General features: G+C 35.8%; 2 protein-coding genes, 2 long non-coding RNA genes and 1 pseudogene across 9 annotated transcripts; all 5 read right to left on the bottom strand.

Annotated features, from left to right (window-relative positions):
* Positions 1 to 16,901: 16,901 nt before the first annotated feature.
* On the bottom strand, positions 16,902 to 21,106 carry LOC125846713 (methyl-CpG-binding domain protein 4-like protein). Of its 5 annotated transcripts, none has more exons than XM_049526289.1 (4): positions 20,990 to 21,106; positions 17,887 to 19,209; positions 17,241 to 17,437; positions 16,902 to 17,167 (listed from the first exon to the last, which is right to left on the bottom strand). In XM_049526289.1, the coding sequence occupies exons 2-4, from the start codon at positions 19,198 to 19,200 to the stop codon at positions 17,053 to 17,055; spliced, it is 1,626 nt and encodes a 541-aa protein (XP_049382246.1). In that variant the 5' UTR covers positions 19,201 to 19,209; positions 20,990 to 21,106; the 3' UTR covers positions 16,902 to 17,052. The 5 variants fall into 5 exon arrangements, with proteins under 5 accessions (XP_049382246.1, XP_049382245.1, XP_049382248.1 ...); XM_049526288.1 differs by having other exon boundaries at positions 17,887 to 19,405; positions 20,990 to 21,049; XM_049526291.1 differs by lacking the exon at positions 20,990 to 21,106 and adding an exon at positions 19,390 to 19,617.
* A 5,761-nt stretch (positions 21,107 to 26,867) lies between these two features.
* On the bottom strand, positions 26,868 to 29,684 carry LOC125846728 (superoxide dismutase [Fe] 3, chloroplastic). Of its 2 annotated transcripts, none has more exons than XM_049526312.1 (8): positions 29,477 to 29,684; positions 29,334 to 29,396; positions 29,078 to 29,269; positions 28,371 to 28,542; positions 27,639 to 27,712; positions 27,501 to 27,527; positions 27,340 to 27,363; positions 26,868 to 27,256 (listed from the first exon to the last, which is right to left on the bottom strand). In XM_049526312.1, the coding sequence occupies exons 1-8, from the start codon at positions 29,573 to 29,575 to the stop codon at positions 27,131 to 27,133; spliced, it is 777 nt and encodes a 258-aa protein (XP_049382269.1). In that variant the 5' UTR covers positions 29,576 to 29,684; the 3' UTR covers positions 26,868 to 27,130. The 2 variants fall into 2 exon arrangements, with proteins under 2 accessions (XP_049382269.1, XP_049382270.1); XM_049526313.1 differs by having other exon boundaries at positions 29,480 to 29,646.
* A 14,240-nt stretch (positions 29,685 to 43,924) lies between these two features.
* Positions 43,925 to 45,553, bottom strand: LOC125849519 (uncharacterized; annotated as a pseudogene).
* A 3,905-nt stretch (positions 45,554 to 49,458) lies between these two features.
* LOC125846742 (uncharacterized) lies at positions 49,459 to 51,044 on the bottom strand. Its single transcript, XR_007444390.1, has 3 exons — positions 50,904 to 51,044; positions 50,452 to 50,514; positions 49,459 to 49,649 (listed from the first exon to the last, which is right to left on the bottom strand). It is a non-coding gene; the product is annotated as an uncharacterized LOC125846742 (long non-coding RNA).
* Positions 51,045 to 56,565: 5,521 nt separating this feature from the next.
* LOC125846743 (uncharacterized) lies at positions 56,566 to 58,050 on the bottom strand. The gene is made up of 3 exons (XR_007444391.1): positions 57,910 to 58,050; positions 57,459 to 57,521; positions 56,566 to 56,671 (listed from the first exon to the last, which is right to left on the bottom strand). It is a non-coding gene; the product is annotated as an uncharacterized LOC125846743 (long non-coding RNA).
* Positions 58,051 to 72,089: the final 14,039 nt, after the last annotated feature.

The raw sequence follows: 72,089 nt of genomic DNA, 5'->3' as shown, positions 1-72,089 counted from the left end.
CTTGAATAGTGCTATCAATCGAACGAACATGAATGCACGGCTACGATGAGGCCAAATGAAGTTGCATAGACAATATGTGAACTCTTTGCATCTCGTTATGACTAGCCTAGTATCGAATTGAGTCTCTTGTGATGATCACTGCACACTAGCGAAAGTGTGGAGTCTTGTTTGACTTATAGTGTCAATGCCTAGTATGATGAGCTTACTTGTGAACTATGCATGATGGATCCTAGAATTTGCCCCGTTGGTCCGGTAAACTAAGTGATGTTATCTCTTGATATGATCTTAGGCAACTTCTAAAAGTGTGAGCCAATTTGATGTATACCTCTTTTGTGACCTACCTTGTGAGTGTGTGAACCGCTTTTAAACACCCCTTGAGTCTTACCATTCTTTGGAAGACACTTGATGAAAACAATGACCTTTCTTTATCCATCACCCATAATTTTTATAAAGTTGTGGTTAATTGAATAGTCAACTTAGGCCAAAAGCCTAAAGTTGGGGGTGTGGTGAAAAGATAAGAGCAAGTCAAGACGTGCAAGGAAAGTCTCCTCTTACCCATGGTTTTGAGAAAAATGGAATCCCTCCATATAAAAAAAAAAAAAAGAAAGAAAAAGAAAAAGAATGAAAAAGAAAGTTGTGGAATAAAGTACAAAAGAAATGGGGTTTCACACAATTCATGGAAAGTGAATAATAGGATGACTTATGAGCACTAAATAAAATGATGAAGGAAGAGGAAAGGAAGTGTTGTGGGTACCATATTTCATGAGGATGAAAGTCACTGAGCCGAAATGACCATACTTGTGCACTCAGCCCCATTACAAACCTTGAAAGACCTTTGTGATTTTGAGTAAGCTGAAGCAAGTGTTGATTGAAAAATACGGGCAAACCTATGGGTGAAATTATGCATTGTGTTCATCTTTGTGAGTGTGAGTGTTGCATCTGATTCCAAAACTTTAAATGATTAAACCTTTGTGTGTGAATATGGAATCATTCCTTGTGTGAGGGCATTTGCACACTTTGGTTGAGCTTGAACTTGCATTTGAAGTAACTATTGTGAGCATGAGATTCTTTGATATTGGTGAGTCACAACTTGAATCTTTGAGTGCACATTTGATCTTTGCATAAGTAAATTGAGTCTTGTTGTGTGCATTCATGATTAAGTCTTGTGTAGCACTGCTCGAGATACCCTTTTTGAACGGCTGAACTTGAGTTTGCTTGAGGACAAGCAAAAGTTTAAGTTGGGGTGTTGATGAGTCCACGAATTGGACTCATTTAGGGATATATTTTGATAGAATTAGTGTCCTCAAATGCATATTTTATCTTAATATCTGATGAAAACCCTTAAGTTTCAGGTATTTGGAGTTTGAGGGAAAGCATGGACACTACTTAGCAAAAGAGGAACAAAGGCAGCTGAAAGAATGAAGAAATGAAGATTTGAGAATCACCGAACCCCATCGGAGAGTCGCCAAAAGGTCTTATCCTCGCCTTTTGTTCTAGTGTGTTGAGCTGTGAAAGAAAGGATCAAATCAGCGGTGAAAAGAAGCGGTCGGCGTGTCGCCGAGCAGTTCCGTGAAGCAATATTGTGTCGCTCTATGATCCAAAACACGACGATGCTGAAGGATAGAGCAAGATGACGATGAAACCTACCAAAGGGCGGATCGCCGAGTTGATCGGCGATCTCGACTAACGACACCGAATGATCCGGTGCAACATAGATTTTTGAAAACTACAAATAATCGTTGAGAATTGTAGCTTGACATCATATTTTTAATATAGAAATTTTTAACATAGAATTTTAAGCTCTAAGTTTGGAGAGGGTTTTGAAGAACTTTAAGATTCAAAGGGTTTCAACTCTAAGAATTTGGACTTGGGTCTTGTGGATTCTTCACTCTTTGCTTGTTTTGAGACTTGAATCTTCATACCCATTTGAATGTAAACTCATATTGGTATAAATTTTTATCTCGTATACATGTTTAGCTAAAACCCCAATTCTTGGGGTGTGATTTTGTGAATATGGGTTAGATTATCTATTGTGTCTTGCTTGTTGATGGTTTATTTGTTATGTAAATGTGATTTCATTTAGTAGTTGTGGTGGAACTTAATGAAATTGTAGTTGCAAATACGATTTCACCTTTGTGTTTTTTGCTTGCTTGAGAGAGAGGTCGTAAAACTAAGACTACTAAATTGACGGCCGGTGGGATTGGGTCTACATGAGGTTTAGCTTGAAAGAGTGAACCCTAGTCCTTCTCCCACACACTCAGCTCGAGAGAGTGAGTAGGCTAAGGCGGAGGCTGTTCTTCATGCGGCAACTCGGTGTTCGAGAGAAACCGAGTTGATTCGGGGTAAGTTGCTCGAGAGAGAATTTACCCCCACTATAGTCTAGCCTAGTCACAAATATTCAACGAATTTATTATCAAAATTAGCATGTACCCAATAGTTTAGTCTATCCCGTATTCCTATCACATCCCAAGAATTCTCTCTCCTTGATTAGTACTCTTTGCATTTTTGCTTACCTGTTACAAACCCCCATTGATAATTGACGTTTGCGTCACCCCTTAGATTTAACATGTTTATATTCAATAATGTTTTTAGCTATGACTAATTAGAACTTAATTTTATTTTTCTATTAATTCTCACTCTCTTGGGACTCGACCCCAGCCCTTGGTTGGGTTACTTTACTAATGTACGATCGTAGACACTTGCATTAGAAGTTGTGTCTTTATTACGCAAACATCAAGTACCTAATGCACCTCCCCTACCTACTGCACCTACTAATTTTCCTGCATCCTCTTCTGCTCCTCCTAATTATCATGCATCATCTTCTGGTACTACCAAAAGAGGAAGAGGTAGGGGTAGGGGAAACACATCTCCAGAGAAAAGACCAAGAGTCATGGGAATGAGTGTGTTTTAAGCTGCAAATGGCTTCAAAGTCATGAATGTGAGTCTTTGCTATATCTTAAACTATTTTCTTTATTTAAACAACTTAAATATTGAATTATATTCCTAATTTTACTGTAGCTTGGCATGCCAAGTAGTAAGATCTACTCTACTGGACAAGTGAAAGTGAAAAGATCTGATGTAACTGGTGGCATTAGTTATACATCAAGTAATACAAAGTAAGCTGAAATGAAATGGTAAAGCAACAATCTTAACAAGCAAACTTCATGAGCTTATAGAGAAGCAAAGAAAGAAGACAATGGGAAGTAGTTCAAATAATCCAAGTCAAAATAACACTTCTTCACAGTCAAAGATGCCATGAAAATTGTAGTGATATTGATGTATTTAAGCACTTTTAAGTTAGTCTAGACATGCAAACTATTTCATTAAGGGCCTAATATTTTGGGTTTTGTTTGTTGGTAAATTTTGCCTTATGAATATGACTTTATTTTGATAAATTCTGCCTTATGTGAGGCCTTATGAATATGAATTTATTTTTGTAAATTCTGCCTTATGTAAGGCCTTATGAATGAATGGTGATGTTGTGTTATGAATGATGATGTTATGTTCAAATGTGTTTAGAAATGTTGTTGTGTTGTCTATCGAATTGTATTGGCTATTCATGTGTGTTTACATATGGTGTTGTGTTAGTTCAATTGACTATATAAATAATATTGTGTTGGTTATGTGTTTTATAAATGGTATTGTGTTGTCTATGTTGAAGTAGGAATGAATGACTAGGTTGTTGGTTGTTCAGTTTACAGATGAAGTGCAATTTATTTATACAAGCTTCAATTGACATCATAGATATAAAATTTGTCACATACATTGACAATTCTGATTAAACATAAAAACAATACAAATCAAAGAGAAATGCAAATCAAATACTACTTTCGAATAGATTGGTTGTTGATGAACATAGCAACAACACAAATCAAAATACATAAAAGTATCTTTCTATTGAACCTACAGCATTTCCACCTTCTATTGATTCTCCTCTCCAATAACAAATTAGAGTTACTCAAGTTGTCAATATGAACCTGTCTAATCAATAATCCTTGCTCCAACTCATTGATTTTGTTCACCAATCTTGAAAGGTTAAAACTTGATCTTGGATCCACTTCTTCTTTGTCCCTCCATCGAAATATTTTGCAATTTTTGGACTGAAAATAATTTAAAATTGTACATTAGCATCGTTGAATATAAAGCGAAGCAAGAATACAAGGAAAACACATACACCATAGCATGGGCAAGACCAAAATCTTCTTCCCGGATTTAATTTTGACCAAGAAGTTTGCAAATTCAGCAAAATTTCATGTTTACATCTCATTACGGCATTGAGCATTGGGTCTGAATCATCCATACAAAGCTTATTCAAGTTTTCATTTGTCATTTTTGATGAATTTTGAGAAAATTCAAAATTCAAATTAGAGACCTAAATAAGAAATTAGAGCATATTACAAACCCTAAATTCAAGATTTTTAAAGTAGAAATGAACATAAACAACTAAACCCTACCTATTTTTGAAAGAAAATCATGATTTTTTTTTAAAAAAAGGAACAAGGATTAATGGTGGGGAAGAAGGAACAATGATTTATTTAAGTTGGGGAAGATGACCGTTGGAGAAATAAAATGTTTTTGTCAAAATTTAAAGCTCTTGCCACTTCTAACGCGCCTAGAGGAGGTGAGAACACTCAAGTGTGTAGTAAATAGAGAAATAAAATGTTCGGAGGGGGCGGGGGGTAATAAGACCCCCGTAAAGTATGAGTGTGTAGTTGAGATTTCGAGTGTAGGTTGGGGGGGGGGGGGGTTAGACCATTTTCTCTAAGAATGGACTACAATTCACACCAATATGTAAGTGCTCTATCTAGTTAATTAGACTATAACTTTGATATTGATTGATGAAGAATAAGATTAAATGTTGATGTGGCAAATCAAGACATAAACACATACATGATAAGTATGCATTATAACTTTTTAGAAATTGTTCATGTGTTTATATTAATATATCCAGTACTACTATTACTTAAGCTACATAAAATCAAAACTATATTGTTCTTCAGTACTTGATAGAGAAAAAACTATATCAAGAAACTAAAATGAAAAACAAAATTACAAATCAACATGCAATTGCATTACAGTAGTATTAGTAAGCATAAAAAGAACATGTTTATAGTATATATTCTGAATTTGAATGATTACTTACTTTTTTTATATTTATACTATTTATTAGAGTTGCACATAAAATATTTTTATCTCATAATAGATAAAAGTGAATATTATTGTTGCTTATATGGCTAATATGAGAGAACACACAACAGTTTTTTTCACACATGTTCTCGAAGAGTTAAAAACAATATAAAAAGAGACATGAAAGATTTACGTACCATTATTTTGTTTTAAAGCACAAAGAGAAAAATTTACTTTTGATTATGGTAGGAACCTATTCTTTTTGGTCTTCTGGTTACTTTGGACAATGTCCAGTGATTAACTTGTAAAGGAGAAGGAGTCTTACAAACTCTCTCATTTTGATTTCAACTTTTGCTACTTAGTTACAACATTTATTTCACTCGTTATATTGTACGCTAGAATATATGTCAACCTTCAAGTCTTATTTTTTATAAAATACACAAAGGTCAGTCTCACACCTAAGACTGTTCCACCTCCATGTTTTCTGGAAAAGTATATAAAAATTAAAGAAGCTTTCAAAAATTGAATAGTAATCATAAACATCATGCAAGAGAAGTTGGCAATTCCTCGTTTAAGGACTAGTTACATTCTGCTGTCGGATTTGTATTTTTTTTATTAGTGATACTTGTTATAGTGACATTAAATATTGTATTTTCCCCCATAATAGATGAAGATACATAAATGTACACTCTTAAATTGCACTCGAGTTGGAGATGAACTACATTTGTGGACAAATAGTCTACTACGACTATTGTAAGGGAGGTAAAAATTCTATCATTCAATGAGATAATGTATGAAAAAGTTGAAATTAGATGATAGAAAAATGAAATTTTGGTTTAAGTTTGGGCCTTATTTTGAAATAAGCTTAAGACTTTTGTCAACTGATATAGATATATATAATCTTGTTCATGAAATTTTTGACATTAGAAAGGAAGAGATATTTGTGGAGCGCACAGATGAAGATCAATTGACCTATGATGTGGTTAATATTGAAGGGCTCAATTTGAAGGTGAAGAGAGCTTGGTAGATGTTGATGTAATAGAGGAAAGTGACACCACAAGTGAAGAATGTGAGTCATTTCATGACTTTGATTGTTCCTTGGAAGGAGATGACATGATTTTTTATAAAACTGTAGACTCTACTGCTGAGTGGATTGGTGTTAATGGGAAAAAAACAAAGATAACCAATTTAAAGAAAAAACTATTGAATTTTACATTGCCTTCGACATTGTTAAGATTCCAAGTGACATTCAAGCAGATGTTTGTGATGCATCAGATGATGAACTAATGAGTTTTCAAGGAGATTCAGATGATGATAATTCAAAAAAAAAAATTAATGCAAGAAGAGATCTAGAGGATCCAAAATTTGAGTTTACACTTAATATGATTTTTAGTAGTAGTAAAGAGTTCAAATGGACAGTGGAAGTACGTGCAGTGATGAAAAAGAGGACATCAAGTTTAAGAAAAATAAAAATAGGAAGGTGAGAGTGATTTGTAAGGTGTTAAACTGCAAATGGTTCATATACGCATCAAAGGATAATGAAGATGGACCTTACATGATCAAAACAATAGCCATGATCACTCATGTGGCAATCAAAGAGAAGATAGAACTATTGTCTCTGAATTTTTGGCTAAAAAATATGCAGATGAATTCAAAATTAATCCAAGTTGGGGTGTGAAAGAATTTGAAGCTCATGTAATGAGAAAGCATAGTTACACACTGATGAGTTCGTCATTTAGACTCATTTAGGGCAAAAAAAAAGGCTTTAGATCTGATTACTGATGAGTTCGTCATTTAGACTCATTTAGGGCTTTGTTTACATAGATTTAGTGTCCTCAAATGCTTAATTTGTGCCAATAACTGATGTTAAATCCTTGATTTTTAGATATATGGATTGAGGAACAAAGTAAGGACACTACCAGGAAAAAAGGAAAACAACAAGCTGAAGGAACAAAGAAGGGAAAGTCTGAGGATCGCCAAGAGCACTCGGCGTATCTCCGAGTGGCTCATCAGACCGCCTAAAGTTCCAGTGTGCCAAGCCCAAAAGGAAAGAACTAAGTTGGCAATGAAAAGGAGCAATCGGCGGATTGCCGAGTGATTCCGCAAAACCAAGATAGATCGCCCAAGGTTATAGACCTTGAGGATGTTGAGTACCAAGGCAAAAGGGTGACGAGAAAGAACAAAGGGCGGCTCGCTGAGTGGTTCGATGAGCCCAACTTACTTCGCCGAGTGACTCTTCATAGCACATTTTTTGCGACTATAAATATATTTTTGAACATTTAGTTAAGGATCACTTATCATTTTACTGGTGAGAACAATCTATTTTTAAGTTTTTAAGAACTTAGAGACATTCTTCTCTAGTTTTCCTTAGCTTTGAAGGATTCAAGAAATTCAGTTTTGAGAAATTGGAAGTGGGTCTTTGGGATTCTTCAAATTGGAGCATTGTAAGGACGAAATTACCCTTACCCAGTTGATGGATAATCAATTTGGTAACTATTTTTACCTTATTATAATGTCTAGCTAAAAACTCCAATTATTGGGTTGTGGTCATGTGATTATGGGATAATTTAGTTTATGGGTATTGCTAATTGTTAGTTTAAATGCTATATAGAAGTGAGTTTAATCATTAATTGTGGTTTAATTTAAGAATTGTAGTTGCAAATGCAGTTTTATGATTGTGTTCTTGGCTTGCTAGAGAGAGAGGGGGGTTTTAGAACTAAAATTATTGATTGATGGTTTGTAGGTATTGGGTTGACCTGGGTTCAGCTCGAGAGAATGAATCCTAAACCCAATCCCACCCATTCAACTCGAGAGAGTGAATGGATTAAGGTGTGGGCTGCTCTTATTTTGCATGATTGTTGATATTTGAGAGAAATCACTTGATTAGGGGTAAATTGTTCGAGAGAAAGTTTACCTCCACTATAGCGTAGCCTACTCACTAATATCTAGTTGTTTACTAATAGTTGCAATTATCCATTTGTCTATATTTGCCTATAATCGATCACATCCCAAGAACCCGTCTCATTATTGTTAAGTTGTGTTATTTGTGACTGTTTGTAGCTACTAATCAAAACCAAAATCCCCCATTTGACATTCGTGCCACCCCCTAATTTGAATGATGTCTTTATTCAATAATTTGTTTTCCTATGACTGATTTGACCATGCTCATACTTTCCAATTGAATCTGAAACACGTACCGCTCCCTGTGGGATTTGACCCCAACTCATTTAGTTGGGTTATATACTGATTAACGATCATTGACGCTTAGAATTGGATGAAGTGTCTTTGATAATGTTATACCAATCAATTAGAGGGACTAAAGAAGAACAATTTGATATGTTATGGGACTATTGTGCAGAGTTAAGGAGGAGTAACCGAGGGACTACATGTATTTTGAAGTTGAATGATAATCCAAAAACAATGGTCAAAGATAGAAAAAGATTTTTAAGACTCTATGTATGTTTTGCATCTTGCAAACAAGGATTCTTAGTTGGATGTCAACGTATAATATGAGTTTATGGATGTCATTTTAAAGACTGCCAAAAGGGAAGGCAACTATTGACTGCAGTAGGCATTAATGCCAACAACAACATGTATCATGTTGCATTTGTCGTAGTGGAAGGTGAATTGAAGAAAACATGGAGCTGATTTCTTACACTTCTTGACGAGGATCTAGGAATCTCACAAAATTCTTTTGCTTGGACTTTAATTTCTGATAAACAAAAAGGTTTAATTTCAGCATTTGATCAGACAATTTTAGATGTCGCACATAGATTTTGCATGAGGCATTGCACAATAATTTTAGAACTGAAGGTTTTAAAGGACACATGTTGAAATAAGTCCTATGGAAAGTTGTCAGAGCAACTACAGAACCTGAACTTTCCAAGCATATGAGGGGAATGACAAAGATAGATATAGATGCCCCCAAGTGGTTCATGAATAAGCCTCTCATTTACTAGTCAAGAGCTTGTTTCTCTTCATTCACAAAGTGTGACATGTTATCTAATAATATGTGTGAGTAATTTAATAGCGTGTTTCTACCTGCAAGAGACCAACATATTCTGACGATGCTTGAATCAATTAGGATATATGATGTCAAGACTTCATAAGAATAGAGATAAAATGATGAACCATAGCCACATAATCTGCTTACAAATCTTATTGAAGCTAGAGCAAGTTGACAATTTTAATGGCCCAACAACCCCACCACGGGCCGTCTAGGCGTCCGTCAAAGTGAAACCAGCATGGGGCAGGTTCTGGAAACCTACCATCAGCCCCTTAATGGATCGTGGTCCCCTTCAAGTCCCGTCTGGGGTGGAGGTTCCATGGTCCACTTTTTGGGCTTGTGAGTTCCCCACTTGACCCATTTCTAGCCTTTCTCGAATCGGAGGTGATACAATATCTCCCCTTGGAACCATTCGTCCTCGAATGGAACTCAAACTAGCATGAAAAGAGTTGGAGAGAGACTAACAACCCAATCATTAATGCAATTTTATCAAAATGCACAAAACCAAGGAGGAACTTTGGCTCCAGGACAAAACATATTCAAAACATCAAATGGAAGATATGAACTAGACCTAGCAGCCCAACGTAAATGCAATCACATAAATGCACATATCCGAGGAGGAAATTTCAACTCCAAGCTACAACATATTCAAAACATCTTTTCATAAGGTCTATATGCTCATACTCAAATTCATATAAGCATTAAGAAATCAGTCAAGTAAACTTTTTTTCTTTCAATTCAAGCTTTTCATGAACATGCATAAATAAGGAAATCATGGGAATATCTAAAATACATGACACCAAAGAGTAAAGCATGAGTAGCTAAATACCTCGAGCTAGAGTAGGAACAAAGGGAATGAGATAAGATACCAGGACATCATATCGGCCTCGCAACTTCTTAACTTGTTGGTCTAAAATCTCAATCGGAGCTTCCTCAAAAGAAAGATTCTCCTTAACTTCCAAACCTTCTATGGGAACTATGATGTCGGATCTCCAACACATTTCTTCAACACGAAGACATGGAAAACTGGATGTACCAATGCCAACTCATTAGGCAGTTCAAGTTCATAAGCAACCTTGCCAATTCCCCTCAAAATCTGATATGGGCCCACATAAAGGAGACTAAGCTTCCCTTTCTTCCCAAAGCTCATTACACCTTTCATGGGTGAAATGTTCAAGTAGACCCAATCATGAACATCAAATTTAAGATGACTTCTTCTAGCATCGGCATAGGACTTTTGTTGACTTTGAGCCGTTTTCAACCTTTCTTTAATAAGTCGAACTTTCTCCATAGATTCATGTACCAATTAGAGACCTATCAAATAAACCTCACCCACTTCAAACCAACCTATAGAAGATCTACATCTCCTACCATATAAGGCCTCAAATGGATCCATGCCAATACTTAAGTGGTAGCTATTGTTATATTCAAACTCTATCAAAGGAAAATGGTCATCCTAATTACATTTGAAGTCAATTACACATTCTCTCAACATATCTTCCAAAGTTTGGATTGTACGCTCCGCTTACCCATTGGTTTGTGGATGAAAGGCCATTCTAAGCTTAACACGAGTACCAAGACCTTTTTGGAAAGATTTTCAAAATTGAGAAGTGAATTGGGTACCACGATCGGAGATAATGGATAAGGACACTCCATGCAACCTCACTATTTCACTCAAATACAACTTAGCGTAGTCCTTTGCTAAATAAGAAACCTTGATGGGAATGAAGTGAGCCAATTTCTTCATTCGATCCACAATAACCCAAATTGAATTATGTTGTCATCGGGTGCGCAGTAACCAATAATAAAGTCCATATTTAAATCTTTCCACTTCCAAGTAGGAATACTTATGTCTTGGGATAAATCTCCCGACTTCTGATGCTCAACCTTCACTTGTTGACAATTTCAACACTTATACACAAATTTTGCAATACCCTTCTTCATCACATTCCACCAATAGATCTCCTGCAAGTCACGGTACATCTTGGTGGTTCCCGGTGAATGGAATACCGAGAACTATGTGCTTATGCTAAAGTTTGATCTCTCAAGTCATCTACATTAGAGACACACAAACAACCTTGATATTTAAGTACCCCATCTCTCCCTTGGGAGAAAGCCTCTACAGACTTTTTAAGCACTACTTTCTTCAGTTCTACCAAAGTCGAATCAAGACCTTGCTTGGCTTTCACATCTGCCAAAAAAGACGATTCTGAACCAGAGTCAACTAGACGAACACCCAATTGGGACAATCTATGAACATCTCGAACTAATTCATTTTTATCATCATCAATATAAGCAACACTACCCATTGATAATTGACTAAGAGCATCTGCACCACATTCGCCTTACCGGGGTGATAGAGAACACTCATGTTATAAAACCTTAGTACCTCAAGCCATCTCATTTGGCGAAGATTTAGATCTTTCTGGTTAAACTCATATTGCAAACTGTTGTGGTCTGTAAATAAATCCACATGAACACCATACAAATAATGCCTCCAAATCTTTAAGGTAAAACCAACCGCCGCTAGTTCAAGGTCATGGGTAGGATAATTTTTCTCATTAATCTTAAGTTGCCTTGAAGCATAGGTAATGACTTTCCCATTTTGCATAAGTACACATCCTAAGCCAATTCTTGAGGCATCACAATATTCACAAAACCATCAATCCCTTTCGATAAAGTGAACACAAGAGCGGAAGTAAGTCTATCTTTCAATTCTTGAAAACTCGTTTCACACGCTTCAGACCATATGAACTTAACCTTCTTTTGAGTCAATATTGTCAATGGAGAAGCAATCGAAGAAAAACCTTCAACAAACCTTCTAAAGTAACTAGCTAAACCCAAGAAACTTCTAATATCTGAAGGGGTGAGAAGTCTAGTCCAACTCTTGACCGCATCCATCTTCTTAGGATATACTTAAATTCCCTCACCAGAAACAATGTGACCAAGAAAAGCCACGGACCTTAACAAAAATCATATTTACTAGACTTTGCAAAGAGTTGTTGGTCCTTGAGGACTTGCAACACAATCCTTAAATGATTGGTATGCTCGTCTTCACTCCTTGAATAAATTAGTATATCATCAATGAACACAATCATAAACATACCCTATTCATCAAATCCATAAATGTCACCGGAGCATTAATTAAACCAAACGACATTACCAAAAACTCACAATGACCATAATGAGTTTGAAAAGCCATCTTCAGAATGTCATCTTCCCTCACCCTCAATTGGTGATAACCCGACCGAAGGTCAATCTTAGAGAAGTAATTTGCTCCTTGGAGTTGGTCAAACAAATCATCTATATTTGGAAAATGATATTTGTTCTTAACGGTAACCTAATTCAATTGTCGGTAGTCAATACACATACGAAGTGAACCATCTTTCTTTCGAACAAACAAAACTGGAGCACCCCATGTAGAGATACTCGGTCAGATGAAACACTTACCCAACAAGTCTTTCAATTGTCCATTTGATTCCTTAAGTTCCATCGCAGCCATACGATAATGAGGAATAAAGATAGGTTGCGTATCTGGGAGAAAGTCAATACCAAAGTCCATTTCCCTTTCGGAAGGAATATCGGGTAAATAATCTGGAAATACTTCCAAAAGATCATTAACGGGGACCGACTCAAGAGTAGGGGTTTCAGAATCTATAGACCTCACCCTAGCTAAATGATATATGCAACCCTTAGAAATCCTCTTTCTAGATTTAAGACAAGAGACAAACTGACTCTTAGGCATCGAATCCTCCCATTCCACTCTAGGATGTGTTCATTTGGAAACTAAAACTTGACTACACAGGTCTACAATCAATAGAAGCATAACATAAATGCAATCAATCCATACCAAGGATAACATTAAAATCTAGCATATGCTCTACAATGTCAACATGAGTGACACTATGTGACAAGGATGCGGGACACTTTCTATAGACCCTCTTAGCCACAATAGAATCACCAACAGGAGTAGAAACGGAAAAAGGATCTAACAACACATTTGGAAGAATATCAAACCTCATAGCCACATATGGCGTCACAAAAGACAAGGTATCACTGGGGTAAATTAAAGCATAAACATCAAGTTGGAAGACTTTCAACATACCGGTAACCACATCGGGCAAACCCTTTTTCTTTTAACGAGTCTGAAGTGCATAAAATCTATTTTGCTTCTGACTCCCACTACGACCGGATAAAGGATTAGTTTGAGCCCGTCAACGATCATCTCCCACATTCTTAGCAACTGAGGGACAATCTCTTATCTTGTGGTCCATCTTACCACAACCAAAGAAAGCATCGGAGACCGCGAAACATTTACGCTCATGCTTCTTTCCACACTTAGCATACGTAGGCAATGAAGATCCACTACAATTTCCTCCTGAGGATCAGGGTTAGACACCCTATATTTGTTGAACTTAGGAGGAACATTGGATGAACCTTGGTCGAAAATCCTTTGTCGAAACTTAGAATAATCATGTCCATCGGACCTTGAGTGTGAGAAGTTACCATCCTCGGTCTTAGCCCTCTTTGCCTCCCTAGACCTTTAAAAAAATTAGGTTCATACCCTATTCTGACTTAAAACTGTCGAATTGGGTCACTAGAAGCCCAAAATGGGTCATCATCAACACCACGGCCCATCAAACGGGTCATGAAGAAATATTTCCTGACAGGGCTTTATTATTGTGGGCATAACTTTTTACTTTGAGCTTAGAATTAGGCAAACTCGATGGCGTTGGAAAGAGGACTCAGAGATCTTTGATTTGATAGGTTATAGGCCACATAATTCTTTTTGTGCTAAAAGATATGATCGTTGGAAGTTGACCGTAAACTCTTAAATCTGATTAAAACCCTTCACGGACGACTTCACAATCCATGTGAAGCTTCACAGACCATTTTGACACCCGTGGTCCTTAACTAGTCGCTAGGGGAGAACCCTTTCTGATTGGCCCACTTTTGACCACTTTGACGACCCGTCAACCTCACCACGGGTCGTCTAAGCATCTGTCAAAGTGAAACCTGCATGGGGCAGGTTCTGGAAACCTATCACGAGCCCCTTAACGGACCGTGGTCCCCTTTACGACCCGTCTGGAGCTTCGTAGAGGGTTCCATGATCCACTTTATGGGCTTGTGATTTTTCCACTTGACCCATTTCTAGCCTTTCTCGAATTGAGGTGTTACAATTGCATTCATGTTGGGCTGTTTAATCTAGTTCCTACACTCCTTATGATTTTTTGAATTCCATTCGAGAGTGAATATTCCCAAGGATGAGATATTGTAACACCTCAGATTGAAAAGAAGGAAAATTGCAGGTTTTCTAGAATTGGTGTATGTACCAACAGACCCACCGACTGACCGTAGGTTCACTTACGGGCCATAATTGGAACCGTATGTGGCAAGTCAAATGATTTTCAATGTCAAGTTCCAGTACCCTTTTTATGGTTCACCGGGAAGGTCCGTCGTTTAATGGACGAGTCGTAGGTAGGTCTCGTAGGTGAGTCTCAGACTTAGTGAAATTATAAGGGCCAAAGTTGGACTTACGATGACCATGTACGGACCGTAAGTTGACCAACGGACCGTACATGGGTTCCCGGTTCCGTCATTCGAGGGTCCAGAAACAAGTTCCTGAACCCACCGACGATTGACCAGTACGGTCCGTAAGTTACGGACTGTAGGTCCCACTGTCGATGGTGGTCGATAGTTCTTTTTAAAGGGGCTATTGGGTCTTTTCCTGATTATTCTAATCCAATACTATGTCGTTTTATTGTATATTCTAGACATTATATAAACGTTTTTACCCCCAAATTACCCAATTGAACTCCTCCTATATTCTCTAAGTTGATCAAAGTTCTTCTCCAATGTTTCTCTCTAAAGCTTTAAGAAGAAGTCTAGGGTTTCAAGATCAAGTCTCCAAATTCACCATTAATTGTGAGCTTTTGGCATCAAGGTATGATAGTATTCACCTATGGAGTCATTTCCTCCATAGGGCTCCTAAATTCTCCAATTTTACAAGTTAGAATCTCCAATTGAAATTATATTTTATTCAATCTCATGGGTTCTTTTCAATTATGATCCAATTGATTGTTTTATGTCTTTTTATGCATGAATTGAGATAATTACATGTTTTTAAGCTGAATTCACTTGAACCCATCCATGATCCATGATTTCTAGATTTTGATCATATGATGAACCTTTTGAACTACGAAAGATGAAATTACAAAGATATGCATGTTTCTTTATGAAAATGATTTAAGGTTGCTTTAAGGGTAAGGCATCGATGTTGTTGTTTTTATTGTGAAAGGATTTCTCACATACTACTCATAATATGATTGTGAAAGGATTTTCTCACATAAAGGATTCATAAGGTTGAAAGGTTTTCTCACCTAAGATGAATCGAGATTAAGGGGCTATTCTAATGAAATCTAGCTTGGATTGGCTACTTGATGTGCCCTTCTGTGGATAATAAGATAAGTAAAGAACATTGACAATTCTGTGGGATTTATGCTTAGCACCGAGAGGATATTGAGATGGAAGCTCTCCCGTAGTTGAAGTTGGGTTTCTAGTAGCAATCTCCATATCTCATAACTATGTGCCACCATAGGTTGTCTTAGATAGGCATCAGCTAGTGGATCCACCTAAGCTAGAAGTTTATGGTTCTTACCTTGGCAAGTAAGGACATCTCTTTTCGGTGTGGGATAGACACCGAATTCCATGTTATAGCTCACATGGTCTATGTCTGTTAAAGGTAAATCTCCCACGTAAAAGTATCTCAAAGGTATGTTTAAGATGTTTAGCTTGCATTAACCATGGTTATGACTTATGTTTCTAACATGTTATTTTATGATTTAGCTTGGTCATTGCATGTCATACAAATTCCTTGTTACCATGATTTCATGACTCAACTATTCTCACTTGGTGATTGATAAAGTGTTTAATTGTCAAAAAAAAAAAACTTGAAGGTGGACGAACTATATTCAACTTGGCAGAGAGAAATTCAAATGTGGCTGAAGCAAGAGGCTTGGTGAGGACATTGGCAAGTTGATTTTTGGTGGATAGAAATTGGACAGAGATCCTTGTGAGCAACTTTGTTGTGGACGAAGTGATAAAAGTTCTAAGTGCTTGGTGCGAGCAGGAAAGACATGATTTATGAATAGAGAGAAGCACCAAATTTATCACACTAAAGCACACGACATAGCTACCCACCCACCAAATATTGTGTTTTTCTCTTTAGTGGAGCTGGTAGACTCAAAGAAAGGGGGAGACGAGTTGTTTAGGTGCAAATATTGGTCCATAGAATAGACAATGTATTATTACATTTAATATAACACATAGAGCTGAAGTTTATTAGATGAAATAGAGACAAAATTACGGCGTGCTACTGCCTTTTCTTGGGCCAAAAATCTCTAAAATACAATCAGTTTAAGAAACTATTCATATACATGCTTCTATCATGAATTTAAGTAGGAAAATTTTCTTTACGCACAAAGTCTAACAGAGGAAAATTTCCTATACGTGCATCATGGAAGTATTCATATCATGATAATAGGGCTCTTTTTTTTTTAGTATTACCAGTCGAATATTAAGCTTTTTAACGTTTGGGTTTTATTCCCTCACCAAAATTAAATTGGAAATTGTTTTTTCACGGTAGACAAAAAACCTGTGTCGCTATAAATACACTTTTAACGACCGGATTCCTATCCCTTCATTAAGAGTTTGGTCTTAAAAAGTCTAATTTCCTAGCTCTTGACATAAAGGAAGTTAGCACCTGTCATATGCAGAGATGTTATATTAATTAAGCTGTTGCTTAGGCAAGTACTATACACCACAAAAAAGGTCCAGAGGTTAATCTACCAAAACTATGCAACTGACCCCCAAAAGATACCCCTAACTATGCATCATCTTCAGGTAAATACAATGCACCCTCAGGCCGAGCCATTTGCATGCAGGAATTCCCAGTATTTAGTTAGCATATGATCATTTGGATGAACTTGATCCCACTTGCCCGTACAAAATATTGCATATGCATCAGCTGCATACCTGGAAAGAAAAACACTTAATCAAATCGAGCTAAAATCCATTTACTTGGGTGCAAAAGGTAGAATTCCCTTACTTGCCAATACCATGCAGCTGTGTAACATGAGTCCAAGTTTTTCCAAGATATTCTTGAGAGAGTCGTGGAATAGCCAGTGACCTCTTCGTATATAATCCTAAAGGTCGTAATAACTTTTCAATATCCTCTACAGCAACCTCTGTAGCAGCCACAGCATTTGGACACAGAGTGAAAAACTCATCTACCACTCTCTTAACCTACATGCATGTGCTCACTGTTAGTATGTGACCTCAAAATCAGAATAAAGTCATTACAAAAATTTAAGACAGACATAACTATGTCGCTCTCATTGCTTCACTTCTGATAAACAAGAAGCCCGAACCACAGGAAAAGGGGAAATGCCCCATACAAAATTGGGTGCTCCTTACATAAATAGGTCCACCAGTACTTTTAAGCTAATGCAAAGCAATCAATTAGCTGATACTTCAGCACAATAATTTATCAGTTAGCAACTGCCTGTATATACCCTTATTTGACAATGAGAAATCTTCCTATATCACTTGTTAGGTCTAAAATTTGTTTCCTAATTGCTCATAGGATGTTGCAGCTTAAAATGTAGGAAACTTAAACTTGTCAAATAAGCCAAACATCTCAAGAATTATAAGTTTGTTAACTACTTAAGTAAGAGAACAGTGGCAACAAGTACCTGCACGCCGGTGGTGCAATTCAGAAGCATGCAAATAACCAACACCCTCCAAGGATCATGAGCATGGTTTTCTTGGAGGAGATTAAAATGGGATCGCGGAGGTACCCACGTGTTATCCTCACTCCTCCTTAAATAAGCCTCGTCTCTTTTCTGGAAAGCAGAGAGACAAGGTTTCTGCCTTTTTGAACCTTTTCTACTCTTCTTGTTTTCACGATATGCATTCTGAAAGTAGGGAGAAACCTTTCTTCCATTGAGACAGTTCTTCGAAGGGTTTGATCTATCCTTACCTACCTTTATTTCTTCTCCCACTATTAAGTTAGCAAAGTAAGGGGAAACCACTCGAACTTTGGTTCGTAATTTTTTGTCACTTTTTCCATTTCCTTTAGTCACACATTCTACAGACCTTCCTTTTTTCATTTCAGTTTCTCCATTCCTTGAGTTCCCAAAGTAAGGGGAAACCACTCGAACTTTGGTTCGTAATTTTTTGTCACTTTTTCCATTTCCTTTCATCACACATTCTACAGACCTTCCTTTTTTCGTTTCAGTTTCTCCATTCCTTGAGTTCACAAAGTAAGGGGAAACCACTCGTGCTTTCTGTTCAATCATCTTCTCATTGATCTGATTCTGAGATAAGTAAGGCTCGAACACAGTTTTACCATCTTTCGGTCCACAACCTCCTTCCCAATGCGATAAATGACTCTCATTTCCAATCATAGAACCAGATTCTGAAGACTTTTGCATTGTCCTGAGCCTTCGAGAGAGAGGGCCACAAACATGTGACTTGACGACTATCTTCTCATCTTCATTTCTCCTTTTACCTGAACTAAAGTTTCCACCTTTGCATGCAAACTGTGAAAAGAGATCATTGAGACTATTGGCCACTGCATTATCACCACGAACAACTGAAATTGAAGCAACACTAGAACATCCCTCATCTAAATCACCAGATTGTTTTTTCTCCTTCTCATTAATAACTTCCAAATTTTTAACAGGAGGACCAATCAGGACTGGTTTGGCATCCATTTCTCTGTAATCATTTCCCGATTTCTCATCATCACCACGTTCAGAATTCTTCTTTCTCTTCCTTCTGTTACTCCTCTGATGTGTTTCAACAGTAACCATGCACTCACTCTTGATAGGCTTCATATACAAATCAGAAATAGCTTCAACGGATTTACTACTTCCAATATCCTCATAGTCAGGCACTTTCTTAAAATACGGGGAAGATTTTACAATTTTTCCTTCCTCTTCACAATAGTTCTCCCTCTGCTTCTTCCTTTTCTTCTTTCCTTCATTATCCTGCCTCCCATCCATACTTACATCCTGCATATCATGACCAACTTTTGTTACAATAGAAGCATTATCACCAACTCTGAATCAGCATTGGCATTGACCTTGATGAATGTGCCATAAAGAGAATGAACTACTAACAGAATGCCTTTTTGCAACGGAAGAGGAATAAATATGTTGAGAAAAGCTTGGCAAAGTTAAATAGTGAATTACAAGTCTCTAGAAGTATCTGCACACAGATTTCCAACAAGCTTTAGAGTTTGGAAGCACAAGTGCATGGAAAGACAGCTAAATCTGAATGAAAAGACAACTTGAATGTGCTATCAATTTCTTTGATCCTTGAGAAATACGGATCTAAAAATGAGCTTGATTTTATTCCAAAGGCAATAGAGTTCATGTCTTCTAGATGCTGAACTGTACAATACACACGAAATTGAAGTTAAACTATCATATTCAGCCCACTTCGCTAATTCAATAGGCTAAAGTTTAGTTATATAGAACGACATAAGGTTGGAACGAAGGTATAAAAATCACTTTTTCTATAGAAAGGGAACTGTGAACTTAGAGCTGCCCCTTGTACTCTTTAAGTTTTAGATAGATCTAAAACAGTATGACTGCTTAATTTTGCACAACAGACACAAGCATGAGCTAATAGAAGGGAATTTTATATATATGTTGGTTATTAAGGAAAACAAAGAGTATAGCAGATATATACATATACACATATATCAACACTGGTTATACTTAACTAAGAGACCTAGCTACAATAAACAAGCTATTACTAGCTAAACTAGGGGCTGCAGTTGAAGTGGAAGTGGATGATCTACGACATGCTCCAATACTCACTTTTCTAGCTGAAGGTGGAGGTAATTGAGTCTAAGCTGATGAACGAAAGAGAAGTTTGAAATAATCAACTTAAGAGAGTAGGTTAAGACTAACAAGCACTGAATAACAAATTAAATCTCAAATCTATTATTTAAAACAAATCAAGAAGTGATGGCCAAGTTGATTTTTCAAACAAAGAGAATTGTAGCTGTGTTGTGGCGCAAATTGATTATTTTACATGACCATACAACAACCTAGTAGTAGTTAGCATGGACAATGACTAGAAGGAAGAATTACAGGCATGAAGATTCAACGCAACTAGAAAGAAAAATCTTAGTAGTTACAACTATTTTGGAAGAGTTATTTGCGTATGTTTCAAATTACTTTCAAGTTGTTTAGGTGCAAATATCAGTCCATAGAGTAGCCAATGTATTATCACATTTAATAGAACACAAAGAGCTGAAGCTTATTAGTAGAAATAGAGACAAACTCCGTATAAAACTGAAGCTTATTAAGTTATGCCACTGCCTTTTCTTGGGCGAAAATCACTAAAATACAACCAGTTAACGAAACTATTCATATACATGCTTCTATCCTGAATTTAAATAGAAAAAATTTTCTTAACCCGCAAAGTCTAACAGAGGAAAATTTACTGTGCATCATGGAAGTATTCATATTGAACATTTTTAAGTTCAATTTATCAATACAAGAGCATGAATTAAGCACATAAAGCATTAAAACCCTCTGAAACTATGTAAAATTAGAACGTTGTGAAACTTGACCACAATTATAGAGAAAACATATCAAAGTATTCAGTTAACCTAAAAAGTCCAACTGGTTCATCGCAAGGCAATCGGCAAATCGTCAACAATGATTAGGCAGATAAAACAAACAAACAAAAAAAAGATTAAGAGAAAAAGAAACCTGAATGAAATCATACTGCTAAACTTGGAATTGGGCGAAAATAGGTAAAATAACATAAACTAACCTTGAAGAGAAGCGAACTCCAAAAATTTGTTGTGATCTAATCAGTAGAAACGATTAGGCCAGTAAACAGCAGGATCTCCTTTTTAATTTATAGTAGTATTTCCAAAACTAGTCTTCCACATTTATGAAAAATTGTGATTTTTACTAAATGTTACGAATTTTATGAAAAGTTGTGATTTTTATGAAAAATTGAGACTTTTATGAAAAGTTGTGACCTTTTCGAAGGATTGTAACTTTTCCAAAAGAGTTATGACATTTCCGATAAATCACAATAAACATTTGTTCACACTACCCTTTGTTGACTATAAATAGAGAAATTTTCTCTCATTTTAAAACAACGAAAATTCTGCACTTCTTCTTCGTCTTTTGCACAATTAAATATTTGTTTACTTTGCTCTTGTTGAGTGACTTATTGACACCATTGTTTTTGTATCAATACGTTAGTGAATAAAATCGTTCCATCATGAGAGAATCTAATTCTTTAAACCTCAAGTATTAGAGGGGAATAATTTTCTTTAGGAGACACTGTGCATTCAGTGGACTCGATTTTTTTCCTTTTCTATTTCATTCTATTTTACATATTCTGGTATGTTTTTTTACAATCATTAATTTATGCTTGTGATATTAATTGTTGTTTTTGAGTACATGTTTTAAACTCTTTTGTTTATATTTCTGCAAAATTATTGTCTCCAGTTATATTGAACATCTACACATATAGTTGGTATATTCATTGTGCAAAAAATAATTATTGTACTTAGTTCCAAGAATTCATGTTTTAATAATCTATATTAAGTAACTTAAAAGTATCATATATAAACTTACATATTAGCTATTTTTACATAGATATGAAGTTTCTCACTTATTAATTGAAGAAATTCATTATGCAAGTTCAAAAGTTATAATTGCTTTCACGTTCAAGCGTAATTTCTTTTTTGAATTTGTTAACAAATATTTGAATTTTATCCTGAGACATATATCACAATTGTATAATCTATGTAACGCAAATGTGTTCTTTTTCTTACGAAATGCCTTTGTATATATATTCTTATTTTCTTCTTTATTTTCCTTTTAATGTTGATTAAAGAACCAATGATTTATTATTTCCTAAATAGTTCATTCATGAGTTATGTGATAACGACAAATAATCAAATTCATGTTGAAATATTGCTAATAGTTTTGAAGAACCTGTTTTTTCCATTATTTTAATGTATGGATATTAATAAAGAATTATTTACAAGTTCAACGTAATTATTATTTATGACCGCGCGGAGCGCGGACAAATTACCTAGTATATATATATGAAGGGGAAACATAGAGAAGGTGATGTGACACTTCTCTATGGCCTCCATTCATATTAATCTTTTTTCTTCAAATTTTAAATGTCTAAATAATTTGATTAGTGTTTTATTCTTTATCTATAATTGCTGTAATTAAATTAAATTATATTAAATTGGTTAGTAAAACATTCAACCCTCCCTCTCCCCCCACGTCTAAGATCATGACTATTTCATTAAATCTTCTTATACAAATTCTTCAACTTTTCATCTTCTCTTTTAATTATTATTTATACTCATTCATGAGATATGACATTAATCGTTTTTCCTATCTTAAAATCAATTACAGAGGTGAATTTATTGTCTCCTTTCATAATTACTATAAATCTCTAACTAATGGAGACTTATTTATTGTTCACCAATTGCTTCATTTTGATGAGATTGTTTAGGCAATTTTCAGGTACCATTTTATTTTTTTTGTTTTTGTTTGAAAATAATAATATTATATAAGATTTTAATAATGATATTTTGTATCCTACTTTTTTCAGTATCATTTTAGATGACTATTTTTTCAACTGGTTTGCATAAATTTTTGAATTTATTTGAAATCTTATATTTGTATAATTGTATTTTGGCATGTTGTCATATTGCTTTATTCTTGTGTTTATTTCTATTATAATGTTGTTATTTATTTAAATTTTGATTTCTCAATTAATGAGTTAAATTTCTTCTCGGACTATTTTCATATTAATGTGTAAAATATCATTTTTTTCTAATTCATATTATATTAGGTTATGGATTATCATAATATGCATTGTTCTACTTCTTTTATTAATGTGGATTTTAGGTACAAGTACAAAAAAAAATTGGTTAGTGATGGAGTAATCCATTTTTCCTTGAGATTTTAGTAGCTTTAGTTAATAATTATAGCTCACGCACGATTCTGCTCGATCTCATGTTTGTTTATAATTTATGTTTACTTCTCTTTTAATATCATTTTTATTTAGATTTTAATTTCTTAATTGATAAATTAATTTCAAAAAATTGAAATATTTTCAAAAAGATTAAATATTATTATATCCTTAAGATTCTTGAATTTGCTTTATTCTTACTATTTTCTTTCTTTCTACTTTACGGAAACATTTATCTATTATAATGATTCATGCTGTGATAAATTAGGACTGCAAAAGCAAAGAAATCAATTAATCAAATATTGTCATTTGAATTGAAAATTGGGAAGAAAAGTTTACGTTGCTAATCATTTATAGGCGGTGAATTTAGGAGGAAGGCATATATATATATTTCTTGGTCATATTATTGCCTTTTTTAGTTCAATAACATAGTTTTTTAAAATATGGTATTAAAACTTCAAATCATCTGAATTTTAATAATTCTCCTTAGAGTCATTTAGAAGAAATTTGGAAAGAGAAGAATAATAATTGTTTGTCACTAATATTGACTTTGTTTTCTCTATGCATACGTATGTTGTTGATTAATTGCAATTTGATGACTTTTCTTCATAATATATAATTGAAAAATATTGTTAAAATCCTTAAGTATATGATCTTAATATTTTTCTTTTATTTCAAATAGTTTCTCTAAAGGAGAGGTTCCGAGGCTAAAATAATCGTGTTTTTAAAATAAAAACTTTTTTTTTGTAGTATATTTTTCTTCAGCAAGATCACTAACAATTGCATTTGCATAAGAAAAATGACTTGTCATAAGCATTTATTTTATTTGTATTACTTAAAGTGTATATTATAAAATCGTGTCAAAACGAGTTAGAATTTAGTATTTAATTTATTTGAAGATTGAAACTAAAATATTATTTTAAAAATCATGAATCTAATATTTTTTCATACCGCGCAAAGCGCGGCCATGTTTACTAGTTAATAAGTATGAGGTGGCATACAAAAGTTGTATGAACCTTATTTCATAATTTGACAAGTGAATTATTGAGCCTCATTTTTAGAAAAATGGACTAAAGTAACTTTTCTCTTACTTTTTAACTTTTCAACTTCTTGTACACACTTATACTTTGCGGTGGTCCTATTACCCCTAAACTTTTTTTTTACATATTATCTCACCCTTATTTGCTGACATATCGAAGAAGGTAAGAACAACTCCCTTAGGCGCGTAAGAAGAGAAAATAAAACGTCAAAAGCTGAAGAAAAGTACACATGTGAGTCCAAATCTCATTCTTTCCCAAAATCAAACTCTCTTTTTCTTCCTCTTTTTCTTCCTCTTTTTCTCAATTTTCAATTGTATATTCTTTCATTTTCTCCCAAATCAGCTTAAAACTTGAATTTACTTGTCAAAGCAAGTTTCAATTTCTAAAAAGCTTGAAGCTTTAGGGCTTGTAATTTCTCCGATTTCATAATTAGGGTTCAAAAATTGTTCTTCAAATTCATCGTTTTTTGCTTTGTTGGGGTAAATAATGACAAATGCGGACTTGAATAAGCTTTCATAGTTAGGGTTCAAAAATTGCTCTTCAAATTCAATTGGGACAAAATCTCAGATCATGAAGAGAATGGGAGTGAATATGGAGTGATCAAAAAAAGGTTAGAGTTTACAGAAAGAAAGAGGAAAATGAAAAGATTAAGGAAAATTTTAGAGTTATGGGGTTCATTAAATACTTGGCAGCGCATGTCTACAAACATTTTATTATATCTGGTTTATGTGGACATGTCAGTAAATAAGGGTGAGATAATATATAAAAAAATTGTGTCATGCGGGTAATAAGACCCCTATGAAGTATGAGTGTGTAGTTGGGAATCCGGCTATAGATTGGGGGAAGGCGGGGGGGGGGGGGGGGGGGGNGGGGGGGGGGGGGGGAGGTTTGGGTTTGGTCATATTCTCTTTTTTTTAAAACCATTATTTCAAATTTTGCTATTTTCCTTTATCTTTAAATAATTTTAAAAGTATAAAATTTAGCTTAATTCATCGTACTCCTAACATTTGGTATTATTTTTCTATCCTATATTAACTATCTAATTTACAAAAATAATGATTAAAAGTATTTATCAATTAACAAAATTAAACTATCGTTTTTTATTCATTACCCTAGCAATTATTCTTTTTGAAGTATAAAAAATATATCTTAAAGAGTAAATTAGTAAATTATAATTTTTATCAGTAATTTCTTAAAGAATGTGTAAAAAAAAGTAAAATAACTAATACAAAGAACGAAAGGAGTACAAAATCAATTTTTTCTCTTCTCAATAATTTCATAATTTTCCAAACACTTAAACATATCCAATATTCTCCAACAAGAAAATATAACAGAAAGACCATCTGTAATCTTGACAAATAATTACATAAGTTTTGTTTCTATTTTCATGTAATCCAAAATTAAAAATCATCCATAAGCTCCTACATACATACATACTCTCTCAATTTATATGATATAATTTATTCTTGAAATTCAAGCTATGTGAAATTTAATTAATATTTTCAAAATATTTTTTTATTATTATTATATTAACATGATAAGATGCAAAATATAACCTTCTCACTAAGTTGCAATTCAACCTAAAATATTAGTAGTTGCAATTCTTATCATGTTAATATAATAATAAATAATATTTTATAGCTTGAATTTCGAGAAGAAAAAATATTAAATTACTAGAGAGAGAAAAATGAATTTTTTTTTAATTATATATTAATTTTATTGATTTACAAGTAATTTTAAATAACTATTTGTTTTGTCCTAAAAATAATACAATTGATTTTGTATGAGGTTAGGAGGACAAATCTTAATTTAACTTTTTTGAAATAATACAATTGATTTTGTATTTGACTTTAAATCTAAATTAATATTTAATATATTTATCTCTATTTTATTTTTAACAAATGAACATTATGAATTATCAAAACAATAAATAAAATAAATTACTAGTAATTTAGGACATTACTTTTTTTCTATTGAAGAATTGGAGAAATAATGCGCAAAAGAGATAATAAATTACTAATTTTAGGATATTATTATTTTTAATGTGTAATGAAGTATATTTTTGTTACAAAGTACTCTACATAGATAGAGGGGTTAAATAGAAAGAAGGTGGGGTTGAGGAGAGAAGAGAAATGGAAAAGTTATAAAGATATGGACTGACAATATAATTTTTTATCTATTAAAATAATCTCTCATACAACTATGACATGGTGTGCCTCAACCACCTTAAATTTTTTCCGAAAAGTGATAAATGTATACAATTTTATCATCGTGTGTTTATTCTACACATGATATACTCTATCCCTTACAATGATGTGCCTCAACTTCAGCCTTGTTTTGAGACCTTAGTAAGGTGTTGGAAGAGGCATCATTGTTGATCTGAAGATGTAATATTGAAAATGCAGCAGTTGGAGAAATTCAAAGGCGTCTTCCATTTTAAGTGAAACATGAACAGCCATATCTTCTTTTTTGGAAATAAAAGTGTCGTTTCATCAACCCTTGCGTTACAATGAGAAAATACATAAATGACTTTCCTGATCAAATGGAGCGCCACATCACATATTCATAGATTGCTTGCTAATCAGTCGCCTACACCTCTATTTCAAACTAGAAGCAAGCACTTGGGCAAAAACAAAGAATGAAATTTAGGTTTGTTGTGATCCACAAAAGAAATCTACCATGTGTTTCCATTACACACTACTATGCCCGTAAGTACATGTGCATATAATAAGCTCAGTATGGCTTGTTTCAAAACAATGAACGAAGCAGCAAATGCACAAGGTTTTAGTACTAACACGCATACCTATTCTGATTAATAAAGGCAGGGATTCTGCAGTGGAACACAAGCTTTTCTACTAAACTAGCTGCTCTTCTTGCACAGAGATTTACAGAAACAACTGATGATTAAAGGAAAATGTCATGCAACAGGAATTTTCGGTTCCCCTAAATATACAAAGGCCTGTGCTCGAGCCATGCGTCCCAATGCCGCATCCCAAGAGACAAGATGATTCATAAACACATTAACATAGTTTGCTTTATCATTCTGTGAAAACAGAGGAAACAAAGACACGCATTAGAAAAAATCTCTGTGCAGAAAGAAAGCACGAGGGAAGAACTGTGGGTTACCTTGTAATCCAGATAATAAGCATGCTGCAAAATAGGAAGAGCAAGTATTAATGAATATCTTTACTCAATATAAAATTGTATTAGCACGGGAGTGCAAATGCTAAAAGGTTTGTGAAAGGGTACATGGGGAAACGAGGGCAAAATACTGCCTACGAACTCACCTCCCACAAGTCCAAACCGATCAGCGGCTGCAGAATCAAATAGATACCAAATGAAAATGCAAGTACTGGGTAATCAAGAAAATGTAATTTCTAAGAAAGTGTTACAAATTACAGAACATTAGCAAAAAGAATCCTCACGATATCATTCCACACAAGAGGATTGACAGCATTTGATGTTTTAATAATTGCAAGACGCTTCTCCTCTCTGCTCACTGAAATAATCAAATTGAAGGTGTTACTAAAGAACCTTGCATGGACTGTTCAAATGTGGTCGACAATGGCTATAAAACATCCCAAAAGATGAATCAGGAGGTTCATGCGATGAAAACTTTAGGGATCTAGAGGAACATTCAATATTTAAAGGTTGCAAAAATGAGCATGTATAGAAGCCGGTTGATGACTAGAAATAACAATTTTGCTAAACCTTTAATCTACCAAATTGTCATGATTATACGAGAATTGAGTCGATACACAAGATGAAGTCCAGAACTTCATTCTGAACTTGGTCTTTACACACTCTGTACAAGAGACTGAGGCCAAAATCTAAGGTTGATCTCTCTCATTTTTTAACTGTCAAACATACTGAATTAAAATTAATGACGGGAACAGGAAATTTAATGTACGAGTTTGAGAAACAAAAAGCACAAGTTATCCTTATGAAATGGTTTAGTTATACGACTGACCACAAGCTGTCCCTCAATGAAGTTGCTTATTGATTTGGTTTGGAGAAAAACATATACAAGGAGAAGTGAAACAACGAGTACAGAAGCACAACAATTCTAGTTCCCAAAATACTACAGCCTTTTCAGATACAAGCAAGTAAACAAGCATAAAACAGATATAGAAGATTGGCTATATTTAGCAACTTACAGACGAGCCAAATCCACCCAGAGCCAAATAATGTGAGAGCTGCTTCGATAAACTTGTCCTTAAAGATGGTAAATGAACCAAAATCCTTGTCAATCTGCTGAAGGAGTCCCAATTTAGGTATGTCACCACCTCCCGGTTGCATGGATTCCCAGAAGAAATCATGATTCCATACCTGGGATAAGAAGATCCGTAAGTATTGCCCTTGTTAGAATTCGGTTCACAGAAACTAGGCAAATGAGAAGCTCAACTTCTTTTTTATTGGAAAAATTCAAAAAACTAAAAGAGAAAAACTGAATAACATAATATTTTGGGAAATCAGAGATATGAATTTGATAAAAATTGAATGGTTCTTTATCAAAATCCAGCTCATAATATTTCCATTTTATATGCCACTTGTTATTGGTAGCACATAATAGTGAAGTTTACATATGTAAATACAAATCCAAAAAATTATTCCTATGTCTGAAATATGGCTAAGCCCCTCAGTCACCTACTTGGAATATCTCCGCCAACATATAGATGATTAAGAGATTGACAAGACATGTGCTGATTTGAAGCACTTAGAGGAAGAGAAGCATACGAATGTTTTAGCTGCTGAATTTAGGACAAATGGAAAATCTTATTAACTATACTGTTATGAAATTTAAATACCACAAAGGCTTAACTTGGAGATTCATAAACAATGTAATAGAAGCACGGTGTATTACCTGGGCAGCATCAGAGAATTCAGGTAATGGATTTCCATTGTTGTATGTTAATTTAATAAGTTCGTCCATGGTGCATCCATAAAATATGTCATTCTTTTCAATTTGTTTGTTAAGAGATTCAACATAACCACGATGATGCTCTCCCCAATGTATCTCAACCATACTTTGGCTCATATATGGTTCTAGTGCATCCTACAAAAACAACAGGAGGGGTCAGTCACCATATTATGTTTGACAAACAAAAGAAAACACATACGAGCTTATAAGGTGGGGTTTTAAGGCCATAATAAGCAGAAACGCTTCTCTTCTGCCTCAAACCCTGCAATGTAAACACAAACCAGAATTAATAATTAGTAATACATAAACAGAAGAGCACGCTGTAGAGTCCAAAACACCTACAACATTTGATATTCTACACGGTATATTGAATTGCCTCCACAAATCACTAGTCACCGACGAACTTGAAGTGGAAAGACGATTACAACAGCACCAACTCATTTCTTTACAATTTCCCCTTATCCAACTTAGGTTAGGTTAGGTTACGCCCCCAAATATTCAGTTTCTCTTTACTCACTCCTCCCCATACCAATTTATATTATACTCCCTCCCTCCTCTTTTCCGAGTCAAAATAATTTTAATTTAAAAATATTAGTCCCAAATTATTTGGTCACTTACTAAATTAACTAAGATAAAATTAATTAAATTTATTTCTATTTTATCTCTATAGTTAATATCATCATAATGCTTAATTTTTCATAATTTCTCTTTGAAATCTTAAACAAAATTAAAGTTCTCAAAATTTATTTTTCCAAAGAGTTCATTAAATATTTAAGAAAAAATGGTCAAAAATATCCCTCAACTTTAATTTATTAGTTGATTATACCTTTATCATTAAAACAAAGTTAATTATACCCTCACCGTTATCAATTTCATCATTTTTATCCCTCAATTGACCCAAATTTAAAAAAAAGACCCATTCCTCATTTTAAACCCAATGCCCCGACCCTCTAACGCATAACACATATATCCCACTGATTTCAACCCCAATATTCAATACTACAAAAAGAAATCTCTTTCACGGCAAGAGAAAAGTAATTGATGATGGGTGCTTGAACAAAAAGTCGAAAAAGAATCATGCTCTGTTTTGCGATGATCAATCTAGAGAGTCGAAAGAAAGTTTTGTTGGTGAAATTGAATTTGAAATTAGAGCGGGCTGTGGAGAAAAGGATTGAGGTCTTGAATATGGTGAATAATGGGCATTGGGTTATTGGTGATGTTGCAGGTTCAATTTCAAGTGGAAGAGAAATTCTCCATCAACTTTTCTGAGCTTTTTATCTTCACTCAAAAATGCAAGATCCGTCAAATACAAATTCCATTAAGTTGCCGACGAAGACGTCATTTTCAGCCGCATTCCGTCCATCGCACCATTGACGAGCTCACTCAGAGGTGAATTTTCGGTTGCCGAAGGATCTAGATCTGGTGTCCGACCCATCAGATTTTGAATTATGGGGAAGTAATGTTGCAATCAATGGTGATCAACTGACAACTTCAACGGAAAAGGAAGTTTTTGGGGCTAATCAAGAGAAGTGTAATTCAGATTCCGAGTTTCGGGGAGTGTTGAAATTAATGGTGATGCTATGGCGGCTGAGTTCTGGGGGAGTTTTAGTACATTGGTGAATCAACAAACACTTACTAATGATTCTTTCATGGCTCTCAAGCCTAACTATGATTATTCCATTCCATTTTCCACTGGTTCTTTCTAGGTTTTTTGAGGAAGAGGAGAGGGTCCGAGTACATGTACATGTATTCATGATTTTTTTTTGGTAATTTAGCTGCTCTATCAAAATTGTTTATTGACCGGGTTGGTACGGGTTATGCGTTAGAGGGTCGGGGCATTGGGTTTAAAATGAGAAATGGATTTTATTTTTAAAATTTGGGTTAGTTTGAGTCAACTTGGGAATTTTCGTCAATTGAGAGGTATAAACGATGAAATTAGTAACAGCGAGAGTATAAATAACTTTGTTTTAATGGCAGAGGTATAATCAACTAATAAACTAAAATTAAGGGGTATTTTTGACCCTTTACCCAATATTTAATTACTCTTTTGTACTCTTGTTCTCACCCACTTTAAAATACTTATACCTTTTGTATGTTCTATGTTAGAGAAAATGATCAAAATAGTCCTTAATAGATAAGGAGTACTTTATATTTGTCCTTAATATATTTTACATGATCTATATAGTCCTTAATGTATTATAAAAAGTATTCAATTTGATCCTTTGCCCTAAATATAACAGATCTCACAATTAAATTTAACGACGGGCCCACTAAACAAATCAAAACTTTCCCTTTCTCCTTCATTAGTCGCGTGAAAAGTTTGATCCAATTTTCCCCTTCTCCTTCTTCTCCAATGACCACATCGGTCTAGGTCACGACTCACCGACGCTCGTCCACCAACCAGCCGCTGCTCTCCACTTCTGCCCCTCCTCCACCACCCTTCTGTTCCCACTGTTTTAGCCTTAATTCAAAGTTAAGATTTCTAAAGAAATAATTTTATTGTTAACTGAAAAAATTATTTTATTTTTTTACACTGTTAATATTATTATAAGATTTAATCATATTGTTAGATTTGTTAATGTCCATAGTGAGGGTCAGTGGTATATATCTGATGGTCACAATATTTTTTCTGCTCATGTGTTTGAGACAGCATTTTTCAGCACTAAAACTTGTAATATGAGGCTAATGAAGTATCAACTGAGCAAATTTTATGTTGGAGGCATTTGTAAAAACCAATTCACAACTTATATAAAATATAAGATGAACTCGATCCTTAAATATTTATCAAAAGCAAAATTCAACTATCTAAACCACACTTTTGAGAAGTAATATTTTTAAAAGTGGAGGAGGGAAGTTCCTCCTATGGCTGAGGCAAAAACACCCATAAGCTCTTCAAAACAGAGCTTTTGACGGGAGGACTAGAGAATGAAGGAGAAAGGGAAATATTTTGGGTGGTTTTATTTTTCAGTGGGGTCCAACGTTAAACGTAACTCATGTCCATGTTATATTTAGGGCAAATGATCAAATTGAGTACTTTTTATGATACATTAAGGACTATATGGATCATGTGAAATATATTAAGGATCAAAACAAAGTAATCCATATACATTAAGGATCATTTTGATCATTTTCTCTTCTATGCTATTATAAATTATCTTGATATCTATCAATATGAATAAATGGTAAATTAGTTAAATTAATTATTTTATTTATGATTTCTTAATTATTGCGTAAAATGACAAGTTATCAGTTATTATAGCGAAGGGGGGAAGAAAATTTATGTGTGAAATTTCAATTTTTTTTTTTAAAAAAAGTAAAGTTATTAAATTTCAAAATTTGAAAGAGAAAGTAGCATTCTGTTTTGGAAATGAACAATTTTAAATTTTACAAACCTTTTTTTGCTTTATTTCCACTCATCTTCCTCGTAGTTTTATATTATACTAGTTTCACAGCACGTGCGTTGCACGTGTGTATCGTATATATAATATATGATATTGTAAAATATAATTAATATTACTAAATTAAAGCTTTTTAGTAAATAATTAACTGAAAGAACATAGGACAAGTGTTTTTAAATTATTAATATATATTGTCATAGAGTTACTTGTATTTTGAGATCAAAATGACCAAATATTATTAAAACATTTCAAAATACATTAAAAGTTTAAATATGAGAGAAAAAGACATTTCTTCAATGATATTATTTCTTACTTCACTCAATTTTGTAAACAAATCTAACCAACAAAATAAAATAAAATGTCCATTCAAAAAATGTCATCAATAGCCTTTCATCTTGAGGTTATGAACATAAATGATTACATCATTTAAGTACAAATTTTGTCTTAAATATTCATACTTGAAATTAAGTATGTGCATGATACTAATAAAGATTACCATAAAAAAAAAAAATTACCATAAGTATTTCAATATTTTATCTTTTATGTAACAAAAATATTATTACTCAATTAATATTTGAGTAAGACTATCATAGAGAGGTAATTTTACCAAAAAAAGTGTACTTGATTGTTATCATGAATGATGATTATATATACTTCAGTAGAATAATTTAATTTTAATATATGAATAACATCACTTATGGTGAAAAATATTTCATTTAATTAAGTTTCTGTCTTATCATTGTGGAATTGTAGTCTTCTCCTTTTTTTTGCCGCATACATAGTATCTTATAGAAGTTGTATAATGATATAAAATATTTAAATTTTTCAATAATAATATTTAAAGTATTATTTATAGAATCATTAATTTGATTTAAGATCATTTTATGATCAATCGCTATTTTCTTATCTATTTATATATAGCTAGTAATGAGTGTATCTTGTGACATAAAGAAAAATTATATGGAACAATACATAGAAGGAAGATGAAAATATATGTTCATACTATATTCACTCTAGTGTTCCATTTGATTTAAATCTATTGCCACCAACACTTTACTTTCTCCGTTCATTTTTACATACATATCTATTAAAAATAATTATTATCATGGCTATGTTATCATATTATAAGTAAAAGTGAAAATTTATTTTTGAAATAGTGAATTTAACATTAAAATTAATAATTCAATGGACTACGTTGATACCCATTGTTTTAGAAAAATTAGGAAGAAACTCCTTCATTTGAGGGAAAAGAATAATAATAAAAAAAAAAACAAAGAAGAAATATCTTTTTTTTTTTTAATTTACAAAGAAGAAATATCTTACCTAAATCATATGCCTCTTTTCATATATGTTTAATATTATTGTCTCTCCCACAACTTTTCGTTACTGTTAACTCATGAAAATGGTAAGAAAAAATACGATTGTGATTTGATGAATGATTTACTACAATTTTTTCACCAACTCTTTCTTATGAGTACCTCGAATTTCGAACTTAATCAATTTTTGCAAATTACAATTGAGATTTTTTAAGAAGAAGAAGAAGAGTAGAAAACTTAAAGAAATTGTAGTTTAAAAGTGTGAGGAAACCCCTCTATTTATAGCTACCAAATAGTAGTATGAATATGTGTTAATTGTGCCTTATCTGAAAAGTCAAAACCTTTCAAAAAAGTCACTGCTTATCAGAAAAGTCACAACCCTCTAAAAAAGGCACAACTCATCAGAAAAGGCACAATCCTTTATAAAAGTTACAATCTTTCGAAAAAATCGCAACCCGTCAAAAAAGTCACAATCCTTTGGAAAAGTCACAACTCATTGAAAAAGTCACAATCCTTTAATTTGAAAAGGTATCTATTTTCAATATAAATTAAATTAATTAAATTAATAAATAAAATAAATTGAGTATTTTTAATTGGGGCTATTATAGTAATTCAACATTCAAGTCTGATAGTTCATGTTTTTAAGGTAGTGTATATATATATAGATTTACCTCTCTCTACAATAATTCTTTTAATATATTTATTATTAATATAAAAATTTATGCCTTGACCAAACTGCCCCTTTTAATGCACTCTTTTTATTTATTTATTTTGTTGATATTCTTCAAATTTTATTTATTGTCAAAAATTTTCTATAAAATTACGTTGTCGTCTACCTATTTTTGTTGCTTGACCCATTTATCTAACTTATGTTTTCTATCAGCAGTCCACTACAGAATTGTAAATCTTAATTTTATGGGTACTAAACTTAAATCTTGATTTCTTTATAAGAAAAAAATTGTAGAAATTTGAAGTTTGAATTGGTTTAATATAATAGAATTAAAGATTTTGGAGTTTGATTACTTGAAATTATTGAGTTCAAGTTTTATTATTTAAAAATATTGAGTTTTATAGAATACCACAAAATTAAAGATGAGATTCAGATAATACGAACAGAGAATCAAACTTATTATTGGGAAATATTTTTGCAGATTAAAAGAACCCTAATGCAGTTCTTCTATTCTAAGACTTCATTATCTATTTCTTCTGAAAATAATCATAGAGTATTAAAATATGTTTAAATCTGCAAACCTGACTTTGGGAATATTTTAAATTTGCAAACCTGACTTTGGAAATATTTTAAATTTGCAAACCTGACTTTGGAAATACTAACAATGACGAAGGATGAAAATTATTTAATAAGAAATTTACACATTTAATTAAATAAACTAGTAGTATCTTAAAATGGGGCAAAATAGTTCGATCAGAACCTTTTTACTAGTAATAGATAAATTATAAGAATTATCCCCTAAAAGAGTTAAACGAGGGAGGTAAATGTAATATGTATCAAACACCAAAAGGGAGGTGAGTGAAATGGAATAAAGCCCGGAGGGAGGTTTATAAAATGTATAAATTATAGGAACCACATATTATAAGTACTAAATAACATCTTATCCTTTCTAGTTTTCTATTTACCAAAAATCCCTTAAAAATGATGTTTGCGGGATACATAGCGTTGTGCACGGGATACATTAGGTTTGATACATTCCACATAGCGGAATACATAGCATTGTGCATGGGATACATTAGGTTTGATACATTCCACATAGCGGGATAGATTGCGTTGTGCACGAGATACATTAGGTTTGATACATTCCATATAGCGGGATACATAGCGTTGTGCACGATATACATGCGGGATACATTGCCTTGTGTACGAGATACATAGCGTTGTGCACGGAATACATGTGGGATACATAGGTAAATAAGGAATTTTTGAAATTTTTGAAATAAGTAGGGATAAATGGATATTAAGGTAAGTAAAGGAGTGTAGTTAAGTAATTTGTCCTTATAAAATTATTCCTATAATATATCATTTAAAATAAATTGTGTGATTATATACTATTTTATTAAAAAAATTATTTGATTATAAATTATTTTATTAAGGCTAAAAGAGAAATTTAAAATTATAGAAACATAATATTACTTTTGGACGGATTAAAAAATAAAATGTGTCATGTTGCTCTCAAATACACACACAAGTGTACGTGGTCACCAACTAATATAGTGATTCAAGACTCGAATTTACTAAACTAAACTAATGTCAATTAATTATTACACCAATAAACTTTAAAGTTATTATTTTGGACTAACTAAAAACAAATAATGAATAGTTAATCAAACAAAGAGCATATTTTTATATGATCAATAATATGAATGTTCAGTGGCGGACTCAGGATTTTTGCTCAGGGGGTTCAAAGTATAAAGGAGAAGTTCAGGTGGAAATGTAAGTGCGCGGTGAGCGTAGTAGTCCCACGGCATGCTCTTTGTACAAGAACCATAGATATTTCATTGGTTCATAAAAGTAAAGACTAAACTAATCAAAGGTATTGATAACAAAGATACATTCATAAGAATTTTAGTAAATCGATTGTATTACATAAGTTAACTCCTAAAACAAGTGAAAATTAAATAATGAAAAAGGGAGCAAGACGGGGAAGAAAGATATTTACCTTATCATGCTAAATTTAACTTACTTTATCACACCGTATTAATCATTTCTTTCTACTTTTATCATGCTCCATCGAGCATTCTTAATATTTCTTGTGCTTTTTATTACTTTAATTTTTACTTTTTAAAAATAAATTAGCATCCATTCAATCACATATTACTATGAAAATCGTCAAGATTCTCAAAAAGTGTATAAGAATAGAGTTACTAAAATTATAATGCATATTCAGAAGATAATAAATAGTATCAATTTTTTTAGTTCATATAGTTCAATTTACTAGGTTAGTCATAATTTGTAAAAAAGATAAATAACGAATAAATCAAGTACGAGTAACATCTCGCAACTAGAGAGAACTAGAAGGAAGTTTAAAATCTGAAAATAGTTATTTTTGGAAAGTATAAGGAAATCTGGAAAATTGCAAGTAAGTTAAAATTTAGTTTTTGGTCAACTTCAATCGGCTATAACTCCTAGATCAAGATGAGTTAGGTGTAGTTCCAGATATGTTTGGAAATCTCTTGGAACGATCTTTCCAACGCAGCCAAGTTTGCGCGATTCCGAGTTCGTATGAGTGAGTTATTTCCTTTGGAAGTTGAGATGTTGGATTAAGGAAATGTCCAATCTGGAATTTTAAGGGGTATTTTAGTCTTTTCATTGCCCTATTATTTTAATCCCTTTTTAGGAGTTTAATATGGGTCAAATTAGATTTTAGTCAGTTTTAGAATTTGGGATTTCATGCTAGGGCTAAGGAGAAAGGAGAGGAGAAAAGAATATGAATATTTATTTCAGTTTGGATTCGTTCTAAAAGCATATGAATATTGATGATCTTGATACCTATTCTTGAATTCATATATTGTTCTTGAATTTGACTGAGTTGGGAAGTTTCTGAGTTCATTACGTCGCATTATAGGGTCGTTTCGAGTTAGGTTCTTTGGTACATTTACTGGGTATCTATATCTAAAAGTAATCTGGAAAAAAGAACCAAGTTTGGGTGATTTGAGGTTAGAAAACGAAGAAGAAATTTCATCGGACGAAATAAAGGGGTGGCCGCGCGTCGCATGCCTAGTGCCCAGATTTGAACATTTCAGCTTTGCGTCGCGGAGCTGAGATGAGGTGGTCTACCTCAAAAGACGTTTTCGGAACCAAAATTTAATTATGCCTCCACGTCGCGAACCCACCTTTAAATCTTGAGTTTCGGTCTTTTCTCATGTTTAGCTATCTAAAATCATTCTGAAATTGATACCTGTCTAAATTTTTTGAAATGTGCTAGATCTATATGCTGAATGTGTTGGATCTTCATTTGACAAGATAAGGAACCGGTATGATAGCATGACTTAAGCTAAAACTTGAACTGGGTAATTCAATAATCCAATAATGAAACAATGTGCCAAGTGTGTGTAAGAAGAGTTTGAATGTTCATACAGTGTGTGCCAATCTAGAGCTTGCCCCGTTGGTCCTGCTAAGATAATCTAGGCTAGAAGTTGGAAAATGATCATAGGCCCTTGTTTAAATAAGTCCACTCAATCCTAAAATGATTCAACCAAAAGAAATAAATATTCCCTTTGATCCAACTGTTTGAGCCTATTGTAGACCACTTCTTTTAATACACCTAATTTACCTTCCCTAAAACAATTATCTTGGCCCCGGTCCCTCTTTGGACATGTGCACCTTGACTTAGGTGATAAGCCTAAGTTGAGGGTGGCTAATTCAAAATGTTATCTTAATCTTGACCCTGGTCCGACATCGGATATTTTGCACTTCAACTCATGCAAAATACATAAGTTGAGGGTGTCTATGAAAAAGGAAACCAAAAGAAAAAGGGTATGAAAAGAGTTTTGTGTAGAAGAAAGAAAAAGAAAAGAAAAGAAAGAAAAAGATATGGTTGAAGTCAAAAGAAACAAAAAGAGCAATGAAAAAGATGATGAAGAAAACAAAGAAAAAGAAGAATGTGAAAAATAAGAGCGATAAATGCAATATCACATCTGTGTTGAAAAGAGTCAAGGTAAATAGCAGAAAATAAAAATATGTCAAGAATTGGTTGAGAAAAGAGGTAAAAGTCAATGTAATGTCAAGGAGGGCAGAAAGTCACTAAAAAGTACCCAAATATACCCTACCTGACCCTGAGCCTACGTTACAAGCTAAGAAATTCCTATAGTGATCCTATCGACTAGTTTGGAGAGTCTAAGTAGTGAAAATAAGGGCAAGCCTATGGTATTGAGCACTACCTGTACTTGAAGTCACTTTTGAGCGTGAGTGTTGAATGAATCCTAAAACTTGAAATTCATATCTATTGTGTGTGAAAAAGGATTTCTTTTGAACTGAGGGCACTAGTTACATTGTTGGAAAATTGATACTTTGGTGATTGTGAAAAGTGTATGTTGTGATGTCTATTGGTCGATCTATGTCATGTTTTGATCCGCATGAGTTAGCTTGTTGAGTCTAGATAAAAAGATTTGCACTAATGTGATGAAATTGATTGAGAAAGCCTTGTGATTGTTTGAGTTTGTATGTCTGCTTCTACATAAGTGTCGTTTAGAGTTTAGTGTGCCGCTTGAGGACAAACAACAAGTTTAAGTTGAGGGTGTTGATATACTGTGAGTTTATGGTATTTTTGAGGCGTTTCACTTAGAGTTTTGTGTGTCTTGGGCTATTTTGTATTAGAAATAATGTTTTGTGTATAATGTTTGCAGAAAATAGGTTTGAATGCGGTTGATGGAGATGCGAGCTAAGGTGCTGAAGGAGTCACCAACAGGGCAACCCATAGACCGTAGGCCCAATGACAGGCTGTGGGTGGGCAGTCATAGGTCTTGGTCTGAGAGTTGAGTTTTAGAACTCAAACCACGGACTGACAAGATAAACCGTAGCCCAACCCACGGACCGTAGGTGATGCATCGTAGGTGGAAAATTAGGGAAGTCTGACCAAGTGTGGATCCACGGGAGCAGATGACGGATCGTAGGTCGACCCACGACCCATCTTGCACAACCATCAATGAGATCAGAGAAGTTGAGGTTCCAGTACCTGATAAAGTTTCTAAGTGTTAAACCACGAAAAGTGACCTATGGACTGTAGGTCGACCCACGGTTCGTGGGTCGTGCCATTGACAAAAGTCGCGTTCCAACAATTTATTTCTTTATTTTGTTTCCTGTTTTATTTAGGATTTGTTTTCTATAAATAGGAGTTGTAATCCTCGTTTTTGGGAGTTAGACATTATTGCATACTTCTAAGTTTTGTTCTTTGGGAATTAATTTGCAAACTCTTAACAATTAACTTTCTGGTTTTTGTTTTATACAATTTTCTCTTTGAAATTCAATTGAGGATTTCGGGTTTCATCAATTCTTCTTGTAAGTTCATGAATTCTTTTTACCCAATTATGAATTGTGATCTCTCAAGCATAAGTAGCTAAATCCACAACTAGGGTTGTGGGAACCATGAGCAATTAAAATACGAATAATAATTAAGTAATTCTTGAATAGTGTTTATGCATGTATTGTTAATCCTTTCATTTAGAAGTCTTTTTAACGGTTGTAAACGTCAGAACTCACCTCGTTCCTACTTGCTGGACCAAGGAGGTAATGAATGAGAAAAGGATTAAACAACAGAGATTTGGTGGATGCTATCTAATAGTCTAGTGTCAATTGGAGTGAGGTCGAATACTAAGCCATACATTGATATGATGAATAATTTGAGGTAAAGGTAAGGGTTAGTAAAGCATACACCCGTTGCCAGACCAAGGTGCGTGGTGAAATTCCCTACTTGGAGGACCAATCACTTATGGATACCTAACTTACCAACTTTGCATGTAAAACACTAGGAAATGATTACTATTATTAGGATTATTGTGTTACGAGCTTGTGGGGAACACATATACCTTAGTTTTTCTCTCATATTGATAACTCAAAGTTTAAATTTTGTTTACTTGTTACTTAATCAACAATATGTTATTTTAGATACAAAACCCCATGTTTACAAGTTGGGTTCTTTATTTGACAACGATCGCTTATACTTCTTTAGGGAGGTGTAATTTGAGTGTATCACCTTAACCTTTTGTCCTATCGGGACATCAACTCGAACTTGAGCATTAACAGCTGGGATATATGATTTAATAACCCGTGGTAGGTTAGTAAATGCATCCGGTAGTTGATTTGCAATATTCTTCAAATAAATCATCTTTTGAACTTCTTGCTCACATTGATTTGTTCGAGGATCTAAATGAGATAGTAAAAGTGAATTCCAATCTATCTCATTTTCCAACTGTTTTTGTTCTCCCCCTAATGTTGGGTATACTGATTCATCAAAATGACAATCAACAAACCTTGCTGTAAATAAATCTCCAGTTTTAGGTTCCAAATATTTTATAATAGAACGAGATTCATACCCAACATATATCCCCATCTTTCTTTGGGGACCTATCTTTGTGCGTTGTGGTGGAGCAATTGGAACATGTACCGCACAACCAAAGATTCTAAGATGAGAAATTTTTGGATCCTGACCAAAAACCATTTGTAATGGGGAGATATTATGATAACTGGTTGGCCTTATGCGCGCGCACAAGTGTTGTTGCATGAAAAATAGCACGCCCCCATATTGAAACATGCAACTTTGTCCTCATCAACAATGGTTTACATATCAATTGAAGACGTTTAATCAATGGCTCTGCTAAATCGAGTATGAACATTGCAACGAGATGTTCAACTATTATTCTAGTGGACAAACAATAATCATTAAATGCCTGAGATGTAAACTCACCAGCATTATCAAGACGAATTGTTTTATTATATAATCTGGAAATTGTGTTTTTAACCTTATTATTTGAGCCAACAACCTTGCAAAAGCCATATTGTGAGTTGACAATAAGCACACATGTGACCATCTTGTAGATGCATCTATCAAGACCATATAATATTTAAAAGGTCCACTTACAGGGTGAATAGGTCCACATATATCACCCTGTATCCGTTCTAGAAATGTAGGGGATTCCATCCGAACCTTAGCCACTGATGGTTTGATAACCAACTTTCCTTGAGAACAAGCATCACAAGAGAATTTCTTTGATTGAAGAACATTTTGGTTCTTCAAAGTATGCCCATGTGAATTCTCAATTATTTTGCGCATCGTATTATAACCGAGATGGCACAACCGGTCATGCCAAATGATAAAATCATTAGAACCAGTAAACCTTTTGTTTACCACGACATGTGATTAAACCATACCAATATTTGTATGGTACAACCCAGAAGAAAGTGTAGGCAATTTTTCATGCACAGTTTTCTTCTCCGCATTTATCGTAGTAATATCAAGGTATTCCACATTTCCTTCATTTGCAGTCTCAACATGATAGCCATTTTGGAGAATAACCTTGAAACTTAACACAATTCTTTGAGACTTACTACAATACAATGCATTATTGATTACCAATAATGTTCCTCCAGGTAGTAATAAGGTCTCTCTTCCAGAGCCCTCAATCAATTTTGTGCTACCGGATATTGTATTAACATGTCATTTTCATAATCAAATGAGAGAAATATTTTTTTTCTCTTAGTATTGTATGAGTTGTGGCACTGTCCAGAAGACACATATCTCCATTACTCATCTTGGATCCAATTGAGGATTGGAAAATTTTATTTATCTTCATAAAAATAAGGGAAAAGGGCGTGATTTACCCCTGAACTTTATGATTTGGAGCTGATATACCCTCCATTTAAAAATGGCCCATATATGTCCCTGCCGTTATAGAAATGGCCCATATATGCCCTTTTACTTAACAGACCAATATTTAATAAATTAAAAATTCATTTTTAATGCTTTAATTTGAGAAAATGCCACGTGGCTCTTAAAATATCCCACCCAATAACTTTTTACCAACCCGACCCAATTGAAAATAAGAAAACCCCACCCACTTAAATAAACCTAACCCATTTCATTCTATGGTCTCCACTCTCTACGCTCAACAAGGAAAAAAATCAAAAACTTTGTTAGGTTTCAGTTAGCTCTAAATTGGCGTCAATCAGTTTCAATATCATTCAAAATCTTACGTAAGTTTCAATTACTTTCTTCCCTTCTCTTTTAAGGATCTTTGGTGTTAGAATTATAGGGTAAAATGTGAGAAGAGTGTTACTAATTTTGTTCTTGATATTCTTTGCTTGAAGTGATAATGTGTTTTATTTTGTCCATTAATGATGCAGGAAATGGACATATTTGAATTGGTTAAATTGTTTCTGCATATAGGTGTAGACGTTGATTTGCGAAGTGATGTTGATGTTGGAACACCATTTATATGCGTTGTAGACCGCAACTAGGAATATGCTATTAAGGTTTTGCTAGAACACCATGCTAATTTTGATGCTCAAATAGGAAATGATAATATGTGTCCTCTGCTCGCAGTTGCGGCAGCCGATTCTTTTCGTTGTGTGGTAAAGGCAGGGGATACTGCCAATGTTAAGGTTGGTGAAGGAGTATGGTGTGGTGAAATAACTCCTTTGCTCGTTGTTGCTCGTAAAGGTTATGCAGAAATTATTTAATGCTTACTACAAGCTGGAGCTGATCTTACTGTCGCTGATTAGGATAATTACATGGTAATACATATTGCAGTTACAAGTGACAATCGAGAGTCTGCTGAAGTTTTATTGGCCATCACACCACAGATTCAGAGTGTTCGTGAACGGACTGTGGACGGAGTCATTGTGTTTGTGAAATCTTAAAATTCGAGAGATGTAGTTATTTTACATTCAGTTGCTTAGTTGGGTTCTTTTCTTCACTGAGGCAAAAAGTTTGTAAATTTTGGAAATATAGTAGTACTTTGTAGGATCATATCTTTTATGGGAATTTAAATGCTAGATTCCAAGGCTATATTATGGGACTAAAATTTTTCATCTCACTTGCAGTTTTGTGACTTATGTGTAATTAACTTTTGGTTCATTGTATTGATTTATGACTACTTTTGATTCACCTTATTTGGTCTTGTGTAGTGATTTTGTCAACTTATGTATTATTTAGTAATGAAAGAGAATCAAAAGCTCAAGGTCAAATGATAGAGAATCATCAATGACTTATTGACATTCCACGTTTTATCATTTGTGAGCTATCTACTAGTTCAAAGAAGTTCGTGAACAATGCTAATTTTAGTCATAATTTAAACAACGCTACCAATCAAATCACATAAATTTACTCTCTCGCACAAAATACAATCAACAATAATTACACTAGATGCAGTAGAATATAATTCTCAATTTTCATAAAATTATCTTAACACAAGTTACCAGCAAAAGAAGATTAACCTTCTGGTGGTTAAACCAACCACGAATATCTACTATATGGTTAGCAACAAAAGAAATTGTTTGGATTTACATCATATAATACTATCCAAAATAACCACCTAATGTCAAAAAATGATCAACCACACAACGACTTCTAAACTAGATCACCATCAGTATCCACGGGCAATTTGCCCTTCATTGCCATTTGCTTCACTCTTTTCTTCTTTACTTCAGCTTGTAATTGACCAGTCGTGACTGCTTTCTTTCCCTTCCAAGTAGTCTTTTTTGGTGAATATGGTAGATCCGAAGGGGTCGAGATTCCTCTCACATCCCCTTTAAAAACAATCTTCTTGCTTCCTATTCCTTCAAATATTCGAGACCTCTTTTCCATCCTTGTTTCTATCTCAGAAATTACCATTGGTCGCAATGCTGGATCTTCTTCATTCCCGATCTCAGGACCATAGGCAGTCGACTGTTGTGTCTGAAATTGTTGGGGTGAAGCTTCACGTCTCATACTCTGCAGTGGCACTAAATGTAGAGTTTTTTCCTGCTCGACTCCTCGACTTTTGATTGCTTGCTTTCTTATTTCTTTATGTGAACTTTCACCATCTTCATGGTCCTTCAACCCAAAAAAATTGTTGTGATTAACAAAAACGAACACCTTTTAACTAAAAGAAAAAATTAAGAGAGATTACCTTATAACATCCCTTAGCATTGTAATTGGAATCACCACACTTGTTGCATCTCATTATAGTTCCTTTTCTTGACTGCTTCCATGCCCCCTTTCTCAAACTTGCCTCATCAGTTTCTCTATTTCTTTTCATCTTAGGTTTGCCAAGAAGTTTTACCATTTTTGGAGGTTCCATTGCTTGAGTAGGGTCGATTTTCCAGGATTGAGAACCTCTAACTGGTTGCAACTTGTTCTTGTATGTTAACAAATAAGCCTCTTTTCTGTACCAGTAATGAACCTCTTCCAATGGTTCAGTTTTTTAATGCAAAAGTGCCTTGATGGAATGGTGACATGGTATTCCACGCCAAGTCCCATAATCTACAAGTGCATTTCTTCAACTCCAAATTCACTGTATGTGTGTCCGTGTCTCCATCTTTCACTTCATAACCATAATCTCCATTGAACTCAATTGTACAATTGGTAGCCATTAATCGATAGTCATTGTACAATTTCATAGCCATTGGACTGATAGCATTTTGCCATTTTTTGCCCACTTTTTCATTTTTCACCAACATATTCATCACCTTCACTCTAATTTCCTCCAGCATTTTAATGATTGGTTTTTGTCTAGCTTCAAGTATCCAACTGTTAAAAGACTCGGTGAAGTTATTGTCTACCATTAGATTCTTACATTGAGTATCAAAATATGCCCTACACCATTTAATTACAGGAAAATGAAGAAGATCACTAGCTAAATCTTCATCCACCTTTCCTAACACCTTTAAAGTGTCTTTGAATTCTTCTTCATAGGTACTCCATGCACACCACCACATCAATTTTTTCTCTTCACCACTCCGTCATTTCTTGCACCAGTTAGATTCTATATGTCTCACACAAAACCTATGGTGTGCTTCTGGAAGAACATTAGCTACAACATCCAACAAGCCCTAAAAATCGAAAAGAAAAAAATGACAGTAAGAAAAAAGATAAAGAAAAGGCAATAAGAAAAACAAAATATTTTAAAACTACCTTTTGCATATCAGACATAAATGTCACAGTTTCACCATTTTTCAGCTCCAAGAAATCCTCAACAACTGAATAAACCATGTCCATGTTCTTGTGTTTTCCTTTTCCACCACCGCCCAAGCTATTTGGTAGAAATGATTCATTGAGTCTTGCCCAACAACTACTAATAGTTGCCCCTTACATTTTCCTTTGAGAAATGTTCCATCTAAACCAATTATAGGCTCAAACTTTTCCATCCGTCCTTCAAAGCCTTGAAGCAAATATACATTCTCAAAAACCTTCTTATGCCTTGTTCAAGTGCATCTTTAGAGATATTAATTACCACATTAGATCCTGGATTTGATTATCTAAGTTCTTGACCATAAGATTCAAGCCTATTGTAGTCATCTTTGAAACTACCTTCCAACTTATCGAGAGCCATTGTTTTGGCTCTTTTTAGTTTGAATCTTGAGACATTCAACTTGAATTTTTTTTCAAGAATTCCTCTCATATCTTTGATAGGGTATTTTGGATTGTTTTGAACTTCATCCTTAAAATAAACAGCCAAGGTATGATAAGTTGCCAATGGATTAAAGAAAGAATCACCACAAGTATGCTTAGGCTTCAATGTTTTAACCTTAAATGTTGTTGATTTTCCATCCTTAGATATGAGAAGAGTAAAGGGACAACCATCATAACACTCATACCTAATTCTTTTTGTATCACTTTTTTTTGTTTTCAATTTCTTTTTGTTAGCTATTAGCGTAAAAGCTAACAACCTGCCTAGCTTCTTGAATAGTCTTAAAGGTCATACCCATTTCTAATTCCTTAAACTTTTCAAGTCCATCACTCACAACTCTCTCTTTTTCATGTTCATAAAGTTGAAGCACTTCAACATTATATTCAACAATTTCACAGTTGTTGCCCATTTCATAAAGAGTATCATCCTCCACATCACTATAATCACAAACAGTAGCAACTTCAACATCCACAGAATATGATTCAGTATGATATATGATATTTGTGGTAGAAACTCTCAATTCATGAGCATCTACAACATAAAAATTTATTACCTTGAAATCTTTTGAAAATAAGTATTGAAGAGTTTTAATTCCATCATTATCTTCAATTACATAATAAGTACCAGATGGACCAGTGACCAACAATTGTTGAACTTCCCTAAATCCAAATTTGGAAGTAAAAGCTTCACACAAATCATCATAACAAACTAAACAAGTATTATAATACCAGGTGTGCTGAAATTTTATATTGTGTCCCAGCTTTGGGGAAATTACCCAATTGCCCCGATAGTTGAAAACAATATCCACTTCTTCAATCATCCTTCAAAATGACACCTGCAACAAGCAAATAACTTAGACATAGGGACCACCTTAGCATTTAACACCAACCAACTGAAAAATGAATTTTAAAATCTTAAAAAGACTAACTATTTGGGGACCAACAAAAATTCCATCTTTGCATACAAAGAGATAAACTCATGTATTAAAGTAAGAAAATAAACCTTCCATGGACAAAATGTCAAGGGAAAAAAGCACATAGGTAAACTCAGTTACACTTTTCTCACATTTTACCCTGTATTTTTAACACCAAAGATTCTTAAAAGAAAAGGGAAGAAAGTAATCGAAACTTACCTAAGATTTTGAACAATATTGAGATTGATTGACGCCTGTTTAGAGCTCACTAAAACCCTAACAAGTTTTTGATTTTTTTCGTGTTGAGCGTGGAGAGTGGAGACCATTGAATGAAATGGGTTAGGTTTATTTAAGTGGGTGGGGTTTTCTTGTTTCCAATTGGGTCGGGTTGGTGAAAAGTTACTGGGTGGGGTATTTTAAGAGCCACATGACATTTTCTCAAATTAAAGCATAAAAAAATGAATTTTTAATTTATTAAATATTGGTTTTTTAAGTAAAAAGGCATATATGAGCCATTTTTATAACTGCAGGGGCATATATGAGCCATTTTTTAAACGGAGGGTATATCAGCTCCAAATCATAAAGTTTAGGGGTAAATCAGGCCCTTTTCCCTAAAAATAAAAATTCGTAATAAGAAGTACGAAACTTAACAAAAGAAAATTTAAGTACGTGAACTTTAACTAAGACATTAAAAACACATAACATTATTCATTTCCCAGTTCAATTATCAATCTTCAGTTGCGATCCTCAAAGAAGTCCTCAGCTTCTAGATGAGTAATATCATCGAGACCATCAAAAATATCATCTTTCAATGCTAAATCTGCCTCAACATTCTCATAATATTTTTGAGAAGACCTTGCCTTAGCATCATCTTTGAGAGTCAAATGTGACTCCACCCGAGTATTAGAAGAGGAGGCACCGTCTTTATTTCTTTTCCTTTTAAAGGAATTTTGATACAGCTTGACAAAATGCTCATGAGGTGCCCGACATTCATTTTTCCAATGACCTTTAACGCCACAACGATGACAGTGATCGCCCTTTCCTTTAGAAGGATTATTTTGAGAACCTATATTGTTTTCTCTTTTGTTATGACCACCACCTCGAAGATTATTATATCGTATTTTGCCTTTGCCACGCCCGCGCACATTATTATGGCCCCGATTATTTTGTCTTATTTCAAATTGGTCGTGTGTTTCTATCCCGTGTGCCTTCGATAATGGAGCACTTCCAGCAGGACGGACATTAAAAGGTCATTATGCTGCTCATCCATCAGAAGGCATGAGATTAATTCATAGTATTTTTTAAAACCATGGAAGTATTGTTGTTGTAATATCATATTGGAGGCATGGAAAGTAGTTAGTGTTTTTTCCAACATGTCGTCATTTTTTATAGTTTCCCCACATAATTTTAATGTGGAAGTGATTCTAAATATAACAGACTTATACTCAATTATAGTTTTATAATCTTGAAATCGTAAGTGCATCCACTCATAACGAGCTCTTGGCAATATTGTTGCCTTGAGGTGTTCATACCTCCATTTCAAACCTATCCACAATTCAAGTGGATCTTTTACTGTCAAGTATTCAACCTTCAGGCTTTCATCAAGATGATGACGAAGTAAAATCATAACCTTTGATTTATCTTGACTTGATGCCTTATTCCCTTCAATTATACTATCACTAAGACCCTTAGCGGTAAAGTGAATTTCAGCATCAAGTACCCATGACAAATAATTCTTTCCAGAAATGTCAAGTGCCACAAAATCAAGTTTTGACAAATTTGACATGATGAAAACTATCATAAAATAATTGAATTAATATCATGATGTTTATTTGTTTATTATAAATGACAAATTAATACTTTAAATAATGAAGTATAGGATGAGTATAAAATATAGGATCCGGCTCCTCTCCATTTTCTTCGTCTCCATTTTCCCCAAGTTCTTGCCTTGATTAATGACATATGGTGTAGATTAGATTTAATGGCTAAGATTTAATTAATTAAAATATATCTCTAACCATGATTTAGATAATAAATATATTATTATATTAATTAAAAATAGTCCTATTATTTCTTTTTTTTTCTCCTTATTCCCACCAAGTCTGATTGTTTCTCTCTTTTCTCCCCGTTCCCTCCAAAAATTTCTTTGCTGTCATTTTGCAACACTTAAAATTATGGATGCACAAGATATCTTGCATATTTTTAGAAGGAAAATCAATAGAAAGAACACAAGGAAGAAGAAAAAAAAAACAGAGAGCAAGAGAACAAGACGCATAACTTTTCTTTTGCTAGATTTAAACTAACTATCATCGTCAGTGTCACGACCCAATTAAGGATCATGACCGGCGCTAAGGGGGAGAATCCCAAAGCAAGCCTCACCAGAATTCTACAGAAAATCGGGCAGAGTTTCCTTTGTTTTTAGGACTATCCTGGATTTTTCCTGTCTCAGAATTTCACAACACAACTAATAGCAACTATAAACCACCATTTAATATCCATCAAGGATTCAAATTGTCACGAAATAAAAACCAATTCATCTCCAAATTACGGAAAAAAAATTCCAAACTAGTCACTTGACTATAATTCGAAGGACTAATCTTGACTCAAATCCAAAGAATGACAAATGGAGCAATTCTAAGAGTTTTTAAAAGAAACTAAATAAACATAACAAATCAATAGTTCTCTTGCCACGCGAAGCAATGCGGGGCTCACCAGATGCTACTAACTCACACGCTAGTTAATGGAATCCTCTTCAATACCACTTGAATTCTCTGTAAAAACAAATAGCGAGGAGTGAGACGCTAGCTCAGTGAGTAATAATACTTAACCACAACCATTTTAATGAGGGACAAGTCAAAAAGCATGCTAGTGTAATAGTCATGATGATGAAACAATGCTCTTTCAGAAACAATAACAATATTCAACCTTAGGTGCCTCATATAAGCAAAATCAATGTAAATACATAATAGCAAACTCAGAAAAAGAATATTTTCATATCAAATCTTATAGCTGGGAGGTTTCCAAGGATGAATCTTGTAATCAGTGTGGTCTTCTCCTTAAGAAGTAACCAATAACAGTGAACTCCTCATAAAGGAGTTAGTTATTCATATCAGTAGATCCCTACTCGAGGGATATCAGTAACAGTATACTAGTTCTACCTTCCCACTAGCAAGGGCTTTATCAGTAATCAGAACTACAAGGTGCACCAGGTCTAACGAACCCGCCGTTAGCTACGGGATTCATCAAGGTCTACTCCCATTTATATTTTTCTTGTAATAAGTAAAAACAATTCAAAATCGAACAGAGCATTTAAATCTTATCAAATCATATCATTTCAAAGTTTAACAATCACCTGTCAAAATACTATTTCTCAAATAAGTATAAAACCTTTTCAATATCAGTAATCATATCTTATAAGAATGAGATCATCTCAAATAATCTTTTCAGTATCATATCCAGTAAAAGACTTGTCCCACATGCAAGTTCAAAACATTCGATAACACATTTACTTTATAAACCATGTGAAAGTCATGCAAGTTATAAAACATCAATTGTGGTAAGATTACTACTCACAGTACTTGTGTTGAGTTACCAAGCTTGCCACTCAATTACTCCGTACGAATTCCTTTGGTCAATCTATAATCACATTCATAATAATTTCGTGTTAACTCCTTCATTTAGGTAATTCATACTACATTAAAAAAAACCCAGCCCTAGATGTTTCATGACTGATTCGAAATCTGCCCAATCACTTAATTAGTGCTTTAATCACACACATTAGTCTCTTCTTGGTCGATTCTCGCTGTAAAAAGATCAACCTAACCTTACTGCCCAATTACTCTTATTGCATATAAGCCCAATACCAAAGTTTATAGTTCAAATCATTGACTATATTCACTTGGTTCATAAGAATGAAATAAATTTCCTCTTTTTCTTCTAAACCCATGTTTCTCAACTTCCCAATTCCCAATCTTATAGTCATGGAAGATACAAATTCAACCTTTAGACTAAGTTAAGAAACTTACCTTCTTCTCGTTCTTCTTCTTCTTCCACCTCTCTCTTTAGTTTGAGAGCTAAGGCTTTCAATTTAAATTTATGTTTCTCCTTCGTTCGTTCGCTCACTAGAACAAGAAGAGTCCCCTTTTTTTTTCCCTTTTGATCCCTGAAGTTGCAGCGTTGCTGCTGCTTCTGTTAGGGTTTTCAGCCCCCTCTTTTTTAAATTTCTGATCCTTTTTTTTTAAATGAGAGTTAAATGACAATTATGCCCTTATTTTAATATAGGGTATTACATTCTCCTCACCTTAAGAAATTCGGCCCCCGAATTTAAAGTAAGTGTATACCTGTAGACTGAAACAAGAGAGGATACTTGTCTCGCATATCCTTTTCCAACTCCCAAGTAGCTTCTTCAGTGGTATGGTTCCTCCATAAGACCTTCACGGACACAATTTCTTTTGACCTTAACCTTCTTCCTTGTTTGTCCACAATAGCCACAGGTTTCTCTTCATACGTTAAGTTCTCATCAATTGGTATAGTCGGTGCTTCAAGTACATGAGAGGAGTCTGAGATATACTTCCTCAACATAGAAACATGGAATACAGGATGGATGAAAGACATATTGGGAGGCAGTGCCAAACGATACGCCACTCCTCCTACCCGATCAAGTATCTCATATGGTCCTATATATCGTAGACTCAATTTACCTCTTTTGCCGAACCACATCACACCTTTCATAGGAGAAACTCGTAGAAAAACTTTGTCCCCAACCGTGAACCCTAGATCTCTTCTTCTCTTATCCGCATAAGACTTCTGTCTGCTTTGAGCTATGAGCAATCTCTGCCTAATCAACTGGACCTTATCCATGGCTTCTTGTACTAAGTTTGGTCCCAACACATTGACCTCTCCAACTTCAAACCAACCTATAGGAGACCGATATCGCATTCCATACAAGGCTTTATATGGAGCCATCTGAATGCTGGACTGAAAGCTATTGTTGTAGGCATATTCAGCTAAAGGCAAGTAAGCATCCCAACTACCTCCAAAATCAAGAATGCAAGCTCTCAACATATTCTCTAAGATTTGAATAGTACGCTCAGACTGCCCATCTATCTGTGGATGGAATGCAGTACTAAGGTCTACTCGAGCACCCAAGGCTTCTTGAAAGGATCTCCAAAAGCGTGAAGAGAATTGTGACCCTCTATCAGATATGATGGATATTGGCACTCCGTGAAGTCGAACAATTTCATTCATAAATATTTGGGCATATTTCACTCCACCATATGTAGCCTTTACCGGTAAGAAGTGTGCTGATTTTGTTAATCGATCTACAATTACCCATACAGAGTCATAACCTCTGAGAGTTCGCGGTAGACCAACCATAAAATCCATAGTGACTCTTTCCCATTTCCACTCTGGAATTTAGATCTCTTGTAATAGTCTTGCAGGTCGTTGATGCTCTTCTTTAACCTGTTGACAAGTCAAACAACTAGAAACAAAATTAGCAATATCTTTCTTCATACCTTCCCACCAATACAACTGCTTCAGATCATGATACATCTTATTGGAACCAGGGTGCATAGTATACCTAGAGTTGTGAGCTTCTTTAAGAATAACTCGTCTTAACCCACCTATGTTTGGTACACACAACCGGTTGCCTACTCGAAGTATACCAGCACCATCAACCATCATCTGCTCACTTTTACCAGTTGTGACCTCATCTCTATTGAGTAGTTTTAATGCGCTCTACTAATGAAGATTTGGCTTGCACACAAGCTAGCAATATCTCTGAATTTCCCACACTAAATCTAATACCTGCGCCTTCAAGTTTCTGGACATCCTTTGCCAACTGCCTCATTTCAGGAACTATATATGCTAAACTACCCATAGATTTTCTACTCAATGCATCAGCCACAACATTAGCTTTTCCAGGATGATACAAAATAACACAATCATAATCCTTGAGTAGCTCCATCCATCGTCGCTGTCGAAGATTCAGGTCTCTCTGCTAAAGATATACTTAAGCTCTTGTGATCAGTATATATCTTGCAAGTTTCACCGTATAGATAATGCCTCCAAATTTTAAGAGCAAATATCACTGCAGCCATCTCCAAATCATGAGTAGGATAGTTTTGCTCGTGCCTCTTCAGTTGTCTCGAAGCATAGGCAATAACACGACCATTTTGCATCAGAACACATCCTAATCCAACTCTCGAAGCATCACAAAATACGGTAAAACCTCCAGAACCTGATGGTAAGGACAATATAGGTGCTGTTGTCAGACACATTTTAAGTTTCTGGAAGCTTTGCTCACATTCTTCTGTCCACTGAAATTTAGCATTTTTCTGTGTCAACTTAGTCAATGGAGATGCTATTTTGGAGAAATCCTGCACAAAACGCCTATAGTAATTTGCCAAACCCAAAAAGCTTCGAATTTTTGTAGGCGAAGTAGGTCTGGGCCATTTTTGCACAGCTTCTGTCTTTTTGGAATCCACCTTGATCCCATCTTTGGACACCACATGCCCCAAAAATGCTACTGAGTCTAGCCAAAACTCACACTTTGAGAACTTAGCATAAAGCTTATGTTCTCGCAAAGTCTGTAGCACTGTATTTAAATGACTCTCATGTTCTTCTTGGCTACGAGAGTATACCAAGATATCATCAATAAAAATTATCGCAAACCTGTCTAGAAACGGCCGGAACACTCTATTCATTAAATCCATGAATACAGCTGGCGCATTGGTTAATCCAAAAGGTATCACAAGGAACTCATAGTGTCCATATCGAGTTCTAAATGCTGTCTTGGAAACATCTTCCTCCCTGATTCTAAGTTGATAATAACCAGACCGAAGATCAATCTTTGAAAAGTGGACAGCCCCCTGTAATTGATCAAATAGGTCTTCTATACGAGGTAAAGGATACTTATTGCGTATCGTTACGTTGTTCAACTGTCTGTAGTCGATGCACATTCTTAGAGACCCATCTTTCTTCTTTACGAACAATACTGGTGCGCCCCATGGAGATATACTTGGTCGGATAAAACTCTTATCGAGTAAGTCTTGCAACTGCTGTTTTAGTTCCTTCAGTTCTGCTGGTGCCATACGGTATGGGGGTATGGATATTGGCAATGTATCAGGAGCCAAATCAATATCGAAGTCTATCTCTCGTATAAGAGGTAATCCTGGCAAATCCTCAGGAAATACATCAGAAAATTCATTCACCACGGGTATCTTCTCCAAGCTAAGTGTTCCTTCTGTTGTATCCCTTACCATAGCTAAGAGACCCATACAACCTTTCTGTAGTAACCTTCGAGCCTTCATAAAGGATATGATTTTTCCAACCTCGGGGACTTGACCCCCTTTTAATACAAATGTAGGCTCATCAGGTATTTCAAATTTGACTATCTTTGCATGACAATCAACAGTAGCATAGCAAGGAGATAACCAATCCATGCCCATCAGCACATCAAAATCAATCATATCAAGTACAATTAGGTTAGCTAGAGTATCCCTACCCTCAACTCTTATCTGACAATCACGATACTCATATTTAACTAACAAGGAATCCCCCACAGGAGTAGAAACAAGAAAAGGATGATTCAACATCTCTGGTTGTCTATCAAATCTCAAAGCAAAGTATGAGGACACATAGGAGTGGGTAGATCCTGGATCAATCAAAGCATGTGCATCAAAGGAACAAATTGAAAGAATACCTGTAACCACCGCATTTGAGGCCTGAACATCCTGTTTAGTAAGTGCAAAAACTCTTGACTGACTTCTACCGGCATTCCCTTGTCCATGATTTCCAGTGAAATAATCTCCAACACCTCTACCTCTATTTCCTGTACCTGTATTACCTGAACCATTATGAGTGGTCTGAGCAGGTGCTGCTATCTGAGCAGAAGTCTGTGTGGGGTTTCTCGGAGGTAGAGGGCAATCTCTAATGCGATGCCCCAACTGACCACACCGAAAACACCCTCCAGTGACAACACGACACTGGCCTACATGTGATTTACCACAAGTCTGGCAGGAGGGAGCAGTGGCATACATTTGTCCAGAATTACGATGTCCCTGTGCTGATAAAGCTGTATCTATCCCTGTCTGAGAGCCCTGCTGTTGTCTTCCCTGATTCTCTGTTCTGTGATTTGCACCCAAGTCGCCGCTGTAAGATTCCCCTATCTTGGCCTTCTTACGTACATCATAGGTTGCACGCTCTTCTCGACCCTTATCTTCAATCTTTCTAGCCAGATCAACTGCTTCTGAATAGGTCATGGTACTCATATTTGGGGCTAGGGCATTGAATAAACGACTAACCAACCCATGCACGAACCTCTGAACTCTATCTGCTTCAATAGGTACCAACAAAGGAGCATATCTAGCGAGCTTACAAAATTTGGCGTTATAAGTTGCCACATCCATATCTGGAGTCTGTACTAACCTCTCAAACTGTGTTGCATACTTCTGCCTCTGACTGTTAGGAAGGAAATTATCCATGAACAACTTAGTGAATTCATCCCACTTCAGTGGTGCTGCCCCAGCAGGTCGACCTAGCAATACAATTTCATACCAAGTGTTAGCCATGTCCTCTAGTTTGTATGCTGCTAGCTCCACCGATCTCTCGCTAGAACATCCTAGAGCCCGGAAGGCCTTAAATGTCCCATCCAAGAAGCTTTGAGGATCCGCTGAACTATCAGAACCTGTGAATTTTGGTGATTTCAATTTCAAGAATTCCTGCACGGATACCTCTTTATTCCCAAAAGTATAAGTCCGTACAGGTGTCTAAAGTGGTGCATGTGTTTGAGTAGCAGTAACACTATGCTGACCATCCCTCTCCTGTCTATCCATTCTATTGATCAAACTCTCTATGGCTTACTGCATAGAGGCAAGTACCCCAGCAGTAGCATTCTCTTGCGATGTCGGAGGTGGACTAGCGCTCCTTTCCGGAGTGACCTCCCTTGAAGTCCTAATAGTGGTGTTGCGGTTCCCTGTGGTAGCATTACGAACCTCTCCGCGACCAGTTCTGCGGGCTCTGTCCCTTCCCCAAGTTGAGGAAGTTGGCTGCCTAGCCGAAGTGACATTAGGCGCCTCAGAAACACCTGTTGTAGCTCTGCCATTAGATAATCGGGTTCGAGCCATCTGGTTAACATAACGAATAATGTTAGATTAATCTAGTTGGCCCTAAATGTCACACACATAAGCAGGAATGAGAAAGAAAAACAAGACACATCCTATCACGTCCTCGCAGAATCACGATTATAGAAATGGCTGGCAACATAACAATAATTGAGATTCTACTACTAACGTGTGCTCCATAGGTCATAAGAATAAATGGCTCTGATACCAACTTTGTCACGACCCAATTAATGATCATGACCGGCGCTAAGGGGGAGAATCCCAAAGCAAGCCTCACCAGAATTCTATAGAAAATCGGGCAGAGTTTCCTTTGTTTTTAGGCCTATCCTGGATTTTTCCTGTCTCAGAATTTCACAACACAACTAATAGCAACTATAAACCACCATTTAATATCCATCAAGGATCAAATTGTCACGAAATAAAAACCAATTCATCTCCAAATTACGGAAAAAAATTTCCAAACTAGCCACTTGACTATAATTCGAAGGACTAATCTTGACTCAAATCAAAAGAATGACAAATGGAGCAATTCTAAGAGTTTTTAAAAGAAACTAAATAAGCATAACAAATCAATAGTTCTCTTGCCACGCGAAGCAATGCGGGGCTCACCAGATGCTACTAACTCACACGCTAGTTAATGGAATCCTCTTCAATACCACTTGAATTCTCTGTAAAAACAAATAGCGAGGAGTGAGACGCTAGCTCAGTGAGTAATATTACTTAACCACAACCATTTTAATGAGGGACAAGTCAGAAAGCATGCTAGTGCAATAGTCATGATGATGAAACAATGCTCTTTTAGAAACAATAACAATATTCAACCTTAGGTGCCTCATATAAGCAAAATCAATGTAAATACATAATAGCAAACTCAGAAAAAGAATATTTTCATATCAAATCTTATAGCTGGGAGGTTTCCAAGGATGAATCATGTAATTAGTGTGGCCTTCTTTTTAAGAAGTACCAATAACAGTGAACTCCTCATAAATGAGTTAAGTATTCATATCAGTAGATCCCTACTCGAGGGATATCAGTAACAGACTAGCAAGGTCTTTATTAGTAATCAGTAACTACAAAGTGCACCAGGTCTAACGAACCCGCCGTTAGCTACGGGATTCATCAAGGTCTACTCCCTTTTTAAACTTTTCCTGTAATCAGTAGAAGCATTTCAAAATTGAACAGAGCATTTAAATCTTATTAAATCATATCATTTCAAAGTTTAACAATCACCTACCTGTCAAAATACTATTTCTCAAATAAGTGTAAAACCTTTTCAATACCAGTAATCATATCTTGTAAGAATGCGATCATCTCAAATAATCTTTTCAGTATCATATCAAGTAAAAGACTTGTCCCGTATGCAAGTTCAAAACATTCAGCAACACATTTACTTTATAAACCATGTAAAAATCATGAAATTTGTGAAATACAAATTGTGGTAAGATTACTACTCACAGTACTTGTGTTGAGTTACCAAGCTTGCCACTCAATTACTCCGTACGAATTCCTTTGGTCAATCTATAATCACATTCATAATAATTTCGTGTTAACTCCTTCATTTAGGTAATTCATACTATATTAAAAAAACCCAGCCCTAGATGTTTCATGATTGATTCGAAATCTGCCCAATCACTTAATTAGTGCTTTAATCACACACATTAGTCTCTTCTTGGTCGATTCTCGCTGTAAAAAGATCAACCTAACCTTACTGCCCAATTACTCTTATTGCATATAAGCCCAATACCAAAGTTTATAGTTCAAATCATTGACTATATTCACTTGGTTCATAAGAATGAAATAAATTTCCTCTTTTTCTTCTAAACCCATGTTTCTCAACTTCCCAATTCCCAATCTTATAGTCATGGAAGATACAAATTCAACCTTTAGACTAAGTTAAGAAACTTACCTTCTTCTCGTTCTTCTTCTTCTTCCACCTCTCTCTTTAGTTTGAGAGCTAAGGCTTTCAATTTAAATTTATGTTTCTCCTTCGTTCGTTCGCTCACTAGAACAAGAAGAGTCCCCTTTTTTTTTCCCTTTTGATCCCTGAAGTTGCAGCGTTGCTGCTACTTCTGTTAGGGCTTTCAGCCCCCTCTTTTTTAAATTTCTGATCCTTTTTTTTTAAATGAGAGTTAAATGACAATTATGCCCTTATTTTAATATAGGGTATTATAGTCAGGTTCTTTTTGATCTATTTTCATTTTTGTAGAAATCAAATACTTATTATTTGTATGTTTTCCATTGTGGTAATTGATAGGTAGAAAAATTACACACTTTGTGTTTGTGAAAATTCCCCAATGAACTTTTTGGGCTACGAAGACTTGACTTTGATATTCTTTTTTGTTGGAAATATTAAAATTTATATTTGACATCAATTACAGTTAAATGTGGATTGCCCACTTTAGTTAGCTAGTAAATGAAATGAGATTTGTAAGTCTTATAAATCTGTCAAACACAAAGTGAGTTAATCGAATGTATTAGTTTGTCAAACACAATGGGACATATTTCTTACTTTATTCTTTTTTTCGTTTTAGATCCATGGAGACTGTGTCTCAGAATGAGAATAGGAATATTTCTCATTCATTTGCCAATAAAATTAGGAATGAAATTTGATTCATATGATCATGGATTTGAAAATTACAATGAATATGCTGCTAGAATTGGTTTTAGTGTTAGAAAGGAATATGCTAACAAAAGTAAAATTCATGGATACGTGACTTCAAGAAAAATTACATGTTATAAAAAAGGTTACAGAGCACTAGACAAGCGAGATATGCTGGTCAAGAAAGGAAATAAGGACGGGTTGTTTAGCTCATATGGTCATAAGTCGTCAACCAAATGGAAAGTTTTCTGTCATTTCATTTGAAGAGAAGCACAATCATCCACTTGTTCATCCATCTCTATCTCACTTGTTACCATCACAAAGAAATGTTAAACTTTCTCAAGCACATGAAATTGATTTATTGGATGATTCGGGAATATGTCCTAAATCTTCTTTTGAATATGTTGCTCGTCAAACGGGGGGGGGGGGGGGGNGGGGCGAAGCTTCTTTAGGTTTTACAAAGAGAGACACAAAAATTATCTTCGAGATAAAAAAAAAGAAAGTCTACAGTATGGAGTGGCTCGTAGTTTGATAAATTATATCGACGAAAGAGTAATAAAAGATCCTTATTTTCTATTTTCTTTACATTTAGATGTCGATGGTTTGATAACAAATATTTTCTGGGCTGATGCTAAAATGAGAAGGGATTTTTACATTTATGGAGAAGTTGTATCGTTTGACACAACATATAGAACAAATAATGACTATCATCCATTGGCGTTGTTTGTTAGATTAAATAATCATAGGGAGATGGTTGTATTTGGTGCTGCCCTTTTATATGAAGAAACAACTGAAGCATTTGAATGGCTTTTTATGTATTTTTTAGAGCTATGTCGGTAGGTAAGCCACAAACATTCATCACAGATTAGTCTCATTAGTGATGCCACAAACATATCACCATCTATGTATATGGCACTTGGGACAAAACGCATGTAAACATCTTAACCATATCTTTAAAGCTCATAAATTATTTTCAAGTGAGTTTAGCAAATTATTTTTTTGATTACGAGTATGAAGCAGATTTTCTTAATGCATGGGAAGAAATGCTTGAAAAATACGATCTTAAGGATAATAATTGGTTGAAAAACACCTTTGCTATAAGGGAAAAATGGTCCATGGCATATGGTAGAAATATATTTTCAGCTGGTATGCAAAGTACACAACTGAGTGAAAGTTTCAACGGTTCACTAAGGGGCTACTTGAAATCTGATTTAGATATTGTACAATTCTTTAAGCATTTTCAAAGAGCTATTGATAATAAGCGTGCTAATGAAAGCAAGTCAAATTTTGACATGACCCAACGAATGTCTGTCTTAAAGGTTAAGATTCCTTTATTGATTCATGCAAGATATATATATATATATATATACTGCAACCATATTTAATTTGTTCGAGAAGCAATGGGAAAAGTCATTACTTGTTTCAATAAATGGCTTTCATGATGAAGGAGATTTTCATAAATACAATGTTAGCACACATGAAAGTGGCAGGGAACTTGCAGTAGTTGTGAAGCAGTCAACAAAGGTACTTTCTTGTAGTTGCAAATTATTTGAATTTTCAGGTGTGTTGTGTGGTCATGCTCTAAAGATTTTGAACACTTTAAATGTCAAGGATAAGATTTTCGACCATTATATATTAAAAAGGTGGACACAAAATGCTACTAACTTGATTGAAATGGAGATTAAAGATTTTACAAAGGGAAGTGATCCAAAAGCTGAAGTTAGTACAAGGTACATGCATTTACGCAAAACCTTTGTCCAAATTGCGAGTGAAGCTTCTGAGTTCAAAGAAGGATATGAATTGATTGTGAAGTATGCCAATGAGATAATTGTGAAGTTGAAGGAAATAAAAAATAAACACGAATCTCATGAAAATCCATCAGTTCCAAATGAAGTTATTCATGATGAGACAATATTTGTTGATAGTCTAAATGTCACAAAGGTGACAGTATTAAAGAAGAAGCAACCAACTAGTCGCTCCAATAGTCATCCAAAGAGTTTTCTGGAAAAGGCCAAAAAGAAGAGCAAGATTCAATCACCTCCATCACAAACAATCCAACATGATGTAAGTTGCCTTACAGGTCTTCAAACACCATGTCCATCATTCTCAGCTTTCAAGATGACTACGGTATATCATAATAAATGTATTTTACTTATTTATGTGGTATTATGTTAAATCCTACTTTTTTATTTACATGATGATAAGTATTGGGAGATGGAAATTTTTCACCATGGCATTCTTCAGAACTCTCTCAAGTATCATCTCATGGAAGTCTATCTCAACTCCTAAGAGTTAGTATAATTTTATAAGTAATACTTTTATATGAATTATTTCATTTGCATTACTCATTAACTACTATTATATATCACTTTATTTATTACTTGCAGGATATTTCATTTCATGACTTAAACAATTACTCTCAAGGTGGATCGTCAATATCATGAATCGCGACACTTTAGTTGTTCTCTACTACTTTTAGCCTCGATTTTCTTTACAGATAAAGATAGTGACAACTCTTATTTGTGGTGAAAGTTTAGATTAATATTTATAAATTTTTCAGTATTGTTGTTCCTTGTTAGCCATATGGACCATAGGTTGAAGGGTAAAGTTTTCTGCCAACTAATGTTGTAGTCGGTTTGATAATTTCGAGTATTCCTTAATGTGGTCAGCCAATTGGGATTGTCATGGTTGGGATTTACACAAGGGATTTGGTGACTGTTAGCGTAATTGTTATTGAATTTTTTGGCATTGACACGGTGGATAAAGATATGTCTGTATCTATTAATTCATTTAGTCGACAATGAATAATCCTTTTGTCACTCTAGTGGAGTGCGGCTATAGCAACTTGTCTTTGAAGGTGGCAACTTCTTTGGTTTCTTTAGTTAGTGTTTGGATCTTCGTCTAAGATCATTGGTGTAGTAACTGGGGTTCGAGAGAAAAATTTAATTTCAAAAAGATTTGTTCATATGGAAAGTTGCACCAATTTAAAATTGGTCACTTAGGAATTTTTTTACTGTAAAATATGCATATGCTCTTGGATGAGTACTTATTTGAAGTACTTGAATTGTATGATTTACTTTTCACGTTTAGGCCTAATGGAACAAATAATTTCTACGTGAGGTTGATGTTCAACTATGATGCTTTGGATGTGGCATACAAAATCGGAATCATCTAAATGACATTAAATAGTTTGTATTATGCGTATGAGAATTTAGAACTTTTGAATTGAAGTACTCAAATATTGTTCAATTTTGATAATTGAGTCACAAAATGATGTATTCTTTCATATAATTAAGATTTCAAGTAAGGCTATTTATTGATCGGTTCAATTTGATAATTGAACTTCTCTTTTATATATTATGTATTATGAAATTTTAACTCTCCAGTAATTTGAATTCGTAGTACATAATTTTTATGAGTATTTTATATAGGTCCATATCTAACCTGATGGTGTACATTTTTCATCGAATATAATTTTCTCAAAATGAGTGAAATGATCTCGTCACATACCCCTTTCCTTTCCATGATAGTGTTAAATTAATGTTCTGGTGCAACCGGAGGATGACGAAGAAGGTGGGAGGAGAAGGAAGAAAGGGTTGAAATTAATAGGTGGGAAGCATAAAGATGAAGAGCCATACCATCACGGAATTTGAATTAATTAATTAGATGACAACAAAGAAAATTTTGGAGGGAAAAGGGAGAAACAACCGGACTTGGAGGGAATAAGGAGAAAAGGGGAGAAATAATAGGACTATTTTTAATTGATATAATAATATATTTATTATCTAAACCATGGTTAGAGATATATTTTAATTAATTAAATCTAACCTATGCCACATGTCATTAATCGAGGCTAGAACTTGGGGAAAATGGAGACAAAGAAAATGGAGAGGAGCCGGATCCTAAAATATATTATACGCATGAACATTAATGTTACAAAAACATGTAAACTCATGAAGCATTGAAACGGTAAATTTAATAGATTTTCTACTTGTTTTAAGTATTTATAACTAGTTTCAATTAACGTCAAAGTTTAGTAATAATTTCAAGTTGTATTTAATACAATATTATTATTCTTTATGACACACAAAATGTATGACAAGAATATACTTACGAGTATTCTAACTAACATGCTATCATATTGCTTAGTATTTAATTTAGAGTTATAAGTTAGTAGCATATAAATAAAATAACAATATAAACCCGAAACATATTGATTATTATGCATAGTAAAGTATCATAATAATACCTAAAGCAAGTTATAGATTTCAGACAATATGAACAACAATAACTCGACATTCTCAAGTTCACCAATTGAGCAAGTCCGGCATATCGTCGCAAAGTAGTACACTCAAGTGTATGCAGTAATTAAATTACAGATCAAAGATTTATTGCAAGTCCTATTAAAGATGTTATAAACACATAAATTTATACTGGACTCTAAAAGAAAATTGATTAACTTTTAGGAAAAAAAGATAATCCCGAATTGCAATACCTTATATTAAAAATAAGGAAATATATGTCATTAGCTCTTGTTCCAAAAATAAATAAGCTAATTGGGTGTTGTTTTGACCAAAATGATTTTTTTTTTTTTAAAAAAAAAAAAATAAAAGAAAGGAAGTGAGGAGTGGGATTTAGCCCAGCTCACGTGCAAAGGGCTCCAAGTTGCTGTTGAAACTTTTCAAACCTTCCTGGGGCTTTGAGTTAAAGGTGACATTAAGGTGTCAAAATAAAGGGGCGGTGACATAAGTCTTAATTATTGAGTGTAGGTGTCACGACCCAATTCCTCGAATCATGATGGCACCTACTATAACCCACCAGTAGGTAAGCCAACCCGTAACCCGGAGCAACAAGTAATGAGTCTGAGGGCAGAAACTAAACAAGAGTAGGCAAGATTTAAGATAACAACATAAATAGGCGGAAGCAAACTAAAACATATATACAAATAAAGATCCCTCCCAGAACCTGGAAGTCACTAGTACAGAGCTACTAACAAATTGAGTACAAATCCCAAAAGTGGACAACAGAGATTGGACTGTCTCGGAAGGTAAAAGACAAGTCTATATATACAGATGGAGATTGAAATAGTACAAAACGCCGTGTGCTCACTCCCGTCTCCAGATCAGTCTTCTCCAAGCTTAATCAACGCTGGCTACTAGTGCCCAGACCTGCATCACGAAACAGATGCAGAGCGTAGCATGAGTACCAAAACAACAGGTACCCAGTAGGCATCATAGGCCGACTGAACTTGAAAAGTAAAGGCAGTATGAAAAGAAGGAAGAACACAAACCGAAGTCAAGAATGAAAATCTAACTAACAATGGAATGCACACGAGTGTAGAAAGAACTAACTAAAGTAATCTATAAGCTAACTACACCTAACTGGACCCCCATAAGCCTAGAAGGTACCCTCGTGCGCAAGTTAAATAAAAACCCGAACGGACCCCCATAAGTCCGACGAGTACACATAATAACTATAACTAAAGAGAATTGCATATAAGAACCCAAGAACGGAGAACATCGAACCAGAACCTCAACCCTAATTAGTAGAATCTGACAGTACGGAGGCCAGACCTCGAACCGGATGCTCACTAGAAATACCCAAGTAACCAATCACAAGTATCAAGTATTTGAGGCCGGAACTCTAACCGGATGCTCTATATAAGTATCTGAGCAATAGAGGCTGGAACTTTAACCGGATGCTCTATAAAGGTGCCAATGTAGCTGCTGAAAGAGTCCCAATCGATCTATTCTCATAAATGTCCGTGGATCGCTGTCCACACCTAGCCAATCAATGTAAGTCCTTGGAACCGAATCGAAAATCAAAATTCAAATCGCGAAGCAGAACTAGTGTTGCCGACGTAACTCTTGAAGCTGTAACATCGGGGAAATAATGATAATATCATCAGAGCAAACATATCGCCTAGCTAAGGCCCAAACTATCAGGCTCAAGTCTGCTACACCAGTCTACAGGGATCTAAGCCGACCGAGTGGCGTCGGGGCAAAACTAAGGCTTAGCGAATCCGAATCATGTATTTCTAAGGCAAGCCCTAGTCAAACCTAAACTAAGGCCCAAATGTTTCAACAAATAGTCATCGAGCATACAAGTACTCCACATAGCAAAGAGGGACAATTAATAACACAAAGCATGCTCACAGTTACCCGATAATTCTCGAAATAGGCTGAAAACATAATTTCTAAACACCTATACGTGATTCAATAACTACCCAACCCAAATCCCAACTAATAAACATGCATTTACATTCTCGAGCTCAATCTAAGAGAGGGAAACCGTAGCCTACTTGTAGGCCGATCACACGCGCTCCAAAATCACTTCTCCGGAGCTTTCCCTATCCGAACGGCCTCAAAACGCTGCCCCACTATCAAAAATAGAGTCACAACGTTATTACGGTCATTTAGACACCAAAATCACAACAAACGGAGACAGACCAATTTTGGGGTCAAAATGGGGAAAGTGGGACCCACGCTGGAAATTCTGGAATTAACCCCAAAAGTAGGTCCTAACCAGTTCCCCAGCTCATGTCCCAAAATGGGACACAATTCGGGGCTCGGGAACAACACAATATCAACGTGCAACCAAAACCCAATTTATACTAAAACGAAACAACAATAGCAGCATTTATTTACAAGAAAATACCAGAAACGAGGGTCCTGATGTTGAAACCAATCACACCACGATGATCCTCACAAAAAACCCCACAATCTAGGCTTTTGAATCACCAGATTCGCACCTAAAATGACCAAGAAATCACCTTCTAAAATTTCCCAAAAATTGAGCTCGAAATGAGCTAAGATAGCAGCTAAAACACAACTTTTTACCTCCAACAAAATTTAAATACGAAATCTAACCACGCCAACGCGTTCTCCTTGAAAAACCACTCAATATAGCCCCAAGAATCACCGAAATCGGATCTAAAATGACTGAGATATCAAGTCTCAAAAATTTCCAAAATCAAGCTCACAGAAAGGGTGTGGCAGTAGGTATTTCATGAAATTCACCTCAAACGGAGACCCCAAATCAGTTTTCGAGCTCACCAATGTTCCTTACGAAAAACCCCACAAGATGGATCTTTGAATCACTGAAATCGGACTTGAAATTAGAGAGTTATGAAGGTTTGAAGTTGAGAAATGGGGGCTGAAATGGCCTGCACCAGCTATATATATATATCAGCTGAAAAGCTAATTTTTGCCAACTTTAAAATCTCTGACGGGGTGTTCGGGATTCGTTCGAAACCCGGTAAAAATAAAACAGATATCCTACCCTACTAAATTTGATATTCCGGACTCAACGGCGCAGTTGAAATTCCCATCAGAGGTCATCTTGATAAAAAATGGATTCCACTTCCAAATGCCATTTTAACCAAAATCCACTAAGGGGCTCGAAATGAGTCCGGAGGCCTCAGGAGTCGAACGAAAGGTCGTTCTAGACCAAACTCAACATTTCGGAGCTAACCGCGCTGACGGAATTTTCTTCTAAGCACGTTTTCCAAAAATATTGACCAAAGTCAACCTTAGGCCAAATTTCAAAGGCTAAAACGCCTAATGGTCCAAACTCACATCGAAGGCCTCGATACTCGTTCCAACTATGCTACTAGCCTAATTTAGCCACTCCGGAGCTGATGGAACCATCATAATTCTCTTCTGAGGTTGTCCTCTTGAACCTTTGATAAAAAATGATCGTTTTGGTTCATAAGCTCCAAAACACAAAAACTCGCACCAAGACCAAACGAACTACCAGGTGACTGAACTGTCAGTCCCAGCAAGTCATAAATGATTTGGGGTCGCTATAGGAACGCTCTAAATGACACATAGAATGGAAGACACAAAAATGACCAGGAGGGTCATTACAATATCCACTACTAAAGAGGACTTTCGTCCGCGAAAGAAAGGATCAAGAAGTACCTGAAGGCTCAAACAAGCCGGGAAACTGCTCTCACATCTCCTGCTCGGTCTCCCAGGTAGCCTTCTCGACTGGAGAATGCCTCCAACGGACCTTAACAACAGGAATGACTCTCGACCGCAACTGTCTGACATCTCTGGCTAGAATGGCAACCAGCTCCTCTATAAAGGTCAAACGACCATCCAACTCAACCGAATCATACTAGAGCACATTAGACTCATCTGGAACATACCGGCGCAACATCGAAACATGAAACACTGGGTGGATAGCCGATAGTGCTGGAGGTAAAGCTAACTCATAGGCAACCTCGCCAATTGCTCTCAAAATCCCAGAAGGGCCTATATAACTGGGGCTAAGCTTGCCCCGCCTCCCAAATCTCATCACGCCCTTCATGGGCGATACTCGAAGATATACCCGGTCACCAACTGCAAACCTCAACGGCCGACGCCTATGATCTGCGTAACTCTGAGCCGTCCTGAGCCTATCCTGAATCACTTGCACCTGATCCAGGGCCTCCTGAAGCAAATCTGTGCCACGCGGCGTAGGCTTTGTAGACTCAAACCAACCAACTGGAGAGCGACAACGCCTACTAGATAAGGCCTTAAACGGGGCCATCTGAATATTAAAGTGGTAGTTGTTGTTGTACGCAAACTCCGCCAAAGGCAGGAACTGGTCCCACTGACATCCAAAATCTATAACATAGGCCCGCAACATATCCTCAAGGATCTGAATAGTATGCTCTGACTGACCATCCGTCTGTGGGTGAAATGTTGTGCTAAGGTGGACACGGGTGCCCAACTCCTCCTGAAAAGCCCTCCAAAAGCTGGAAGTGAACTGTGAACCCCAGTCTGAAATGATAGAAACATGCACGCCCTGAAGACGGACCACCTCCCTAATGTAGATACGAGCCAACCTCTCGTCACTGAAAGTAGTATGAACAGGAAGGAAGTGTGTTGACTTGGTCAATCGATCCACGATGACCCAAATGCTGTCAACACCTCTAGAAGTCCGAGGCAACCCCACAATGAAGTCCATAGTGATACGCTCCCACTTCCACTCCAGAATGGGTAATCTCTGGAACTCACCACCAGGCCTCAAATGCTCGGCCTTCACTTGCTGGCAGCATAAACAACAGGATATGTAGTCGGCAATATCTCTCCTCATGCCACTCTACCAGTAATGTTGCCTCAAATCATGATACATCTTCGCTGTGCCCGGATGGATAGAGTATCTAGACTCATGGGCCTCAGAAAGCATCAACTGTATCAAATCTCCAACTCTCGGAACACAGATGCGGTCAGCGAATCTCAACACTCCATCAGGATCTAAGGTAGCCTGACCACCATCACCCGCTAACACTCGATCTCTAAGGGCCACCAAGGCCTCATCCTCAAACTGGCAACCACGGATCCTATCAAGCAAAGAAGACTGAACTCCCATATTGGCCAAGACACGTCTAGAATCTAAGATATCCAATCGAACCATGCTATTAGCTAAGAACTAAATGTCCAAAGCTAAGGGTCGCTCCTCAAAAAATAAGAAGGCTAGATTACCCATACTCACTGCCTTCCGGCTCGAGGCGTCCGCTGCCACATTCGCCTTGCCCGGATGATAGAGAATAGAGAGGTCGTAGTCCTTCAGGAGCTCAACCCAATGACGCTGCCTCGAATTAAGGTCCCTCTGTCTCATGATGTACTGAAGAATCCTATGATCGGTATAGATCTCACATCGAACTCCATACAAGTAGTGCCTCCAAATCTTAAGCGTGAAAACTACCGCCGCCAACTCCAAGTCATGAGTGGGGTAGTTGCGCTCATGGATCTTAAGCTGCCTCGACACATAAGCAATAACCCAGCCCTGCTGCATCAATACACAACCCAAACCAATGCCGGATGCGTCACAATAAACTGTGAAGCCTTCGCCCTCAACTGGAAGAGTCAATATAGGAGCATTGGTCAATAAATCCTTGAGCCTCAAAAAGCTCGCCTCACACTCCTCTGACCAAACAAAGGGAGCATCAACACGAGTCAATTGAGTCAACGGGGCTGCAATAGTAGAAAAGCCCTCAACAAAGCGTCTGTAGTAGCCTGCTAGTCCGACGAAGCTCCGAATCTCAATAGCTGAGGTGGGCCTAGCCCAATCACGAATAGCCTCAATCTTCGCAGGATTTACCATAATGCCCTCTTTGGATACAACATGCCCCAAGAATGCTACAGAGTCTAACCAAAACTGACACTTTGAGAACTTGGCATAAAGTTGCTGATCTCTCAAAGTCTGGAGTAAAACCCTCAAATGCTGCTCATGCTCACTCCGGCTCCGCGAATATACCAGTCTGTCATCAATGAAGACAATAACAAATAAATCAAGGTATGGCCTGAACACACGTGTCATCAAGTCCATGAAGGTAGCAGGGGCATTAGTCAACCCAAATGACATCACCAAGAACTCATAATGGCCATAATGGGTCCTAAATGTAGTCTTAGGGATGTCCGCTGCCCTAATCCTCAGTTGATGGTACCCAGACCTCAAATCAATCTTAGAAAACACGGCGGCACCCTGAAGCTGATCAAACAAATCATCAATACGAGGCATGGGGTAACGGTTCTTCACCATCACCTTGTTCAGTTGCCTGTAGTCAATGCACATCCTCATAGTCTCGTCCTTCTTCTTTACAAACAGAACAAGAGCACCCCAAGACACACTCGGATGGATGAACCCCTTACCTAAGAGGTCCTCTAACTGAACACTGAGCTCCCTGAGCTCTGCAGGAGCCATCTGGTAAGGCGGAATAGAAATAGGACGGGTGTCGGGCTCCAAATCTATGGCAAAATCAATGTCACGATCTGGGGGTAGGCCAGGTAGGTCTGTAGGGAACACATCTGCAAACCCTCTAACCACATGAACTGAGTCAACTGAAGGGTCCTCCCTACTCACATCTCGCACATAGGCCAAATAAGCTAAACACCAAAAAGTAACCAACCGTTTAGCCCGCATAAAAAAAATGATCCCCGTCGGTGTGTGACTATAAGCACCCTGCCACAACACTGGGGAATGCCAGGCATCGCTAAGGTAACAGTCTTGGCGTAGCAATCCAAGACCACATGGTAAGGGGATAACCAGTCCATGCCCATAATCACATCGAAATCAACCATATCTAGCAAAATAAGATCAACTCTAGTATCATAACCCTGGATAGTCACTAAGCAAGATCGCAATACCTGATCCACTACTAAGGATTGACCCACCGGGGTCGAAACATGAATCGGCTCTGCCAAAGACTCAGACTTCATACCCCATCGGGGAGCAAAATAAACAGATACATACGATAACGTGGACCCGAGATCAATAATACTGTAGCAGGCTGATGGCATAATAAAAGTGTACCTGTAATGACATCATCAGATGCCTCAGCCGCCGCCCTCGACGGAGCTGTATAGAAATGGCCCTGAGTACCTCTGTCCGATGCATCTGATCTACTACCTAACCTGCCTCCCCGAGCTCCGCCTCTGGTACCCTGTCGGCTGTCTCGATGATCCTCGCCCTGACCACCACCTCTAAATGGAGGGGGCACTGCTGAAACTGGTCTAGGTGCAAGGGGAGCTGGTACAATCTCCTCTCGCCCTCGCCGGGGGCACCCTCTGGACCAATGGTCAAGTGCACCGCAATTAAAATACCCCGAAACTGAACGCCCTAAAGTAACCCGACCGCAGTAGGAAGGGAGGGAATCTGATCCCCTCAAACTTTGGCCCGTACTAGGAACAGCCTGCTAATGCTGGCCTCTCTCAGAAGCAGGTAATGCCGTTTGAACAGGCCGATTGGACTGACCCTGTTGGAACCTCTGGCGGGGCCTATCATAAGAGTCTATCCCTCTAGTCTGGGACCCGCTGTAGCTGCCCTGGTAGCGTACCCTCTTATCGCTGTCCCCTTGGACCTCGCGATGAATATGCTCCATGGTTCGGGCATGATCGATCACATCAAGAAATGAACGGCCGACTGAAACCAAATGTTTTGTGTCAACCCTTAGACGGTACCGCAACCCACATACAAAACAACGATCTCTCACCTCCTCCATATCTTGGGCCGATGTTGCGGCCCTGGCTCGACCTCGGTGTCAACGTCTACCCCAAGATGGGGATCTGTCTGCAGGTCCGATTGCATCAGCTCCGATGGCGCCGCCTCGCGTGCGAGCCATCCCCCGAAAGAGTAAAACAAGTGAGATTTCAAGGAACCAATAAGACACAAGCTGCACGAAGTGAAACAAAAGAGGAAATCTTCTTAAAGACATCATGTAGCCTCCCGAAGATAAGTAACAGACGTCTCCGCACCGATCTGCAAGACTCTACTAGACGTTAGCTCTGTACAAGTGAGACCGGTGAACCTGAGGCTCTGATACCAATTTGTCACGACCCGATTCCTCGAATCATGATGGCACCTACTATAACCCACCAGTAGGTAAGCCAACCCGTAGCCCAGAACAACAAGTAATGGGTCTGAGGGCAGAAACTAAACAAGAGTAGGCAAAATTTAAGATAACAACATAAATAGGCGGAAGCAAACTAAAACATATATACAAATAAAGATCCCTCCCAGAACCTGGAAGTCACTAGTACAGAGCTACTAACAAAACGAGTACAAGTTCCAAAAGTGGACAACAGAGATTGGACCGAGTCCGGAGGCCTCGGGAGTCGAACGAAAGGTCATTCTAGACCAAACTCAACATTCCGGAGCTAACCGCACTGATGGAGTTTTCATCTAAGCACTTTTTCCAAGAATGTTGACCAAAGTCAACCTTAGGCCAAATTTCAAAGGCTAAAACACCTAATGGTCCAAACTCGCATCGAAGGCCTCGATACTCGTTCCAACTATGCTACTAGCATAATTTGTCCACTCCGGAGCTAATGAAACTGTCAGAATTCTCTTCTGAAGTCGTCTTCTTAAACTTTTGATCGAAAATAATCGTTCAAGGTTCATAAGCTTCAAAACACAAAAACTCGCACCAAGATCAAACGAACGACCAGGTGATCGAACTGTCAGTCCCAGCAAGTCATAAATGACTTGGGGTCGCTACAGGAACACTCTAAACGACACATAGAATGCAAGACACTGAAATGACCAGGAGGGTCATTACAGTAGGTGATAATTATGTGATTAATGATTAAGGGTTGTGGAGTTGCCCTCAAGTTTATAAGTTGGCAATTTGGTCCATTGAATTAAATGAGGGGTAAAAGGGTAAATGACTAAAACCTAATTTAACCAATTTTGGTGGGAACCAAAATTGGAGGGAAGCCACCAGCTGTACCAAAAAGAGGGAAATAAAACATTTTTCCCCCGTATTCCTCTTCTTATTCTTCTTCTGCTATGTTCTTACTCTCTTTCTCTCTTCTTGCTTGGTTGCTTGCCTTTCTTCTTCCAGTTCTCTTCATTTTTTCTTCTTGTTTTCGTACATTGTTGGTCTTGGCTGATGGTCCTTCTTGAGCTCTTTTCATCTTCTTGAATCCGATTTAGCTAATCTAATTAGTGGACCATATTTTGTTCTGTATCAATTGGAATTACTTCATAAGTTATTG

The sequence above is a fragment of the Solanum stenotomum genome, chromosome 12 (genome assembly GCF_019186545.1).
Source record: "Solanum stenotomum isolate F172 chromosome 12, ASM1918654v1, whole genome shotgun sequence".
Lineage (NCBI taxonomy): Eukaryota > Viridiplantae > Streptophyta > Magnoliopsida > Solanales > Solanaceae > Solanum > Solanum stenotomum.
This window is presented reverse-complemented; position numbering and strand designations above follow the sequence as displayed.

Coding starts and splice junctions, on each gene's coding strand:
- LOC125846713 (XM_049526288.1), bottom strand. CDS start 19,215: ATGCAGGATGTAAGTATGGATGGGAGGCAGGATAATGAAGGAAAGAAG. Junction 17,438..17,886: donor ATTGCACCACCGGCGTGCAG/GTACTTGTTGCC, acceptor ACATGCATGTAG/GTTAAGAGAGTGGTAGATGA. Junction 17,168..17,240: donor CAGCTGCATGGTATTGGCAA/GTAAGGGAATTC, acceptor TTTTCTTTCCAG/GTATGCAGCTGATGCATATG.
- LOC125846728 (XM_049526312.1), bottom strand. CDS start 29,575: ATGAGTTGGTGCTGTTGTAATCGTCTTTCCACTTCAAGTTCGTCGGTG. Junction 29,270..29,333: donor AAACCCCACCTTATAAGCTC/GTATGTGTTTTC, acceptor TTGTTTTTGTAG/GATGCACTAGAACCATATAT. Junction 27,713..28,370: donor TGGGTGGATTTGGCTCGTCT/GTAAGTTGCTAA, acceptor TGATTATTTCAG/TGAGCAGAGAGGAGAAGCGT.